Consider the following 72,089-nt stretch of genomic DNA (forward strand, 5'->3'; position numbering starts at 1 on the left):
CAGAGACAATATTCTCTTAGCTCAGATTTTCACAGTGAAGCGGGATAAACGCTGACATGTTTCCCAAAGCTGAATTCAACTTTTGGCATGAAAATGTGGCAAAGCAAAGAGCACCTTATAGTGTCTATGACTGGTACTGCTAAAGCTGCTCGTGCGCTGGTCTTCTCCTCAGCTCTGCTTGACCAAGTAGACGGCGGCATGTTGTAAAGCTCTGCTTCCAAGAGAAAGCAGTGGAGAGTGACTCCAGACTGCAGCCATGGGTTTATATTTGACCGACAGTGATATCACCTTCTGCTGTTCCTAGGCAGACTAGGGGGCATCTCGGCTGGAGGAAGAGAGGAGGAAGGAGACCAGAAACAAGAGACGCAAGAGGAATCCAGACAGATACAGTCCAGCTCGGCTGGGCTAAGATCTTCTTGGCTTGGCAGATGCCTGACCCGCCAGGGGATGGTCAGCATGCCCAGAATGAGGAGGATGGCTGCAAGCACTCACACTGTCTGGCCCGGCAGCGGGGAGGTGACCTTGACGGACTGCTCCAAGTGCCAGGGCAGCCCGAGGCGGGAGGGCAATTGGACCTGAGTCAAAGAGCATGGATCACTCCGGAGGGAGAAGGAGGCATGAGCCGTAGCAACTGATCTTGTTTATAACTTGTGTTTCTTGGTATGTGAATGACAGGAAGGCAGGAGGTGTCTGAGGCAAGGAGCTCCTGCCTGCACACAGAGTATCTGGTTTAGCAAATTAGCCTGCCTAAAATACCCTAATGAATATATGTTTTACTATCCCCTTTAAGCATTACAAATACATTCATATATATATATATATATATATATATAAAAAAGTTGATCAGTTGCACTATGATATGGCCTGCATCCAGTCACGTTTCTGCTCCAATAACCCAGATAAGTGGGGGACAGTTTGCTGCTTACTCTTTTGTGTTCCCAGTGCTCTGTACCTGGTCCTCATTGCACGGATGCCTGCATCTACTTTCCCAGGGAATAACATGTTGAAAGCATAGGAGCCGCAGATTCTAATTTCCATCCAAAAGACTGTGATGAAAACCTGTAGGGAAGTAAATCTCTTTCAAGGTTGTGCAGCGGTACAATTTAAGCTGTATGTTGCAAAGGCGATTTAAAGCATGTTTCACTTCCTGGGAAGAAGGTGCTCAAAGATACACTGTTCCCTAAAACCTGAACTAAGGACTTCTAGAAGCAAAAATATTCTCTAAATTTTATTTTAGTATAGCTGGATGTGCAGCTTGTTCCAACCACCAGGATGCTTTTAAGTGCATTCATGAGTAAAACCCACTTCCTTCATCCGTGGGACAATAGGGCAATAAATGGGAACATCTCTCCAGGGCCCTGCGTGGTCTGGAGCAGCATTACTCAACCTGCAAGCTAGACAGCAGCCAGGCCAAACAACATGCAGAAAAGCAAAAAATGGAGGGAAATAAAAAAGATAAAATAAAATGCACAGCTTTTGGCCTGAATTTCCATCAGTGGGAATGTGAACATTATGGCTGCACTGCAGGAAACAGTTGGTGTTGTTCAAAGAGGGTAGGTGACCAGGGGAGGAGGATACCCTTGCCATCAGCAGTTAATCTGCAGTTCACACAGCTAGGAGCAGCTGCATGTGACTTATAGCAGGGAAGATCAGCTTGAAGAGCAACCTGAGACCATTGCCCCCATTTCTGCTCAGGGTTCAACAATACCGTTATGAAATGCCTAATTCAAAGTCCTCTGAAGCCATGAGAAATGTCTCCTACCTACCCGCTTGGACAAATGTTGTCCCGAAGGATTGAATCTGAGCCATTTCTCTTGGCTCACCTGTGGCAGGCCTGTGCAAGCTTTTAGTAATACAGTGCTTTTTAAGAGTAATTCAGTCTGATGGAGAAGCTTTATAGTAAAACTGCCTCCTGCTCCTAAAATTTTCTCTATTATATTACTCATAGTCTTTAAAATATTTTACCTATTAATTTTTCTGCTCTTTTATTATTTTTTTGAGTGCTTGACAGTGCTGCCATGGGCTGTTCCCTCCATAGTGGAAATTAAGAGACATACCAGCCCTATGCCTTGAGAGCCAGCAATTGAGCTGTGTCTGAAGTAGGCTGGAGTGGGGTATGTCAGTCATGCCAAGAACCACCAGCCAGGAGGCTGCTGTGGGACAACATCTGGTACCACTGCAAGGAGCTGGGGGATGGGAAAGCCGGGGGTTTGTGCCCATTGTCTCATTCTCTTTTTATTTTATTGTGCAGAGCACATGAGGCATCAGAAACAAAGCACAGCAAACAAACAAACAAACACCCCCAAAGTGCTGGAAAACAGTACTCCTAATGGAAATCACATCTCAAATATTGAAGTTGGGTGGGAATGGATGACTGGTCTCTCAGAGTTGGAGAGAGGAAACAAACAGGTGAGGACCCTGTGTCCTCCACTCTTGCCTGCAGCAATGCAAGGGGAATGAAGGCAGCAAGGAAGGGTTGTCTCCCCACAGAGAGGTGGCACTGTGATGGCACTACAGGACTCAGCAGGATCCCACAAGTTTCTGTAGGGTAGAGCTGTGCAGCCTTCGGCACTCTCCTGGGATGCTGCAAGAGTCCTCTCAGCCTGAGATGGAGCTTGCTGTGGGGAATCGCAGAGGGCAGAAGGTTCAGAAAAGGTCAGGAGGCACTTGGGGGTAGGTACCACAAGGCACTTGCTGCATTGCCCAACTCAGGAAACCCATTTGGTGCTGTTTGTGGAAAGCTGGAAGAATATTTGAATGGAAAGATGACTCTTGCCTGGTCTATGTCTAATATGCTTTCCCTAAGTATTTCCTACCAGGCAGAAAATGATTACTGGGGTAAATGAGCCTCCAATGTGATCTTATACACCTAATAACTTTTGACAACTGTAGAAAATAGCAAGAGATCACAAGATGGCATTCAGTCCCTTTCTGACCTGCAAGGCAGATCAGCTCATTTCCATACGTCTTTCCCCAAGAACCTTTGATCCCTTCCAACCATGAAGGAGGACTGGCCTCTGGCACCACCAGCCCTAGTGTCCTACTCCAGAAAATGAGATCTGGCAATGGGATGTTGCTGCCAGAGAAATCCAGCCAACCTACACCCTCTTCCTGAGTTGCTCACAGTAAATAAGGCCACCAGGAATAGGCTACAGCCCAAGGGATTAGATTTGCCAGGCTGCAGAATAGTCTTCAGAGTGTAGAGGGGGCAGCCTGATTTCTTGCTTTTAGGACACCCTTCCAATAAGACAAGGAGCACAAGCTCTACAGGCAAAATGATACTCCAAAAGAGTACAAGTGGCCAGCGAATCCAGGCAAAATGGCAATCACTCGGAAGTTATTTTTTTGTTCCCATGGGGACCTTGCTGGTCTTGGAAGTCCTTGGATTTCAGTCAATGTCCTTTGCAGATGGCAAAGATCTTCCAGCAAGTTTTCCTGTCTCCCAGTCTTTTGGTTCCCTTTGTTTAAGATATTCTTTCTTAAAAGGAGGTTTTTCTTGTTGTTTCTCTTGTGCTGGATTTTCGTAGAATCATAGAATCATAGAATGGGTTGGGTTGGAAGGGACCATAAAGATCATCTAGTTCCACACACCCCCGATATGGGCAGGAACACACTCCACTAGACCAGGTTGCCCAAAGCCCCATCCAACCTGATCTTGAACACTTCCAGGGAGGGGGCATCTACATCTTCTCTGGGCAACCTGTTCCAGTGCCTCACCACCCTCACAGTAAAGAATTTCTTCCTAATATCTAAATCTACCCTCCTTCAACTTAAGGCCATTACCCCTTGTCCTATCACTACAGGCCCTTGTAAATAGTCCCTCTCCAGCTTTCCTGGAGGCCTGTTCAGGTACTGGAATGCTGCTGTAAGTTCTCCCTGGAGCCTTCTCTTCTCTAGGCTGAACAACCCCAATTCCCTCAGCCAGTCTTCATAGGAGAGGTGCTCCAGCCCTCTGATCATCTCCGTGGCCCTCCTCTGGACTCACTCCAACAGCTCCATGTCTCTCCTGTACTGGGGCCCCCAGAGCTGGATACAGTACTCCAGTGGGGTCTCACAAGAGCAGAGTAGAGGGGGAGAATCACCTCCCTTGACCTGCTGGTCATGCTTTTTGATGCAGCCCAGGATATGGTTGGCTTTCTGGGCTGCAAGCGCACATTGCCGGCTCATGTTGAGCTTCTCGTCCACCAACACCCCCAAGTCCTTCTCCTCAGGGCTGCTCTCAATCCACTGAGTCATGACACTGTAAATTGTTTTAAACCACATGCTTTTTACAACATGTCTGCACAGGTCTTTGCACAAGAGTGGGGCATTTATATGTCCTTGCTGTCCAGGCGATAGCACACATTGTGATGCCAGTAGGAGCAAACTCCATGGCTGTATGGGAGAGGAATGGGTATTAGCAGGGCCCTGAATCAGCAGGTTCTGCTGTTCTCTATTTCATTTCTGCTTGTGACCCTGTAGTGATGCTAGGGGCTATCCTTTCTCAGCCAAGAAGAGCTGACAGACCTTTGGGAGAGGCTTCTATCAGTAGCTCTGGCCTCTGACAGATTTTCCCTAAAGAAAATATAAATATCTTGGATTGTCACAGCAGACAAGGTGAGCAAGGCCCTGCCCAAGCTTTACTGACCCACTTAAAGCTCTCCTGAGATGCATCTCTATCTTGGGTGTGAAAAGCAAGGGCTATGTGTATGATGTGTCTCTGGGGAATGCATGTGCTGGGAGGAGGCAGAGACCAGCAAGAATCATGGCTCCACTGCTCTCATTCCCTGTGGAGCTGCTGGAGACATGTGCCAGTCAAACCTGGTTATTGTTGGCCATCGAGTGCCCCTCCATGGGAAAGCTGTGCTTCGATACCCTGGATATTGTCTATGGGAAGGTGTCGGTTCTCACAGTGTTTTCAAAGAAGGTAAAAGTCTTTCCAGCTTATTGAAACATTTGTTTTGACTTTTATAACACAGTATAAAAGTCTTGAAGTTTTGACTATTAAATTGCCATGCCATAATATTATGACGGGTCATGGCATAATAGTCTTACTGTTTTGACTCTAAAGTATGCTATGACATGGGTCAAGCTGATGAAATCAAGATGAAATTAATGTTTTATTTTGAAAAGATTGTGTTTCTGTTTAATTTGTTTGATAAAGTCAAAACAAAAATGTCAGCAGGATTTTTCCAAAGTGCAGTCTCAAAATTACATTTTCTCATTCAGGTGTGTATTTTGAATGGGCACCATAACCTTGTTTGGTGCTCAGGTCATAGTGGGAACATTGTACAGGGATAGCATCTTGAAGTAACAGTTCAGTCCCTGATTTGCTGAGGACTCTACCTGTCTCTTTAGCAGCTTTAGCATAGAGCTTTTTGCAAAAATACAGTCTGGCCTGTGGGTCTAGCATCATACTTTGAACTATGCCACCTTCTGCTGTTGTAGTTCCCAGTCACCCATCCCTTCTTTTTAGCCAGCAGCAATCCACTCCAGAAACAGGCTGAGAAGGAAGAGCTCTGGAAAAAAAATGGGGTTTGTGACATGCTGAGATAAATATGGAATAAAACTATCCTAGAACAGAAGAGTCTCCGTAAGAGGCCAGTGGTACAGATGTGCCCTGTGTGGCTGCAAGCCTAGTCCATCCCTTACTCGTGTGGCAGCCAGAACTCACAGTACCTTAATCCTATTCCTAGCCCTTGCTGCTCACACATGATGGTAGGCAAGTGCCTGTGCCTGCTTTCCCCTCCCCATCTTTGTCTAGTTGGACTGAAGTGTCTCCAAGACTCAGACTTAATTACTTTGTGTACAAAGCACCTGGGGCATCATGAGGGTCTTGATCTCTGCTTCTGGTGACTGGTAATGTATCCTTTCTATTGTGCAGTTCTCTACTCGGAATATTGGCTTTCATGGTAATATATTTATTTCCCTTGTTTATTCCATCTCTTCCCCCCCCCCCCTCAAGGTTTCCCTTTGTTTGCTTGGTTGTGCTCTGATGCACAGGTATTTATCTAAGTAGGGTCTGCTGTGTTTGTACCAGCCCAGGTGGCACGTAAGATGCAAACATCAGACACCTCTTTACACATCCCCCAGTTTCCTGGATCATTGATGAATAGCTTTCTTCCTTATCGGCTTTTCTTTCTCATAACTGGGGGTCAGCCTGCATGGGCTAACACCTTCAGGGAGGCCCTATTTCCTATATACATCAGCTTTACTGACTTGTTATTATCTCAGCCCTATCTGAACCTTTGTTCAATTCAAGAGGTAATTAAACTCAAAGCCAAAGCAAATGTCAGGGTGATAATGAGACAGATAACATTAAAAAAACTTTTTTTTTAAAAGACCTGACACATACCTGAAGTGCCTGTTGGCCCACAGCCAGTGGAAAGTTTCTTTTCTTGCCTAGATATAGTCAGAAAAGTGACCATGTAAAAAATGGCACCACCTCCCTCCAGGTGTGTGCCGCTGAGAACAGCACCTACCTGGCAAAGCACTCGAGCATATAAGTATTTGCCCTGAAATTGTTTGCTCATGTGCTTAAATTTAAGCACGTGCTTAAGTGTTTTGTTCAACCAGGGCCTCAATCCAGTGCAGCTCAAATGGGTGTAATTCGGCGGGTGCAATTCCATTCATTTCAGTAATGCCACTGGGAGCCTTGGCCCAGAGTGGCTCCGGGCTGTAGCCATTGCCTTCACTCTGCTACCGGTGCCCAAAGTCCAAGGTGGGTGCCAGGGCCTTGCCATGCTGCCCAGTTTGCAGGAGAGTTCAGAAATTACGTGGTAGCTCCTCTGGGCTGCACAGTGCAGTGCATCCCCTTTCTCTGGGCCCTTTTGGGTTGGAAGGATGGGCATGCCCTCTGCTGATCCCTGCTCTGGGCTAAATTTTTCTCAGCAAGAGCCCCCAGGGCACAGGAACCTGCTGAGGTTTGGGGAAGGTTGTGCAGGGGATGTCACACGCTCTCCCTGCATCAGGGGCTGTCCGTGCTCCCTTTCGCCTTTTCGCATTGAAGGAGTTTATAATCTGAAGCAGACTTATGGTGTAATTATCAGGGGTTGGGGTGGAGAAGCCACTAATCAAAAAGAGCTGCAGTTTTCCTATGGAGCTTCAAAGCTCTCCGCAAGCAGGAGAGCCTGTGAAGGATACACATGTTGCTGGCTAGGCAACCCCTGATGGTTAAAGTTTTACTTAAGCCCATGTGTTTTTCCACTTGGTATTTTTATCCTCTGAAGTCTACTGTACTTGGCTACGTACAGTAAACACATCCCTGTTGTTCTCTCACACGTGTTTACTTTGCAGCTGGGAGAGCACAGCTCACCATGCTAGCTGTTGGTTGCTGGCTAAGTGAAAACGAAGCACCAAAGAACCCCAGGAGCTCCAGTGTAGCCTGTCTGTCCTTGCTGGCCCATCTTCTCCTATGGCTTCCCTGCCTTTGAACCCTGCTCGCTGCCTCCCTCCCAGGGCAGGGGACAGATGCACCCAAGACCCATGATCTCCTCAGCATCCCTTTTGCACTCTGGCTCCCATTCTGCTCTGTAGCCTCACCAGCAGTATTTAGCTCTTACCTCCTGCTCCCAAACCTGCCAAGAAAAAGCAGTTGTCCTGATAAAGCCTCTCATGGAGTGGGTGAGAAGCAGATCTGTTATCTCATATCTGAGTGCTGAGGAGCAGAGGCAGGAAGAGAAATGTCTCTGTGCTGAGGTGATGCAAAGAGCCCATGATGAAGTCAGGACCTGTTGAAGACAGGTATCCTCTGCATCAGTGCAGGACCTGCATGTAGCCTTTCAGCAGCTCTTGCGCCTTCAGTGTTCTGAGGCGGGTGCTAGCCACCAACAGGGTGATTCCACCGGGCTCTGCAACTTGAACAAAGACATTGAAAGTGCTAGCACCAAGGTCAAGTAATTATGTAAGCAGTAGAATTTATTCCTCTCTCTCCTGTGGCTCTGTCCATTGAGGACTCTTTGATATTTAACAATATGTCTGAGGTCCTCCCACAACCTTTACTCTGAGAAAGATGAGCAATTTCATTCTCTCTCCCTTAATGCCAATTTTTGCAAAGCAGGTAGAAATTCAAGATCTCTCGAAGAGCCTGCTCCTTTGCTGATGGGTTCAGAAGCTGGGAGGGTGTGGGGTTGCTGGGCACCATAGTTCCATGAACCTTGTTCTATCAGGATTCCAAGCTAAAAAATATTTTCATGAAGCTCTGAAAATAAGCAAATAGCAAGCAAGTGAAGGAACTGGTTGGGGACAGTCGAGCATGAAGTGCTGTCATTACAGTCACATTTCACCCTGTGAGCAGGCTTTGTGCTTTGGGTGAAGCTTTGGTCTACCCAAATAACTGTCTGTCTCCTCCCCAACATTGCGGAGAGTTTTTGACTGGAAACCAGTATGTTACAGCTGCAGATGCTTCTCTCCTGCTGTAATATGAATTATAATATTTTTTTAATGCTCTAAAAATAATACTTTATGCCTTCCACCATCCATTATTTATTGACTGACTCACTTTGGAAAACAGATAGAAGAGAAAAGTAGAGTTTAATATTAAGACATGAAGAAAGATCAATGTCATTTTGAATACACATTGTAAATACATATTTGATTGTATTAGATTATACATATTAGGTTGAATACAGAAAGGTTATATAAAGCACCTATCAGAAAGGGCACAGATCCCAGACTGAAGTCTTTTGAAACTGTTATCACGTATTTATTACTCATAAGGATAAGCTCTTTTTTTAAACAGTTTTAAAAAAGAACTGTGGTCGAATAAAAAAGAATCACTCCTTCAAATAAACAACTAAGGCCACACATTTAGCAGATGTGGTTCTCATCATGTCTGGGACAATACTAGAGAAGCAAAACAAAATTTGCCCTGACGTTTGCTGCCTGAAAACTTCTCCCTTCACGTGGGATGAAAGGCAAGCAGGCTTTACCCGTAGAGATAGGAAAGCCCTTTAAGTTCCTGCTCCCTGTCTTTGGAATGGGTTGACCAGGGGATTGCTTGGCGCTCACGGGTGTGCTGATAGGCAGCATGTCCTACCTGAAGGAAGCCCCCTGTGCAGAGGAGAAGAATATAGAGGGTCTTTTCCTGCTCCTTATGTCTTGCTCCCACCCAGAGCAGATCCTGGAGCTCCTGAGGTCAGGGCACAAACCACAGTCTCCCCGGGGTGGTGACTCACTGCAAGACATTACATGCTGAGAGGCAAAGCCAACAGACACAACCCTGGGAAAGGCGCGTGGATGTCTGGTGGGTGGCAGACAGCAAGCAGGTCGCCTCTCTCTGGAGACAAGACCCGGGGAGTGGGGTGGCTGCGGTGCTTCGAACACCGCAAGGACATTCGGATGGTGCTGAGGGCAAAGGTGCCCGCTCACTGCCACAACCAGGGGCTCTGCAGAGATGGGTAGAAAGTCTCTCTGGGGTCAGGACTTGCCGTTCACCAAATGCCAAAGCCCAGACAGGAAAACTTCATTATTTTTCTGTGAACACATTTCAAGGCTGCTGCTGCAGCTGGGGAGGTTCCTGAGCAGTGGGCGTATCACTGCAAAGCTCTCCTCCTTCTAGCTCCAGGTTTTATCCTGCTTCTAGCTTCTGTGCAATGGGTTGAAAATGATAAACCAGTCTGAAGTCACATCTGTTTGGGGCATTCCCTTGCTCCTACATCCTGCCTGGCGTGGGGCTGGGAGGGTGCCCCCAGGATGGCTGGACCGAGTTCATTCTTGGCATCATGGAGCTAAGCTTGAGGTCTGTCTGGCCCAAGTAAGTGACAGACCCCAACAGAGGCTGTGGAAACAGGGGAGCTGAAGGTTGTGGAGAAGAGCTGAGTAACATGAAGGCCAGAAAGTAAAACTTTCTGGCTCCTCCTCCCTTTTGCTGCTTTTCTCAGTCATAAAAACTCAGCAGGGGATGTTTAAAATTCCAGTCCTGTAATTACTTGTTCAGTTTGTGATGACCGATACAGTATTTCAGCAGAGTAAGGGGATCCAGCTCATACTGTTGCAGTGTGTGTACATAGCTCAGGGGAAGGGGCATTGCACCTCTGCTCATAAAAGATCCCATCAGGGCACTCAGACTGACATGAGCTGGCAGGGTCTCCCAAACATGCATGACTCTTCCACTGCAGTCCTTGCACAGAGGCCACAGAAGCACAAGAAATTATTTATCTGAGGCCACAGAAGCACAAGAAATTATTTATTTGCTGAGGAATCAGGAACTGAAGACAGAGGCAACCAGCTGCTTACACCTGGTATGGCAAAATCGGAGGTAGTGGACTGCTGCTGGGTTCTGTGGACTATCTCATGGCCATGTACACTGCCTTTTCAGCATGGGACCACCTATTTTTAGGTGAGGGTGAGGTGCTGAGGACCAGGTTGTAAAAGGTGCCCTTGCCTTTTCCTGGGAGTATAGAAATTTATGTGTATGTATAGGGGAGGTTAGCTGTGAACACCAGGAGATCTGGTCATGCAGCTGCTGATACATGCAGGCAAAAATGAAGATGTAAATTTCTGCAGTGAAAATGGTGGAATCAACATGCAGCTGAAAAACTGAGACAGGCAGCATGCCCATGACATCCATGGCTTGGAAGTTATAAGCAGAATGAGATGCTGCATGGAATCTGCCATTCACCTGATGTGCTGCCAAAAGTAGTATTAAAAAATAGCATAGGCTCAAACAAGCTATGGGGCTTGGGATCAGATTTTCTAGGTTCTCGTGGAAAATCAAACCAGCATTAGTTTGATTTTCCAGCCCATCTAGGGTTTGGTTAAGGAAGCATTTTCCATGGCTGTGTTCTCTGGCCAGGAGCAGAATGACAGATGTGCGAAGCTGCAGAGCGACTTCCAAGGTATCTCCTGAACACAGCATCGTGCTGTCAGCCCTTAGCAGAGACATTGCTTAATTTCCCTCCTGTTGCTAGACTCTGGAAGGACTCTCGTTTCCCTTCAGGCCTCTTTCTAGGACTGCAGAAAAGAGCTTGAGTAAAGAAGTCGGCAGTGCATTTTACTTTCTATTGGTACATTGGGCCAAATCTCAGCTGTTCAGAAATAAACAGTGGTCTCTCACGGTGGAAAGGGCAGGGTGGGGGGAGGAGGATTGTAGAGAAAGGGCTGATCTTGTAGAGATTGTAGAGAAAGGGAATGTAAGATGTTTTTAAGCCCTTCTTCCCTCATCTTGCTTAGACACCCTTATTTTTCTTGTATTGGGACACATCTTTTGCCCAGTTTCAAGTGCTCCAAAGTCTGGCACATCATCTCCACACTGCTCTCACTTAACAGGAGGCACTTTTCAGTTTCAGTTTCACTTTACTTCTCTTTGGGTTAGTCAGCCCCTTTTACCAAGATCTTTTATTTATGATCACCCTGTCAAAGAGACAGAAAATAGAAATCTGTTTCAATAGCTGCAGAGAACTTTCCTTTCTCAGAGCTCTGAGCCTGGAAGCCTGGGGAGGCTGCACTGACAAGCCGTCTTCTCCAGGGCTGAGCTCTGGAGTCAGCTGCTGTTGCTTATGGCTTTGGGGAAACACCACCTCACCCTTCTGGTCCCATAGCTCAGTATTCTTGCAACTGGTTTGGTTTTCATTTTTTAACAGTTGAAAAAGCAATTGATCTCTTAGGCTGAATTGGTAGGATTGGTTTATTTGTGCATTTGGTGTCTCTGCAGAGACATTAGGCTTGACCCTTGGGAAAATGACGAACAGAAGTCTTTTCCCCCCTGTGGCAGCAAGAAGGAGCTCAGAGAAGATGTGGAAGAGGCCATGGCAGTGTGTTGGTGATCTCTTGCATGGTGGGGTGTCGTATGCAGGAACCAGGAAGCCCTCGGACTGCCAGAAAGAAGCATGAGGAGGGAGGTTCCTCGGTCTCCTTTAACCTGCAGTGTGAGGGGACACTGGAAACCTGAAAATACTTTCTTCCTTTAAAGTCATACCAGGACCTACTGTAGTGGCTTTGTACACTATCCATGTGCTGGTCCCTGTTGCTATCCAAGAGAGTTTCCTGTAGGGAAAACAAATCTTGTTCTTAAACCTTTGGGGGTAAACTGGGCAGCTGGACTCTTCCTGGACCATGGACTTGGACTTGCTATTAACTCAGCCTCAGAAGGCACCTCAGTCAGTGCCAGAGGATTTCACTTCAAGCTCAAGCCTACAGGGATGTTGCTGAAGCCAGCGTTATACTGCCATTATTTTTTTTTCCTTTTTGTTTGTTATTTTCTCCAATAACAAGAAACTTTTGAGGAAAGGTTTCTCTATTTTCCACTCTTTGGTAGTTTGGTAACTAGTCACAATGCCAAGTCAGCAACCATATTTGCGCAACCTGACCAGAACCACTGAGAGGCTAAATACATTCAAAGAGAGGACAGAGGGGATTTACTTCTGTTCATTCCTAGGACCCTCTCTGCAAGAAATGTAGGTGTAAACCCTCCTAGCCAGACCTGCAGTTCTGCCAGCTCATCATCTCAATAGAGACCAATAGAGATGGTTTACAGGAAGGAATTATTTTCTTCAGCAAACCCATTAAGAAGACTTTGGCTTGAGCTCTGAGGGTTTTATATCCTTTCTGTGCCTCTTAGATGCCTATGTTCTTTGCCTAACAGATATAGTGGTGAATCCTGGGGAGAGGTAAACAGAAGAGATAAAGACTCTGAAGCCCAGAGCTTGTTTGTCTGGTGTCTGTTTAAATGCCATACAACAAAGCTTTATTAGCACAAAGCAGCAAGGTCTGCATGTGGCCAGAAGTCTCTCCTGCCTGTTGTCTCTGTGTAGCCCACGTACTCACTCCTTATCCCTGGTTTATACAGCTGGTCTGAGGACCACCCCAGGTAACAAAGAAAACATCAGCTCTTGAAAGATCTGCTGGGAATAGGAAGATGTCGTATTATTTACCCGGTTGGATTTATGCATGTGTGTGTGTTTAACAAGGAGCCCGGTGCCTGCTGGAATCCTGAGGATGGAATTTATACAGGCCAGCATTTGGCTGCTGCAGTTTATCTTGAATGCAAGAATAATAAACTCAGCTGACAGGATGATGTATGCAAAGCATCTTCTCCTCCCATGGCGTGTGGTAGAGGTGTCTGGTTTGCAGGGAGTCCTATTATTAAGTGATTAGCCTTGCAACATTATCAATATCAGATTGCTTAAGGGCTTTGGGGGATCAGCGATACAGTAGGACTTGATGTCCATCCGTCATGGTAACAGTCAGATACAGCTGGGGTGGTGTGAGAGCATTACCTGTGTAGGTGAAATAGATGCGTGGGTTTGTCACATGAAGGCTCTCAGAGATATTTGCAAAAGAAAACAAAGCTGCGCCTTTGATATCGTTCGTTCCGTTATGAGATAACTTCTGCTACATTGTTTTAATGGTCCTCTTTGTCTTGTCCTTGCTTGTCCTATTACCGGCTCTCATTCAGCAAGAACAAAAACAAAAACATCCCAAGCACCATTGAATATGGTATTTTCTTGACTTTTCAGGCAAGGCTGATTTATTCACCCCTAATTAAGTTTCCGCATCCAGGCAGCTTCAATCTGCTCTTTGTGCTTCTGCCAGTTCAGATGATAACTCTGGGATCTTAGGAAGCCCGGGTCTTTGGATTTTTTTTCATCACCTAAAAGGATGCTGGAAAGGCCATAAAAACCCAACAGCTTGCTGTACTGGATATGTTTCACCCTGAATAATCATTAAGACCCACATCTTCAAAGGTAGATCAAGTACTTCAGATTATCTGATTGCAACTATTTACATTGCATCCTGCTCACATCGTAAATAATGCTTACCCATTTTATAATGCAAAAAGCTCTTCACGGCCACACCTCACCGTGCATGTTTCCTCTTGTCGATACTTTTTATCTTACCCTAGCTGTGACACCAAAATCCCCTAGGTAAGGGTCTGTTATTGCAGTTCGTTATATAAATTTACAGTGCTGTATACATGAGTGATTACAGTGGATTGTATATCTGTGGGAATTATTCCTCTCCAAAGTGCAACTGCTCCCCTGACACAGGATGACTCTCAGCAGAGGAAACAGTAGGCCAAGTACAATCAGGCCAGGCTGGCTCTTGTAAGAAAATTTGGGTCTAATCCATCATGTCCACATGGAGCGGGCTGGAGTCTAGTTTCTAAAGCCTTTCTAATTTCCTTACCTCCCGGTAAGTCTTTGGTGTCCTGTGGGACTGACTAAGATTTGATTGTATGTTCCTGGGAGGTAGAGCTTTTAATCCTGCAATTTGGACATGTAAGCAGACACTTCCCGGATCCCACCCATCTCAAAAGCGAAGAGGGAAATGGTCACAAAGAATCGAGCCCCCTCCTGAGTAAAATGTTCATGTGCTGTCTATCTGTGCAGCCATGCTCTGCAGGAAAGCCAAGTTTCTCTAAGCATTGCTTTGGAGCTTGGAGCAGCATTTCAGATGCTTGCGGAAATTCCTAAAGCAGTGGTGGAGGGAGACAGGTAGAGCGAACATGGGGGGGACCACAGTCTTACCGAAACTGCTCTGATACAGAAAGGCTTGAAAACCTGAATACTGACCTCACTTCACAAGGGCAGTTTCACCCGACCAGTGACACTGGCTTTCTTCTTACTGGCATCTGACACCCGTCTAAGTGGGCACGCTGGCTTGCTCCTTTATGTGGATCCACTGCTGTCCCTCTGAAGTCAGGGCACTGCTTTGGCTTGTCCAGGACTTTATTATCCATAGATACTGTTTGGGTATGGAAACTTTGCTGCAGCTACAGGAAGACACTGCTATCTAACATAGAATATTACATTGCCTGGCAAACAAGAAGGCCAGTTCAGGTATCTGAAATCCCTTGCTCTCGGAATTGCTTCCCATGTCTCAAACATGTGGGAGCTCCTACAGCATCAGCTTGCCTCTACCTAGGAGGACATATTTTTGGGGAAACAGGACCTGGTCCACTGAGGTCAGTGGAAAGTCGCCCATTGGTTCTAATAGGGTCTGAAGTGTGTCCTGGAGGGACATCGCACATCTCAATGATGTTACCCAGATCCTTCATTTGCATTTTGTCTTGTCCTCTGTTTCCTGTTATCTGTTTTCTTTCCTGAGTGTGGAGACAGATTTATACTAGCAATTTACAAAACATCTTCTGCTTCTCTTTTGTGAAATCACTTGTATTATTTCTTCATCCCCTGACTTCCTTTGCACAAAAACCACCTTTGCTTTTCCTACAGCATGTTTCCCCCTAAGCCACCCAAGTTTCAAACCATCATTCTCAAACAACCAGCTCCATAAGCAAGTCACGGTGTGGTTTTTTCCACAATAAACTCCAAAGAGCAGAAGTTGGTTGGCAGGGCAGGATCAGCACCACTTCCCTGTTGATCTGGGTTCTGTGCCATCATGTATCATATTTGACTGGTCCTGAGTGTGACATCACACCCCTCACCGTGCACCCCACACCCCGCAGAGCTGACAAATGGAGCTGAACTCCCGGCAACAAAGTTTTATCTGAGCTTTCAAATCTTCTTTTGCACTGTGGGCGGCTTGGAGCAAATTGGATTCTAATGGACTGTTAGGCCAATTTGGGCTTGCTAAGTGCCTTTCTAAGGATAAGAAATGAGCTGGGACAGAGAGGAGCAAAATGCTTTGGAATATATATTTAATTCTCTGGTGGCGCTTCTGTGGAAGAGCCAAAACGGATATCGCTGTCACTCAAATTTCCCTCCTGTCGTTTACTTTATCGTCCCTGCCCCACAAGGCCACGCTCGCAGTGAGTGTGCAAGCGTACCACTCCACTGACCTCAGTGGAGATACAGTAGCAGGCACCGAGTGGGGCTGGGGACCTCCGCTTCCCATGGGGCACGCGTCCTCTGCGGTGGCTGGGGATTTGGGCTGATGTTGATGTTGTGCAGCAAAGACCATGTCCACAGCATGGTCTGCAGCATGCATGGTCTCTGCAGACAGCAAAAACGAAACTTTACTCATTGTGTCTATATGAAATAATCTATGTGAATAGAGCAACAGGGAGGCTGCTGGGATATAAATGCAAACATTTTGCTCTATAACCATGGGACTGTGCCCACCAAGTGAAAATTTCACTGTAGGGTTAGTTAGCTGAAGGGACCTCATGAGCCCACATCCCACAGCACATGTAACCCGTGAGAGCAGGCAGTGGCCACAGCCAAAACGTGGAGGAAAGTGTAATGTGTGTAGAGGGGAACAAAAAGATGAGCAACCTATAGGAGGAGATCTGTGAAGCAGGGTTGATAGCTATATTACCCAGGGTCTAGGTGGAGCAGCTGCAGGGAGAAGGGGAAGAAAGTGTTATGTCCTGTAAAATGCCTCTCATTGTTCCTAGTCTATTCTGTTTTGACTGTCTGGCATTGCAGTCGGGGAATGTGATTTTCCTTTGCAAAGGGCCACAATGTGCCTGGTGATGAGGCAGTGATTTTGCATTCTTCTGATTTTTTCCCTCCTTTTTCCACCATGACTTTTTTGGCATCTTGATCACCACATTATAGTCAGGGTAAGTGGGACCATGTACATCCAGAAGTGTATTACCTCCTGGCAGCAGGCTGAAGGGCATCTCTGCTCAGACAAATGGGGCAGGTGGGTGCAGAATAGTGCTCACAGTTCCAGGTCTCAGCCTGGCCGGCCATAAGGTGCATGACTGCAGCAAGAGCACAGGACTAGCATCCTCATTTGCCAGCAGTACCCATTCCAATTGTTTGAAGATTAAGAAGAAAAAAAATCGCTGTAGCTTCTGTTTCTCCTACCCTAATGGTTTGATCTTGCACATTTGGAAATATTTTCCCCTCTTGGAACTGATTTAGTGTGCTGGACTGCTCCTGCAGGTGCCAACACAGTGTGGGGAGAAACAGGTAAGCACAAAGGAATGGAAAGAGGTTGTCTCCTCTCCTAGCTGTATTCTAATTCTCCCTTGGCATAGACATCCTTGGTAGCATCAAGCTTTTGGAGATCTCCTCTGGAAACCCAGTAGAAGAGATGTAGGATTGCTTTACCCAGACTGATCCACATCCAAATAACTTAGTGAGTGTTAAAAAAATCTTGGAAAATGCTATTCTGAGCCCTTTTGATGCATTCAATAGCTCCAATATATATTTGTAGTGTTCTGGGGTTATGGAAACAACATTCTTTCCTTAAGCCTTTGAGTGTGCTGGATATTGTGGGTCCATGCTGTGCAGACAGCAAGTACAGATGGTGCTAGATATGCCCTTGAGCTCCATGAAGTGCTAGTCACCACCAGTTGCACAGCCAGGGAGGTGGAGAACCAGTGGCTGATGGAGTCCAATAATTTCTGCTAATCTGCTGCTGTCTTACAGGTGCCTAGCAGAAACTCAGGTCAGAATCCACCTCTTGGTGCCTGTCTTGTTCTTCCAAGGAAACCTCTCTTAAACAGGTGCTTTCCCATCTCCATCTTCATCATTAGAGAGACACTTGAAGAATTGCACTTACCTTGCTGGAAGGGTTGAAAGTCAGTAACTTGTACTCCTGCTGCTCTTTCCATCTTTCAGATAGGGGGTTGTCTGTGGACAGCCTGCTGTTGAAGATCCCACATTGTGTCTTGGATTTTGTTCTGTTCTTCTCTTGCCACCTCTGCTTTCTTCAGAATATTTAATGACATTCCCAGTGATGCAGCAAAGGATGGAGTCCAGAACTTCCCTCCCTCTAGGCCCAGCCTCCTGTCTACCAGGCAGACTAGCCTAAGGCTTGGCGGCTGGGCTCCTCTCCAGGCATTGGAAGACATGGGGTTGAACCTTCCCACGGTAGGCAGACAACCAAATGCAGGTATCTCCCTTGCACACATCACTCTTGTAAACGTCAGGTTATAATATGGGCAACTTCCCCTCCCAGTTGTTCTTTTGAATGAACTGTTAATGGCATTCGTGCTTTGTGCAGGAGTGAATGGCAAATGCTGGGTCCATCTCCTAGGCTGGGACATTCGGAGTCCTTCCTTGGGAGGTTAGCAAATGCATAACTGAGGCAAAAGGTTGATGACCCTTCTGTCTGGAACCAGGCACACGGGGCAGGGCTGCTTCTGCACCTCACTGCTCTGAGTGAATCAGTGGCCGGATGCATCCTCAGTGACCTTTTGAAGATGGTCCCTTTCCCACTGTCTGTGCAAACACCAGAAGTCCATCTCTCCTCAAAGAGGGGAAAATGAGTCAGCTGAGGATCCCAAGGAGAAGCTACCCATCTCCTGTCTAATCCCAACTGCTATCCTTACTCTCTGCATCTTTTCTGCATAGCTCTACACTCTTGCTGAGCCTAAGAGGTTTCCTGTACATGCAGGGTGCTGGAGTGAGCTCATTTCCCACTTCCCTTCCTTGGCCAATGGTGGTCTGTTGCTTCTAGCTGCTTGCAGTACCGTAGCTGATAGGACACCAGCACATTTTCTCCTTGCAAGCCTGCAGCTCCCTTGCTTGGAGGCAAGCAAGGGAAGTCACACAGTCACAGTGTGAATGTTTGAAAAACATTTATAGAAAAGGGAGGGAAAAGCCAGTCAGTATTAATAAATTACAGAAAGATAGAACATCTGCACTAAATTATTGCAAACTCAAGTGAGAGTGGAAAGCTAAATAAATAAAGGGGAAATCACGTTAAGGAAGAACATGAGTAATAGAAAAATTCTCCTTCAAAGTGCCACCAGTTAGCCTTTTTGCACAGCATTATATACAAACAAACCTAATGGAGATATAACAGGGGTCAGAAAGCTGATGCAGCTGTCTAACAGCTGTCTGCCCTATTTATTCTGCTCCCTTCTGACTCTACATTATCTTATGGCCTGGCTAGTGCAGAGAGAAGGACCCTGAGGTTTGGGGTTGACTTCCCCCATCAAGGTGGCCAGGGGACGGACTAGCTGAAGGCAGAGGTCCTGTGCAGGCAAGGATGATGAGATGGGTACCTGCACACAGCAGGGGATTAGGAATGGTCTTGGAGAAACCATGTGGCAGGCAGGATGTTTGAATGACCAAGGAGCTCAGCAGCTCCCAGCCTGTGAAAAAAAAAAGTTTTAAAAATTTTTTTGTTCTTCCAATTCTATTGCCATGTCTGGTCCCAGTTGGATATAATGGGGCACAAAGGCGGAGCAGGTGAGTTTCAAGGATCCTTCCCAGGCATGTGACTCTGATGTCTCATATATTCCCTCTATTCAGGGATGTGCCTGCACAAGAAGTTCAAGTTGACATAAGTAAAATGGGAGAGGGGTTCAAAATGCGATAGAGTGTTTCTGTCTGTCCTAAAGCAAGATCAACCCTACCATTCCTGATAAAAGTATCTGTTTATGGGTCCTAAAGACCTTCTGAGATGGTTATTCCATATCTTCCTGAAACAACCTATTAATATACTTGCTACTGGAAACCTTTTTTAAATGCCTAAATTGCTTTTCTTGTAGCTATGGAAAACCACAGATTTGCTATGTCTGTACAACTAAACGGTAGATCCCCTTTTACTTTGCAACAGCCAACTACACATTCAAAGTATATTATCATTTCTCCTTCGGTCTTTTCTCCCTTAACAACCTTGATTCTTTTAGTCTTTTTTCATAGACTGCTTTTTCTACATTTCTGGCAGTTCTTGCTCTTCATTTTGTGGAAGTGTATGCCTTAAGCTTAAGAACAGTATTTCAGTGAAGGCCTTCCACTACTAAGTAGAGCACAATATCACTTTTCATGGTGTGCAGGCTTGAATTCCTGTTTGTACACTTCCATGTGATAATTTGCCTTTCCCACGCCAGCCTGTTATTGCTGTTTCAGGTTCAGCTAACCCACAAATCCTTTTTCCAGAGACTCCTTTCTAACCAAAATGTCTTCCTGCATTTTTAGCATCATAAAATTTACTATGTGTGCAATCTCCAGAGCCTACCTGAACTTAATCCCTTGATTTTGCTCTGTCATCCCAGCCACCTTTTTCAGACTATTTCTTCAACTTGTTAAGAGCATTCTGGAACCAGCTGTTTTTCCGAGATGCATGGTAACACAACAGCTTTTCCTCTGTGCGTAAAGTCTTGTTTTCCTAAATACTCCCAAGACTGTTCTCTCCTACTCCAGCCTTAAATCTTACCTCTTTTTCATTGGTATTAACTGTGAAAATTGCATCCTCACATCTGACCATTTTAGATGAAAAAAAAAAAAAAGACATTAAACACTTTGATCTGCTTATTGTAATCTCCCCATTGTCTTCTCTCTCTCTCCACAGAGTACTGAGCTAACATTTTCCTCCATCTTCCTCTTAGTGAATGATTGAATTCTGTTACCTTTGGTATCTCTTGCTAATTTAATTTTAATTTTCCTGACTTTGTTTTACATGGCTATGTTCATACTCATCCTTAGACATCTGGTTTTGTTTCTACTTGTTGCGGTTCCTTTTTGTCTTTGAGGTCAATGAAAAGAAGTCAGTGTCTTTTCCATTTCTGGTCTTTCTTATGCATCTGCACTTCTGCCTTTAGCATTGTTTCTTTAGGGAACTACCAACTCTCTCTAACTCCTCTTTTTCTTGGCAGTTTCCCACAAGATATTATGCGTCAGTTTCCCAAGCTTATTGAAGTCTGCCTGAAATCCATTGCGTTGTTTTTTCTTCTCTTCTCTTCTCCTGACGTGCCTCTCCAAGAATGATGAAATCTACCTTTTCATGCTAACTCCCATCCACATTGCCTTCCACCTTCCCTTTCTAACACAGCTCCTCCCTCGTGCTGAGACTCAAACCCAGAGGACCTTTTCCTTTACTTCTTTTCTGAGTCTTCTGAATTCAAACACAAGTTGTGATAAACCTATGCCTTAAAGGTTCTGGAGAGTTTGTATGCTGTTGAATTCTTTTTGTCAACAAATGTCTCTAAACATAGCTAAAATCTTCCACTTCCCACAAGACCTATGCTTCAGATGTCTCTGTAGTTGCTCCCAAAGAGCCTCATACTTCTTATCTTCATGGATGGATGGCCTTTAATAGACTCCAATAAACTCTGACAATGGGATCCTCTTTCCACCTTTGCAGACTTTCAGCAAAGCTAACTCCATCTTCTGGATTTCAGAACAAGCTTTTACATACGAGGCTCACAAAGTGACATCTCTTTTCTCTCTCTGCTGTCCATTCTTCTTGAACAAGCAGCATCCTTTTCTGTTAGCATGCCACTCATACAAGTGGTTCAGCCATGTCTCTATTATTTCAGTCAAGCTGTAATCTTGATCCTATATTACAACTCCCAGTTAGAATACAGAGAATTTTTATCAAATGCTGATTTCACCGTGTTTCTTTCATTACTATGCCAGCATCTAAGACTGATGCACTATCCTCTTGTTTCTTCTGTGTCATTGTGACAAACAAACAGCCTTATCCTTTCCTAGTTTTAAGGTCTTCCTCTAGTTTGCTGTCATGTATGTGTGAGCATATCCTGACCATGGGGTTTTTACTCCCTGCACGTTATCCTCATCCTGAAAGATCCTGTCAAAGGTAAGAAAGATTTTTTTTGTGAGGTTCAAACATATTTTTTTTTGGTGGGTACCAGTGCATAGGACACTACTCTGAAGTCTTTCAACCCACCATTTACTCACAAGAATCAGGAGTAGCGACTCTTTCTCTAAACTAAAAGTTGCTTTAAAAATAGATTTGTCTCAGCTCAAGAATGATGCTTTAATAATAGGGATGAATTGAGGACATAAATACATCATTAGGAGTAAGTGAAGATGAGGGGGGGAAGTGACTATCTTACTAAGCAGAATTTAATCTATTTCCTTCAGACTAGAAAGACATACAGCTCTTTCAAGTCCTTAAGTGGGAAGAGAATGTAGCATGCCATGCCAGCAGGAATGCTCACTTCATCTACATGCAAGAGTTTTTCCTAACCTTGGTGACCACACAGCCCAGACCCAAAGTTCTCAGCAATAACACAAATGGAGGAAATTGTCAGTCATGGGAATGCTTCAACACATTCTGCGTTGCCCAGAAATGTAAGAGACCATCTGGAATTAGTGTGGAATATTTTTGCTAATGACCTCATGATAGAATATTGAGAATGTTTATTAAATTTACAGATGACACCAGGCAGGGATTACTTGTGAGTCTGATAGAGGACAGGATTAGAATTCAAAATGATCTTGCCAAACTGGATGAATGCTCTGAAAAAAAAAAAAAAAAAAGAATGCAATTCAATGGGGACACATGCAATGCATACACTTAGGCAGAAATAATCAGCAGTGTAAGCCCATAATGAGGAAAAATTTTTAGAAAGTTTGCAGAAAAGGACAAGGAAGAACTCTGGTGGATCACAGAAGGAGTTGTCAAATGAGCCAACTGTGTCATACTTTTATGAAAATGTCAACTATTATCCTGGGATATATGAGTGGGAATAGATCTTGGACAATACCTTCTACTCAGCACTGGGAGGCCACAGGGGAAATACATGATACAGCTCTGGGCGCTGCGTTTCTGAAAAGATATGAAGTGTTTGGAGGAAGGCAGGACAGTGCAGAGGACTGGAAAAATGGGAATTGTATAAGAACTTTGCATGGAGGCTGTTTAACAGTGGAAGAGGCATGAAATAAGCATCAGGTAAATAACGCTTCTACAGAGAAGAAGAAAATGACCTGTTCTCACAGCCTGAGAATGAAAAGACATAAATGCAGCAGGAAAGATGCAGATCAGGCATTACCAGGAAAACTTTCCTGATGGTCAGAAGAGTGGTACACTGGAAGGAGTTTTCTGGGAAAGAGGTCTCCTCCCTGGAAAGCCTTTAGACATGCATCTTCATTTAAGGTGAATTGCAGGTACAGACAGCTTTGGGCAGCCTCTCCAAAAGGTCTGGCTAGCTGAATGCACAACTCTGGCCTATGAACCACAGAGGTAAAGCCAATATTTAAAACAAAGAAGCTTAAGGGAGTTATCCACTTGCATCCTATCTTGAATCTAAGCAACCTTTGGGCATGCCCCTTCTTTAAAAAACCCAGACATTGTTCCTACATGCTCCAAATGGGTATTCCTACTCACCAGGAGCCTGTTGTTCTCTGTCACTTGGGGATGTTTGACAATGTCTTGCTTGACAGCTCCTGAATGCCTCAGGTATGTCTGGTTGGAAGACACCTGCTGGGCTGCAGTTGACCAGGGCAGACTGCAGCTTTCCTCTCTCTCCCTGAAATGCTGATGTAAGGAGGGAGCAGGTCAGGTGTGAGACACAGGGCAGCATATCAGCACCTGCTTCCATCTGTGTGTACACACACGAGCCCCTCATTTCACCCTCCTGCTGCCTTCCTGTCTCCAGGTGGACTGAACAAGCAGGGGGTCAGCACAGGTTGCAGAGGAGCGTGTCCCCCCATGCTGAGGGACCATCTTTTCCTATGCTTTACCCAGCATGGAAGGCAACGAGGATGGGTAACACTACCCTGCCAGCCAGGCCCATGACAAGAAAGGTCATGGTCTTTTGTGTTCTTGGGAGTCAAGGGAGCAAGCAGTAGCCTGATCACCTTTAATTGGGTAAGACCTCGGTTTAGGGCACTGGTAATGCAGAGATGGTGCCTTCCCAAAGGGAGTTTAGATTTGCCTTTCTTCCATTCATTAAAATTTATCACCTCTGTATTGGTTCTGTTTGGCTTTCAATGATGTTCCAAGTAAGTAATTTTAAACTCCTGTGATTCACATGATCCCTGACTAATGATGCCCACAATGGAAAATTCGAGGAGTTTCATGATGAAAACCATATTTAGTGTTAGCAGTATCCATATATAGTAGGGACTGATGGGAATAGAGCAACAAAAAGCAATACACTGGTAAAGATAGGAAATTAAGCCTCTAGAGTGAGACTTTTTCATATGACATTTAAAGGACATGCTAGAAATATTTTGGTGGGCGATCAAATACCACTATTCTCCACATTTAGATTTGATGTTTGATCTTTCTTCTTGGTCAGGTTCTAGAGAGAAAAACCACACACACACACACAAAAAAACCCCGTCTTCTGTTCATCTCCTGGTTTTGTACTCGGGGGTCCTCCTCCCCCTTCAGCACCCACCCCTCCTAGGTTCCACATCACCACGGGGTTATTAATCAGTTGTGATATCCACATGACCTCAAGTTTCAGCTCTCTTTGGTCCCTCTACTCCACTAGCTGAACTATTTCTAATTGGCTAATCAGCTTATCCGGTTTGGCCCTTGATGCAAACCAGGTCTAGACATGATCTATTCCTGGGAGGCCCCTGGGTTCAAGGGGCCAATCTCACACCCTGTCCATCACTATTGTCAGCACAGTACCCTATCTCAAAGACATGCCAATGAACATTAGTGAGAGATTAAAATGACAGCCTTGGTTTTCTTACATGCCTTTTAATCATCGTAACATGCAGTCTAATGTTTCACTCTGTCTTCCTTTCCCTGCAAGAGCATGTTCTCAAGGAAGAAACCAGGAGGGACGAGAGCGGGTCAAAGACCACAGCAGGGTGAAAGCGGTGGAAAGGAATTAAAATGGAGGGTGGGGGAGGAGGAGGAGAAGGAAAGAGACAAAAACCAAGTCAGAATCTGGCAGCCAGACGCAGAGCGACAAGGCTAGAATTTCAATTCCTTCATGTGGTCCGCGTGGGCTGACATCTTATAGGTACCGCTCACTGCCACACCAGCGTGCCACCAACATGTGCCAATGCTGGTGCCTACAGCAGGCTGCCCGACATCCATAGCCACACACCTGAAAGGTGATTTTCACAAATGCTGCACATCTTGACTTGTCCTGGGAAGAGCTGGGAGGCTTGGTTACTCTGAAAACCAAGCTGTCTATTGAAGTGCCTGCATATGGATTTAGTAACTGACTTTTAGACCTTTGGGTTTCTGAAAAAGTCTTAACCTGGTTACTTAGCTGCGACTTTATGCAATTATTGGCCAGTTAGATAAATGACAATCAGAGGGCTCCACGCAATAGGATCGTGTCTGAATTCCTTCTTGGTCTCTCCGGCAGTGAATAGTTGGTGGCTCTTCTTAAACAAAGCCCCATTCTCTGCAAAGATGTGTCAGTGTAAAAGGCAGATGCTCCTGTATGAATATCTGCTACAGAGGCAGGCATAAAGAAGGTCTCCCTGTGCCCCAGTTGGAGAGCTGTGTGGCTGTGTTAACAGCATGCACAACTGAAGTTAATGACCTCACTTGTCCAAGACTTGCTTGTGCTCAGCCAGCTCTGAATGCAGACAGAGCAAGTTCACACCTGCCTGCAAAATGCCATATGGACATCATCTGTAACAAACTTGCTCAGATGGTTCATTTCTAAGGGGCATTCAAACTTTTCCTAGATGTATGTATTTTTTTTCCTCTCACAGTCATGCTTTTACTGAAAATTTTAGCTAATGTAATATCAACTCCTTAGCTTTTCAACTCCTTGGTCCAAAACTATTTGGCTGGTGGGATGTGTGAATTCCTTTAGCCAACCAGTGGAGCATGTAATTAGCTCTATAAGCACGAATGAATTACGCATATGTTTTGCTATGTGGCTTCAGCTGGTAACTAAGCATGAGAAGTTTCCAGCTGGAAAAGGAAACCAGTGAGAAAGTTAGGAAAGCCTGCGAAGCCGGCAGTGCTCAGGAGGTCTCTGCTTTTCCTTACTCCTTTTCTGCTACATACCTGATTCTGCCTGCATCCTCATTTTTGTGCTGTGCTTTCCATGGGATACATGTTCCTCAGCGGATGCTCAGGAACTCACCTCGAATTTGAATGATGTTTCCTGATCCCAGTAAGTATTAAGTTTGCCTGGTTGCAGAGGTTAGCATGAGCCCTGCTCACCCATCCCAGGCTGCCTAAGCAGGAGATGGGAGCAGAGCCTTGTGATCACACCTGGCCAGTTTATGAAGTTGCTGTCCCTTGGCTGAGATGAGGTATCCGGCTCTGTGTGTGTCACTGAGGCTGTTACAGTACACAGTCAAGTGGGTTTGCTTGAATCACTTCACAGTCCAGCTACATCATGTACTTGCAGACAGAGTTTATTGTGAGGGCAGCTGTCTTACTGAACGGTTTCACTGCTTTGCTCCTTTTTCGTCTTCTGTTTAGCATTTCTTTAAGCATGTGAGCCTTAAAGCAGGTCAGAGTTGAGGGGAGTTTCATATTTGGCAGTCTTTTCTCAGTCTTTTTAAGAGTGCAGAAATCAGCTCATGTTGAGTTGGCCTTCTCTGAACAAGGGGAATGTAACCCTGCTGGTAGCACCATAATATTATTTATATAGCAAGTTAAAAGTACAGAGTTCAGACTTTTTTTTTTTTTTTTTAATTTCTGGGTGGAAAAAAATTATTAGAATGTTTTGCATAAGCAGAATTTACCCTGTCCATTTCAATACTTGATTTTTGTAATGCACCCTGGCATGTCAGAGCTGCTATTTCTTAATATAAATAATACCCTAGTACACAGACTTTCCTCCTGTTAAAATTCATCGTGCTCTTTGAAACAATACCGTGCTCAGATGGAGTAGGATTGATAGAAAGTAGTATCTTCAAAGAGTGGATCTTTTAGCAGACTATCAGATCTCACCCAATTTCGTGGTGAGAGTAAACCAGAAGTGGAATCAATGTAAATGCTGCTGTTTTTCACCAGTGGTTCATACCGAACTGCAGCATCCAAGGCCCAAACCAGCGCTGCCTGAAGTCAGCAGAAGTCTTTGCACCACCTTGGCGGTGAGATGGTCCTCAGGCACCCAAATGAAAGCTATCCTACGCAGCATAGCCGTCGTCTCTCCCTCTGACCTCTGATATTGCAGACAAGGCCACACATTTTGCAGATGGGGAAAGGCTGAACAGCAAGCATTTCAGCCTCTTACAGATGTGGTTAAACTATCTTAATGTATTTAAACAAAGTGTAATGTCAAAGTAGCATAAATACCATATTTCAGCAAAATGGCTGCTTCTCCAGTGTTCTGCTTGCCGATGCCAAATGAAATACTTCTCACTGTTTATTCACAAAATTCTTTCTTGCCCACTGAATTTTCATATTGCTGGGCTGGGCCACATAATCAGTTTCCTTTTAAAACAGAAAAACTATTAGTGCATTCCAACAGGCCTTTCATGTTACACTAGAAACCCTTGGGAGTGCACTGTGATTAGCCTATTTTGTCTTTAATTATTGCTGATTGGAGCCTACCTGTGGGGAAACTCTGAAAGGCACACACACAGCCAGCCCTGCACACTAAGACATTTACAGAGCAGCTAAAGGAGGAAGCTTGAAATGTATGGTAGCCGTTTGGAATATTAGTGGCATTTCCAGCCTTTCTAACCAGGATGCCCCTTTGTGTTAAGAACACACCTGCACCACTTCAGAGCTTAATGGGCAATTTCTTGGCAGTACTTGTGGACATTTCAGTTGTCCATTACAATGATATAAGACTAGAGGAGAATTTTTTTTTTATCAGCTTTAATTGAATGGTAATCTCTTCTCTTTAAAGTAACCTGGGTTTCTTGGGAAACTTATAAGCCTCCTTGAATGTCAGGATAAGGAGTAAAGAAATGACAGAGGCCTCTAAAAGTATAAATCCTCCTCCATTAGTCAAGTCTCTTCTGCGAATGAGTTAACTTTAAAAAAAAATCATATTACTAAGTATTTTATCAAAGCAAACATTTAATCAAAGTGAAAGGAAGAGATACTAGTCCCCTTCTGGAATGGGATGGAGACTGCCAAGATGTGTTTTAATTTCTTAAGAAAACAAACTATGTCAAACACTGGGTTTTAAGCAAGCAGATGCTCATTTATCATTTGTTTTGTCTGTGCATGCGCTTGGGATCCTGCCGAACACAAGTTTTCTGAAATGGAAATGGCCATATGGCCAATACCTTAAAAATTAATTCAACGTGCCCTGCCTCTTGTTTGCAATGTGTTTACTTTAATGGTGCTTTTCTTCTTTTTTTACAGCATTGGACAATGGAAATCAAACAGCTTTGTGGGAGTCCACTTCATTGCAGAGATAATCTATGACCGATGCTGTATGTTACCAGCACAGTTTGGATACTTTGCAAAGGCTGTGCTTTCACAGCCCCACTTCTTTTAGAGGTTATCTCACAAAAAAAAAAGCTTTGCTATGGTTTTAAAACCCAGTCTCACAGATTCACAGAATGGTAGCGGTTGCAATGGACGTCTGGAGATCATCCAGTCCAAACCCCCAGCTGAAGCAGGATCACCTAAAGCAGGTTGCACAGGATTGTATCCAGGCGGGTTTTGGATATCTCCAAAGAAGGAGACTCCACCATGTCTCTGGGCAACCTGTTCCAGTGTTCAGTCACCCTCAGAGTCTCACTGCAGACTTCCCAATTGGGCTCATAGACCATGTAAGAGGGCCCACAAGAAGTGGCCTGCAGCTGCCCCAGAGCTGTGCTGGAGAGCTCTGGGCTGAGATGTGGATGTTCGGTGTGCCAGAAATGTCCAGGGATGATGGTGGTTCACTGGTCCCAAAACACCTCGTGCGTAGGAGGCTTGGAGGGTCCTGAGGAGCCACCAGCAGGACTGGGTCCAGCTATGCTGACCAGTGAGAGAAGAATCTCTGCTAAGTCTGCCACCTAAAGGAGGGCATGCTTGATTTGCTGTGATAAATCTGGGTGTTTTCTGTCTCAAGTGAAAATAAAGGGGATGTCTCTCATATCCCTTTCTCCTCTCAGCATTGCTTCCATTGAGCATGGACAATTCCTCACCAGGTGTTGCAGGTACTCCTCATACATCACAAAACAGCTAAAGCTTGTTTAAATAAGGAAAACACGAGGAAGCAAAATAGAGTTGCATTATAAGCCCAAATTCTCCTAATTTTCAGGTGCAATCGCCACAGTCACTAGAGATTTACATGGTAAAGGCCACTTCAATTTCAGACTGGTTGTTCAAGAGCAAAATCAATGCAAGTGCAATTATGATTCCAGATTCTGATGTGGAAAAGACACATCCAGTTGAACCCAACTGGTGGCTACGCATGCCCCTGGAGACTGTAGCTTTCATCTTCCTCATAAAGACCTAAGTGGCAGTCAAGAACCTGAAACGTAGCTCAGTGACATCATTTATAGGTACCCATCTTGTCTTAGCCAAGACTGCTCTGCTTTACAGGGGTATTTCCCTGGTCAGCAGAGTATAAGCTTGTCTGCTTGTTGGTATCATCCCTGTCCTGCACCCTTTGCTGCCTTGTTCTTCTGCCTCCCCTCTGCTAGTGATCACAACTCACCCACTACTTGGCAAAGAACTGCCCGAAAGCTCTACAAGCAAAAAGTGACACAGGCAGGCATTAGGGCTGAACACTGTCAGTGTGGTGTACTATATATCATCACAGTGACCGGCATCTTTGACACCTCGTAAAGCCATATTTGAAATCGTAGCCTCCCAGAAGTATCCTTTGCTGACCTACGGTGATGCAAACAGCAGCAGCAGAGGTGCGTTAAGTCTGCATACACAGCTAGGAGTAGTGATAGTCTATATTATTAGATGCCACAATAGTAGTTAACTATAAATACTACGCACCCTGCATGTGACACAGCTGCTCACCTGGGCTTGAGCCCTGGGTTAAGGGCAGCAGGAATGACAGCAAGGAGAAAGGAACAATGGCTGTGTTTCAGCTGTCCCCTTGTCTGCTTCCAAAGGAGGTGAGCCTCAGTTTCTGCAGATCCAAGTGTCTAAAGAAATACTTGCTGTCTGGAATGTTCCCAGTCTACCAGGGAAGTAGCCAGACACTTGCCTTCTAAACAGCATTGAAAAGTCCCACTGCGGCTGCCTGTGAGGAAATTGATCATAATACTGAGGAACAGGGGAATAGACTATTACAGTTGCAAGAGACCTACAACGATCATCTAGTCCAACTGCCTGACCAATTCAGGGCTGACCAAGTTAAAGCATGGTATTAAAGGCATTATCCAAATGCTTCTTAAATGGCATCAACCACCTCTCTAGGAGCCTGTTCCAGTGTGTGACCACCCTCTCAGTAAAGAAATGCTTCCTCATGTCCAATCTAAACTTCTCCCGGCGCAGCTTTGAACCATTCCCACACATCCTGTTACTGGATACCAGGGAGAGGAGCTCAGCACCTTCCTCTCCACTTCCCCTCCTCAGGAAGCTTGCAGAGAGCCATGAGGTCACCCCTCAGCCTCCTTTACTCCAAACTAGACAAACCCAAAGTCTTCAGCCGCTCCTCACAGGACATTCCTTCCAGCCTGTTCACCACCTTTATTGCCCTCCTCTGGACCCACTCAAGGACCTTCATGTCCTTCCTAAATTGCAGGGCCCAGAACTGCACAGAGTATTCAAGGTGAGGCTGCATCAGTGCTTAACACAGTGGGATCATCACCTCTTTTAATTGGCTGTTTGTGCGGTGTTTGATGCACCCCAGGATGCGGTTTGCCTTCTTGGCTGCCAGGGCACACTGCTGGCTCAACTTGAGCTTAGTTCCAACCAGCACCCCATGATCCCTTTCTGCAGGGCTGGTGTCCAGCCACTCTTCTTGTAATTTATACTTGTGTCTGGTGTTACTCCATCCTAGGTGCAGAATCTGACATTTTGACTTGTTAAATTTCATCCCATTAATCATAGCCCAATGCTCCAATCTATCCAGATCCCCCTGCAAAGCCTCCTGTCCCTCAAGAGAGTCAACAGCACCTCACATTTTGGTATCATAAGCAAACTTGCTAATGGTGCATTCAACTCCTCTATATTGGTCCTGATAGTGCCCTCTGCCAATAAAGGCATTCTGATACTCATTAAGTTACTCTGGTTTTCTTCTTTTTTTTTTTTTTTTTTTTTTTTCCTGTGAGTTTCACATTTGATTAGCCATTGTAACTTAATGAAAGCAATTAATTTAGGTGTGGCCACATGTTAGATCTCAAGGAATGCCTTTTGGACTGCAACGTTTTCTAAGGAAATTGGGTTTGTGCTTTGAATTATCTGCAAATCACATTCATATGTCTGATCTTTTTTTTTTTTTTTTTTTTTTTCTGGTGATATCATCAGCACTCAGGAAGGTTAGCTGACTGATAGGGATGGAAAGTGTAGCCTGTCATTAGAAACACAGGCCACAGGCTGTGTTTGGTGCACATCACTAGGAAAACTTTCCTAATGCCTTCAGCTCTGTCTTCCCTTGCTTTCTGTGATAGTTACTCTGTTGGGTAACTGTCTACCCCACACCTCAGAAAGGACTTGATTTTTCAGCCAATGGGGAATAGACCTGGGAAACAGAGGGTGGAGATGTCAAAACTGACAGCCAAACCTCATGAACACTCAGGGGAGGAAATCTAGTTATACCCAAGGAAGAGGTCATTCACAGAAGAACCAAAATGGATTTGTGGAGAAATATTTTAAAAAGATTAGCCACCAGTGTTTGTGTCAAAAGTGAGTAGCAAGTGCCTGGATAGAGGGTTAAATATTTATTTTAAATAAATAATTTATATTGTAAATATTTGTATTACTGAATAACTGCTCTCAGGGCTCTACCTGGAGAAAATAGGAGGCCACCAAGCTTTGCACTACCATGATGCCACTGGTACAAGGAGGCTGCAAAGGTCAGAGGCGTCGCTTTGCCAGTGGAGCGGCACACCTGTTTAGGGAACTTCAGTGCCCTTGCACAGGACAGAATGTCCCTCAGGCGCAGTCGAGCACTTGACATATGATGATCTCAAAGCACTTTGCAAAAGCAAGTGAGTTAATCTTGCACATTGCCTAAAATATGGAGCTGGTCCATGGAGAAGTGTCCTATTCAACATGTCCATGAGTCAGTGACTGAGCTGAGAATAGGATCCAGGTCTCCTACTGGCTTCCTATCATCTTCTGTGCATGCCAGACCATACGCTCCTCCTCGGCAGCTTGCCATTTCTCTCCCAAGAAAGAGGTCACGCCTATCTGCACTACCTTACATAAACAAGTTACCAGACTTCACAGCTAAGGGGACATCTGTAGGATTGTGTTACCTCCAGCCTGAAGATCATACTCCAGCTCCAATCTTCTGATTGCCTGCATTGCTCATAGTCTGGCTCGCCAGAGTCAGCAGGCCAGGGACCTACAGGCACAAGGAGAGTACCGGCCAGGACTTGGATCCTGCCCCCGTGGGCAATGTGGGTCCTAACAGGTTGAGCCATGACGTGCCGTGAATGCTCTAGCCCAGCACTGTGTCACTGTAGCCCAGCTGTAAGCCGTAGGCTGACATTCAACAGGAGGATTCAGAGAAGACCCCAGGAGTAGAACTTGGATCACCCATTGATTTGTGAAAGTTCAGCCATCTTCTGCTGTCATGCCTGGGAGTATTTCCTCAGGAAATTTTATTTTTTCTTTATCTCATGATTTGGTGTTTGTTTGTCTAAGGTTCCTGAAACACAGTCCAGGCAGGTTGAACCTTGTGACTTGTGGCTGACTGAATACTGCTTTGCAAACAAATGTGCCATGACCACAAACTGAAAACAGTGGGCTTCAGTCCCAGGGAGATCTCCTTTTGCTCTCCCTGCAGGCCCAGCGGCTTGCCTAGTGGAGCCCATGTCTGCACACATCCAAAGTCGTCTTCTGGAGGGACAAGCTGACCTTTGGTCTGACACCACAGCTGCCTGCCAACTGCCAGTCCTTCACAGCCATGACATGAGCGCGGCCCCCTGCCCTGCAGCTCAGTGAAAAGGCAAACATGAAGTACAGGGAAGGATTTACTACTCTGTTTTGGTTGTACTTTCTGGCAGCTGGTGGCATTCCCACCATGTCCCCTTGAAAGTCCTGATCGTTCTTGACAGAGTCCCTCTGTGTTGATAATTCAGTACAACAGCAGCACCTGTTATCCCGGTCTCCTCCTCCAGCGCTGGCTGCCGTGGGCCTGTACAGTGGGCACCTCCACCTCTGCTTCCCACTCTGCCTCGCCGGGAGGGCACGTCTCTGCGCTCTGTCGTGAAGCGCATTCAGCATACCAGATCGTGCTCCGTTCCCTGCACCCATTCTGTGGCTGCATTTCAGCTATTTGATCTTGGGTTCAGCCCATGACGTTTGCAAAGCCTGGAGTCTTCCTCTTACTGAAGGACTGTTCTCCAGCTGTGATAAGCCAGGCAGATTGTCTGAGCCAGCTGGCCATGGAACCAGGGCTGGTCTCCTTCAGAGACCTTCCTTCTGAGGACCTTCTGTGCAGCGCTGCCATTGTGCTGACCTCTGCCATCAGGTCCCTGCTCGGGAATGCCCACGGTACCGCCCTGGCTGCACCACGGTGACATGAAGCCTCCCTTGGTATTGTCCTCACTACTGCAGCCCAAGCCTTTTACTTCCTGCAGATACAGGACAGGGAGAGCATTAAGACAGGAAGATCAGGAGCCAACAGTTTTAAACTGTCCCCTCTCCTGAATGTATTCCACATTTTTACAGAAAATTTTCTGTCTCAGGAGCCGTACTTATCTTTTTTCCCCTCCTAAATAACTCAGCACCTATTCCCAGCCTCTCAACAAGCGATAGGGGTGAATGTAAATGTGTCTGTGTCTCCCAGTGCGGCACAACCTGCCGATGCCGTGCACAGGACTCTGTGTGCACCCCCCGGCTCGCAGTTATCTTGGAGCAGCAGCAACGGCGAGTGACTGAGCTTGAGCTGATTACTTCAAAGGTACGTTTTACCCCTGAGAATGTTAACACCTTGACAAATCAACAGTGGCAAAGATGCTCCACGTGTTACTTTGGCTTCACAACACTATACAGTCATGTGGCCATTCTTGGAACAGATTATGAGACCCATTTTATATATATACATTTATTTGGTTTTTTAATAAATTATGTAACTGTATATATGCTCAATATAGCGAATTACTATTATTCCTTTCCTAACACCTCAATCAGTCTATTTTTGGAAGTCCTTTTCACATTTGTAAGGTTGGCTTCTCAGCCCCATCTGTCTGATGTATGTTCCCTAAAGTGGGGAATGCAAATCATCAGCCTCACGGGGGCCATAAAATAAATGCTTCAAGCAGCCCAGAAGTCCTTGCTCTAACATCCACCCTGCCAGTAAGTGTCGATGATCCTGGGAAGGGTTATGCGGGGTTACCTTGCTCCCAGCTGATTCATTTCTCACCTGGAGAAGGGAGGTCTGGGGGCTAATATCTGGGGGATTTGTAGTTTCTGGGCTGAAAGGGAACTTGATGGTGTCTTGCATCACCCAGTTTGGATGGTTTTGGGAAGTTTGTCTTTGCACAGACTACAGACCCTGATTAATGTGATGTTGTTGCTATGGTCATTGCCCTATCATGCAATGTTTTCTGTTTCTGCCTTTGCTGACAAGGCCTTTAGCACCAGTCTAAGGGCAATGAGTAATAACAGAGACGAACAGAGTCATAATGACCGTCCTCTGAGCAAACAATTGATATGCTAATGACGTCGGTGGGAACACAGCTCATATCTACAAAGAGAGGGACTGGAGAATGGAAATAGGACAGGGCAAAGAACAGAGGGGATTAAAAAATGATTTGAAGACGACTCTTGTAGGATTCTTCCAAGGACCTAGAATAAGCTTTGTGGAGGAAATGGAGAATCCAGTGTGATTTTCATACAGGGAGCAAGTCTGGTTTATCAGCTGAGCTAGCTGAGGAACTGACCCAAACTCAGTTATTACCCCAGCATAGAGAGGACATTGAAGGAAAGAAATCAGTGCAGATTTATTGCATTGATTTTTTATTTGTATTTTGTCGTCTGTGCACTTCTGATACTGAGTAAAGAGCTAAGTTGTTCCCGAATCCCATCTCAACCCCAAGGCATGTTACCTTTTCAAACTAACAACCACAACCTCTAAATGCTTACAGAGGAGGTACCTGTGCTCCTGAAGAACGGGGTGCTTTGAAAGTGGTGGCTGGAACAAAGCAGTTGTGTGTGAGGCTACACCTCTACACAGAACAGCAACAAAAGCCAGCGCACTAGACATGTTTCGAGACAGGTCATGGAGAAAAGGGAGCTGTGGTCTACCAATGTAGACAACATAAAGGGTTGGGGCCCTGGGAATAGTTATGTGAATGCCTAAAGACAAGATCTGCTCTAGCCAAGTCATGGGCAATAGCATTTCACACAATCATTCTTTTTTTATTTGCCCCCACAAATAATCTGTGATTGAACCAGACATATTTTTTATCCATTAATCCACTGTCAACCAAAGACTTCAAACAACAGAAAATCTGGAAGTCTCATGAGAATCTACTCCAGTGCTAACACCTTCACTATTAAAGGCTTATTTCTGCTCTTAATTTTTTGCACTTCAACTACCACACTTCAGAGTAAAGAACCTCTCTTTCTAGATACTCTCTTGTGCAGGCACTTTTTAACCCCAATCAAGTTGTCTCTTAGCTGTCTCTTTGATCAGCTAAATAGATAGAGTTCCTTAAATCTCTCTCTGCAGGGTGCAATTTTCTCACCAAGAACCATTTTCATGCAATCTACGATCTGAGCTGAACAAAGCTGAGAGAACTTTGGCCAGCCTATGTTTTGAGAAAAGACTTAGGAGATGGACTTTGTTATCTGATTACATTTGGTGTTAATAAAAACTTGATTATACAGCGATAAATTCTGCAGTTTTTATTGTTTTGCAATGACAAAAACTTGAGTCATCCATTGCACTTCTCTGTGAATTTCTTCCCTTTGAAATGATTATAACAAGCATGATTATATTACATCAATATAAATCAATAGTGATGTCCTGTCCTGGTTACAATATATTGACGCTTTATTCACAACATCATGAGTTTCTTTTTAGGCATCTTCAAAAGTATAAATCTCCCTTTCAGGGTTCTCAGTAGCAAAATTAGCATTTGCTTTTTGTCCCTGTGCTCACAATTTTTTCATGGTTGTCAGTCCCAGTATTTGGCCTTCAGAGCTGTCTGACGGGAAGCATAAATCAGGTATATAAAATCCAGTATATAAAAATGCGGATTCACTTATGTGCAAGCAAAAATTTCCCTTTTGCAGGTGTAAAAGTGGAAGCGAATATCTGTTTAAAAGTGTGGTCACTGCTTTTTCACTTCAGAAAACTTTGCAGCGTTGTTACTACAGTGAGAAAATTGTTATTGGTCAGCTAACGGCCAGTAAATCGTAACATGCTACTGCGTCTCCCATGGAAGAAATCATGATCTCATGATGGAAAAGTTCACTGGGGTATATTATTACTGGAACATGTCCTCTAAGAACAAGGGCAGAAGCTCGTAATGGATATGGTGCCAGCACAATGGCACATGAGCATACTCTGCTATCCACATGTCTCTGCACTGCTTCTCCTCCCACAGAAAGGTCAATGACAGAGAGGCAAGAGGATTTATGTACCCACCACCCTACTGAAAAATGCTTTTAGTTAGGTTGGGCCTGGGCTGTAAACAGCCCCACTTATTTCAGCTAAACATTATTAAAGTCATAAAATGTCTTGAGATTCATGCAAACTTCATGCCAACTTGGCTGCAGCCCAGGTGCATCTGCTGCGAGAGCCTCCTGAGAACGGTTGGGGAGATGCAGGGAAACATGACGGCAGGTGGCATGCTGACCCGGCGCCTGAAAAGGGTTTCTTTGGGAGGTTTTGTATTCGGTGGTCCAGCTTTCTGTGGGACGAAAGCACTGCAAAAAGGAAGCTCTGCAAGGAAGGTCTTATGGCCTCTTGATTCCCTCTGTGCCTGTGAGTGACATCTCTGAGTCAATGGCTGGGGCATCCTGGTATTTGGGAATCATCTGACAGTGCAGGTGTGTTGCTTTGGAAAACAGCAGAATCTGTGGCGCTGCTTCTGAGATCAGGACGAGGGGTGTTTTGCCGTGCCACTGTCTTCCACGTTCCCATGTCCAAGGTTTGCCCAGTAATCAGAAATGATTTATTGTGCAGGCTTTCTTTTGAGGACAGTGGCCTTTCATACTCAGGAAGGTAACAGCTTGTTCCCCTCCCTTTTCAAAAGCACGGACTGCCCCATTTAATCCGTAGCAGGGCTCAGCGCTCATCCTCCTTTCTCCCCTTCCAGTGGCAGAGCACGGGTACGGGGGGAGGCTCGGCAGCACAGCCCAGAGCTGGGGCAGCAGCCGGGGATGGCTCAGGGATGGGCGGATGGCTGGTGGGGGAGCCAGGGCAGGCAGCCCCGCTGCAACGCGTGCAGGGGATTCCAGCTGGGATGGAGCTGGAGGGGTGAGGGATGCTGGAGCCAGGAGTGCCAGGGAGCTCCTGCGCCCCCCCCGGGGACATCAGCTCTGGCCAGGGCATCCTGTAGCATGAGGGGAGACGGGAGGACAGTGCTTGCCCTCCCAGCCCCAGGAAAGGGCTGTGCTCCAGTGACAGGAGAGTAATCAGGCTGCGGCAGCCTGGTGCTGTTGGTGACATGATGACATGGGGACATCTTCCCTAAAGAGATTTTGTATGCTAATCCCTCCTGCCCCCATAAGCTAGGCCTGCGGCTGCCGAGCTGCCAAGTCCCCAGCAGGAGCAACCTCTGGTGAGCTGATAAGAGGGAATAAAAGCCACTTTCCCCAGCGTCCCCCGGCTGTGCTGGGCTCTCCCCAGAGCCTCCCACAGCCAGCCCCACAGCGGATGCTGCTCCCTTCTCCAGGAGAGTGATGCAGACACCCGGTGAGGATGGTGGCCGGGTCCAGGCTCACCTGGAGCCCAGCCCACTAGTGGGGTCACTCCAGCCCCTGGGGAGCAAGGAGAGGGTCCCCAGCCCACCACCCACCCCTGTCCTGGTGACTCTGTCCCCTTTGCGGTGCTTGGCCAGCCTGTGAAGCAAAACTGGGCACGCCGGTGATGGACAAAGCTTTTCTCCAAGGGATTACCGCTGCCTGAAATACAGGCAGCTCCCTGCTCCAAAGCTCAATGAGGTCCTCCAAAGGTCTGCTTCCTTCTGTGGTGGACTCTGAAGTTACCTTTGCACTGCCCATGACCCCTGGGGCCGGCACAAACCTATTGCCCTGGTCAGAGCAGCCTCAGGCTTTGCTCAGCCATGCCACAAAAGCCTCCTCTGGCAGCTGGGAACAGCTGGAGTAGATCACGAGTCTGGTCATGGACGTTTGTCCAACCTCTGCAAAAAGGACTGTAAGAGCAGTAATACACAACTTTTCTGTTGATATTCTGCCCCATGAGGAATTTGCCAGTGACCAAAGACTCAGGCATGTGAACTCCTCAGCTCTACTGCAAATGGTCTGAAATGCAGGCAAGTTTCAGGCCCCTGGTGGTTTGATTGGTTTTGCTGTCATATCTTAAGAGATAAATCCTTTAAATTACATGGCACCAATCAAGCAGCATCCTGCTAAACAAAAAAAACTTGTTGCAGCAAAATGTTCTTTGACTAACTCCACCCCACCAACAGGTTTGTCTCTCCATAAAGCTGTTTTAAGAAAATGAGTTTGGTTTTGCACACAAATCATGTCTGTTTAGTAGATCTGTACTCTAATCAGGTGAGGTGAATGCCCAGAGACTAGTTATGGGGGCCGTATAAATACCTCCATAGATAGAGGCATCAAGAGATAAAATGCAAAGATATTTATTATTTTATGAGGCTCATTCCTTTCTCCAGGATCTAAGGAGACGTGCTTCACTGAATGTCAGTAAACTGTCTTTGATGTAGTGAAAAATCTACTATTTTTGATAGGTTTGATCTTTCCCAAAATAACTGTATATTGAAGTATTGTCTGTGGTGCTGGTGACCTTTAATGACACATTACCGAGTCTCAAGTGGCCATACATGGCTGTGATACAGCAAGGGCTCTATGTGGCTTACGGAGTCCTGTAACACCGCAGCTCTCCAAAAGTATTAAGTGTCCAGCAGAAAGTCAAGGCACTGTGTAAATTGTACGTGTGTTTCACATCCAAGTGCTTTCTGCCCTTTAGTTTTTTGGTGATTGATTGCTATTGTTGCAGATACCAGGCATATTTTCTCAGCTTATTGATTGTGGAAGATACCGCTGCCTATTTCAGAAGGTGTCCATAACTCGGCATTCAAACCCTTTGGGCTGCTGACACAGACAATGCTAATACGTGGAGCAGATGAGAATTGCATTTGCCAGGGCTGGCCCTGGGACCGGGCAGCCACCCAAGGTTTCGCTGCCTCGGTGATGTCCTCAGAGCTGTAGGTGAGGGGGCAGCCCCAGTCACTTATTTTAGGTGGCACACAGACGGTTGCTTTCAGAGAAAGGCAGATAGACAGCTGTTGATCGGCGATCTGTCCTGCTTGCACAGCAGTTTATGAATGGGAGAGCAAAAGGGCCGTGCTACCGCACCCCTGGGGGAACACAGCTGGCAGGGGAGCTGGCTGGGGCAGCTGTGCAGTTCGGACGGGCAGAAACGGTCCCTGCGACAGCCCTTTCTGCAACAAGTGAGAAGGAGGCGGCAAAACATGCAAACCCCTCAACGCTGCTTGCTGATGAAAATGTGCAAAGTGTATTCTTTCTTCTTGGACTTTTAATCAAGGCTTATGAAAAGGTCTCAGGGAATAGTATCTTTTTTGAGTGTGGGAGCGTTATACTCCGATTCTAATGTCTTGCTCTGGACCCTTTTGCCATTTCGTAGTCGTTAGCTACCATTTAGTACTAGAGATTTCTCTAGGAATAGAAAAGGTTGATGTGTTTTTGAGGTTCTTGCCTCTTGTTGGAGGGCATGTCAGAAGGCCAGCAACCAGGGATGAGACATGATGTGCCACAGGTTTATTTCAGTCATGATCTTCACCCTCCTGCCTATCCTTCGATTAAAATTGCTGGGTTTTTTCGTTGTGTTTGTTTCAGTTGCTGATTGCTGTTAATGACTGCAAAGCCCCACCCTTTCTATTAACGGGTCAGTGCCCAAAACATGCTCACTGTTAGATCTGCATAGTTTAAACAGGTGCTCTTTCTAACACACAAGAAATATGAGCTGACTTTTTAAAGTCAAGCTGTCCTGCTCACAGCTTAGGAGCAGGTCTCGCTTTTGCGAATACTCTCAATGGCTGTGAATTTAAGTTATGCAAATCCTGAACAACTAGTATTTGGGAGGTGGTCCCTGGCTGACTCTGAAACAGCTGCTTCTGATAAATGGTCCAGTAAATTCTCAGCTGATAAAGCTACCTGAATTTAAAGCAGCTAGCAGGCAGAGAAATGGCTGTCTGCCATTGCACAGTGAAATGGGTGAATGTTTTTTTGTTGGTTTTTTTTCATTTCAACCATTTACCCTAAGGCTGTATTTATAGGAGGAGAGCACCCAGGTAAACTGCCTGCTGTTGTATGTCCCTTCTGGGACTGTGGCAGGTGAGTGCCCATCCCACATGTACTGCTGAAGCTTGTGGGTGAAGTGTGTTCAGTGAACTCCAGCAACATGATGAGCAGTCAATCTTCACCAGTTGATTTTGCTCACCAGCAAGGGAAGGAGGGAGGTGCAGCACTCAAGAGACTGGAAAAGGACTCAGAAGATCCACCTTCCTCAGAGGGAGCCTGCAGACCTTCCTTGGAACCAGCCAAGGTCCCTGGCCCCAGGGACACTATTTAGGCCAATGGGAAGAGTCCTGAGGAGGTGACATTGAGAGCTAAGGGCACAGAGCGTGGGAATGAGATATGTGTCATCAGGTGACACACATCTCATCCTTGACCAGAGCCAAAATCCATCACTGCTCCCCAAGATAAAACACATTTGCTCTTTTTAATCACGCTGGTAGACGAGAGGCCACAGCCAGTGGTCCCAAAACAGCACCCTGAGAACCTCTCTGTGGTGATATTGTTATCTAGATGCCACCAAGGTTGTGGGTGGAGGAACTGTGTGCCCTGGCACACCCAGAAGTCTTTTCTTTAGCTTACTTATGCCTTCCTGCCAAAAAGTAGCACAAAACTCCTCCAAAGAAGGAAGACCAGCGCCGTGTACCCTCAAGGCTGCCCCCAAATCAAGATGGAGAGCTGTCTGCTTAGGCACTTGGACAACTCATTGAGAGGGATCAGGCATTTTGTGGGAGACTGGGTGCTGACCCATGCAGATCCAAACTGAGTTATGGGGTGCTCTTCAGCTCAGAACAGCACAAGGTCCCCCTAGGATGGGGAGGGACAGACACCTGTGGTCCTTTGCAGCATCTTTTCTCCTTCATAGCCTGCAAGTACCAGGATATGGGGCTGTAGGCAAGGCAGGTGAAGGGAGTCTGGAGAAGAGACCAGTGGGCTGTGGGTGCAGAGCAGCGCGCATGGAAGACCGCTCCCTTGTGCTCCCAGGCATGCCCACTCAAAAATAGCATGACCAGACCAGTCCTGCTGAGGACCGAAATGGCACCAGGTACACAGACGTGCACAGCACTGTGCAATGTGGCCACGGACTCCAGTGCAGCTGTTTTCTGCACAGACCTGGCCTGGCCATGCCAGCGTGGGGGCCTCAGGCAAGAGGTCTCAGGCAAGCAGGAGTTAAAGCAGGAGGTCTGTAACTCAGCTAGCAGATCCTTTACTAATATTTGCCAGCTCACATCTGCCTGCAGGGCAGATGGGCAAGGGAAGCCAGGGTGACTTCTGAGCAGAAGGCGGGCAGCAGCATGACAAAGCATTGCACAGCGGCGGGCGTGCAAGGTCTGTGCTTGGGGATTAACGAGGGAGTGGGGCATTTTCCAGAATTCATATTCAGTATGCTTAGCTTAATCCACTGTTTTGCTCCATTCCCTCTCAAGTACCACATCCCACCAGATATGACGACTTTTCAAAGCCCTTTTTGGGGTGAGTTCTTTGTTTGCTTTGTGGTTGTTTTTTGTTTGGGTTTGTTTTTTTTTTCCAAAATACTGCTGAGGCAATGTAACACAGCCCAGCCCTGCGTACGTGCTGCCCCATTCTGGAAGATGGAAAACAAAAGCTAAAAGAGGATGGTTAACCTTTTCTAATTGTCGCAGCACAGGACTAGTTGCCAGGAGGAACTTGAGTGCTAATCCTACTTTACTCACCATGTGACCTTTGGGTAAGTTACCTAATTACCTTGTCCTTCAATCAGCAGAGCCTGTAAAGAGCAGGTGTTTCAGTGAAACCCAGGATTGCTGAGCCAAAGTGTGGCCTTAGGAAATAACCAGAGAATAAAACCCACTGCGCTTTTTTAAAGGTGTTATTAATACAGAGAATTAAAACATCCTACAGTAAGTTTAAGCCTGCCCTCTAATCTTTTGGTGGGGCACAGGACTGAGCCCAGACTACTTAGTGGCATGGAAAATCATTCTGGATGGCATTTGGTATTTGTGGAAGAGTGATAGAGAGTGGTCTGGTCAAATTATAACTGAGTCAGTTCTGTTCTGCTGGAATTAATTTCCTCCCGTTGGACACACATGGATCCTGATTTTCCCTGGCCACCCTGTGCTGTTGCTGCCAGGACTGCCCTCCGAATCCCACCGTGGCTACCCTCTAGGAGGAGGTGGGATTACCCCTCTATCCTGACGTTGGAAAGGAGCTTTCAGGCTGAATTAAAAGCACTCAGTGCAAAGAGGTATAGTTACCACTTGATTTCAAGCTTTTTCCCATTCAGTTTCTCCCCCTTCCTGCATATGTCTTTTTTATTGACTCACTTTAACCTTAGTTGAATCTCTTTTCTTCTTGAAATTATGCAGTATTAGGTACATAAACACTTCTCCTTTTTGCTGGATTCTTCATGCTGATGTGAAATGAAAAGATAGGAACAACCATCCCCAGAGATCATCCTCTCTCTTGTGAAAGATTATTCACCCTGCATTGGAAAAAGCACTTTACAGAACTATTCATTCCCTCTTTAGCATTTGATGTCAAAGAAAATGCCATTGTATCTCTGCTGTGGATTACAAACACATCGTTTATTATTATCTGGCACTCAGGAGGCAAGTGTGCCTCCTGGGGTAGGTACTGCTTATTTTCCTGGTTTGATCTCTCTTTCATTTAAAGAGGGAGCTTTTCAGGGAGATGCAAAGAGCCAGTCTACAATCTTCTCTTTGAAGCAAGTTTGGTCCTCGCAGTCTTGTGCTACAATGGTCCAGTACAGTGTGTATTTAAATCTTCCCTTCATAAAATATGCTGTGGACTGGGCAGTTGAAATGCAGCCTTGGTTTGGATGAACACATTCTGCAACCAGATTTCCAGAATCAGGTTTTGATTCTTCGTATTCAAAAGTGCCCATAACCATGACTGGTCTAATTAAAACCGGAGGCACTCACTGCAGACTAAGGAACAATTCAATGGGATTAAGGCAAAGCAGAATCTGGGCTGTCGTGATTAAATTTTGCAAATATTAACTGAAACATCTTGGTGCAAATCCTAGCCAATATGTATTTGAGCAGTTCCCCAGAAGACAGTGGAGCTGAGCCTTGCCTGAGGTGTAGCAGCGTGGCTGTTTTAACATGTCCTTCCATTGTCTTCATTTGACAGAAGCTAAGGATTTTGGCTTATGAAGGGCAAGCTCTTTGAGGGATGTTAAGGTTAGAGTTTGGAAAGAGCAATTTCCAGGGAAAAAAGTTTGCAACATGACAATGAAACCAGATAGAAACCCTGCCACCTTGCAAAATGACTCTAGGAGTGAGAACCTTCCCCACAAACCCAACGAGCTCCTTGGGGCATGTCTGCGCCATGCAATGAAGCACGCTGCCAAGATCCCAGTGCTGTCCCCAGAGCTAATGGCAGGACCAGGAGCAGAAGAGCTGTGTCAGTGTGGTCCAGTGTGCCCCTGCTCAGAGTGCAATATGCCATGATTTCAAAAGGGAGCTCACCTCCCTTCAGGCTTTTTACTGTGCTGAAGGTACAGGCTAGTCTGGTGTTTGCTCTGGGCTTTTTGCAAATGCAGTATAGACATACTAGCGTATTCCCTCACCTAAAGAATAAAACTTGAGATGTGAAAGAGAAGAAGTTCCTTTTCTGTGACAACAGGACACTGCCACTTGTCCCTGAATACATTGCTAACAGACTGTTAGAGGATGCTTTTGTTCTTCACATGCTCTTCAGAGGACCTCATCCTAAATCTATCCAGAAACTGAAGCAGAAGCAAATTTAACAGCACGTCTTTTGGGAAGTGTCTCATGCAGTGAGTCCACTGTGCCAGTTCTAGTGGTATTTTTTGTTGGTTTTTTGTTGGTTTTGTTTCTGTGGGGTTTTGGGGTTTGGGTTTTTTTTTGGCTACAGCTGCCTATTAGGTACCAGGATGAATCTGAGGTGCTGATATTCATCTGTGAATCTGCTGATTCTCTGGGAGACTGCCAGTCTGACCCAGAGCCAAGTTTTACAGAGGTGCCACAGCTGGAGTGACGAGGTCATTCGTGGTGAGAATCTCCCAGCTTTGAAACTAGTCCCCTCTGTCCTTTGGCCTGGAGTAACCTGTTGAATCAATCTGCATCCACTTCTGAGCATCAGGATTCAAGAAGGATGTTGACCAACTAGAGAGAGTCCAGCAGGCAGGAACAAGAGTGATCAGAGGGCTAGAAAACATGAGCTATGAGGAAAGACTGAAAGAGTTGGGTTTGTTTAGTCTAGGGAATTGAAGACGAGTAGATGTGATAACACCCCTCAAGTATGTGAAAGGCTCCTGCAAGGAGGAAGGATAAGCTGTTCTTCATGTCTGCTGGGGACAGGAAAGGAAGTAATAGGCTTGAAGTGCAACAAAGGGAATTCAGGTGAGATGTTAAGAGACATTTTCCAGTTGTGAGACTTGTGCACTGCTGGGATGGTCTGCTGTGTGAAAATGCTGCTGCGGGAAGGCTTTAGCAGCAGCTGAGATAACTATCTCAACTCCAGCACCTTCAGATGGCTGATGCTATCTGGAGGCTGGTGGAAGGGCAAGATGACCTTTAAAAAGTTTCTTCCAGCTCCATTTTGTATGATTTCTCTTATCGATGCAGAAAGTCACAAAACTGATTTTTAATACTCTGGTGGGTGGCTACCAGGCCACTATCTGGTTTTACAGACTGTTGTCTGATAGGAGAAGGGACTTAGGGGAGTTATCCATCCTGACATCGTCCTGAAGAAAATCCCAAAGCTACCACAGGGACTCGCCTTTAAGGGCCCTCGGCAATGTCCTAAACCATCCATCCAGTGGTGGCCAACATGGTGGCTGCTGCACTGAGGTACGCCTTGATGCCCCAGCAGACAGAATCAGACAGACACTCAAGCACTTTGGAGCAGCCAGGAGTTGCTGAGTTTCTTTATGAAACTCAATAAAAGGAAGAGAAACAAAAAAAACCAAAAACAAAACCTGACACACACAACAATCCCTCCTTCTCCAGTTTCACAAGGAAGCAAGTTCCAACACTGTCAAGTCAAAGATTAAATAAAAAGAAAAAGCCAAGGGCACACTGCCATGCATATATTAGACCTGTGTAAAATAGCGGTGTGCACGCCCTCGCAGATATAAACATCGTGAGGCGAGCAGGGGTTTAAGACCCGACAAAGAAGCTGCCTTTTCAGCAGGTTCATTGGGCCTGTATTTTTAGCCCTTCCTTTTCTGTAATCCTGTCCATTTTTAACGAGGGAGCACTATGCAACTGGTGTTTGCCCGGAGGAGTGCCCCGCCATGGGTCAGTGCAGGAGGAGGGGGAGGCTGGATGGCAGCGGTGGCCAGGGGCTCCCCGGGGCTGCGGCCGCCTGTGATGCTGCTCCTCGGGGAGGTCGGAGCTCGGCTTCGCTGCAACGAGCCAGGGACTGACGGGTGGAAATCTCCTGTGCAGCTAAGCTGGTGCAAGCACCACAGGCTAGTTTAGAATTAAAAGGCATTTCAGACATCCCCACAGAGAGCAGCTCCCTCCTGTTTGTGAGTTCAGCTCCTTTCTGTTGCTCTTCTGCATCCTTTTGTCCTTTTTTGTGACTCTTCTGGAATTTAGCTTTGAGACACGCGCACCAGCCAAGGGGCAGCAAGCTCCTTCGACCTTCCACTTCATCTGCGACAGACCGATTTTTCAGTAGGAATAATGATAAATGCTGATGAGGTGCAAGATTTGATATTCATCTGGGAGTGCAGAGGCATGCAATTTCTATTTTCACCAAAATCTAGCAATGGGTGGATATGTTTTCTCTCATCCACGAAATTGTGAAGGTCAGCAATGCATTTGAATTTCTGTAGCTTTCAAAGGTGCTTATTCTTCCATGGATTTGCCAGTTGCACAGATCCATCTTTCTCTTTTTGAAAAAAATAGGAATGTGAAATTCTTAATTTCAAATTAAAATTTTCTTTCAAGCAAAAATTTCTTTTTTATTACTACCTTTGAAAAATTCATCATGTGGCTATGCTAATCAAGGGTGATGGCAATTAAAAAAATCTAGAATAAATGCCAGCAATGAAAGCTATGGAAAAAAAAATTAAATACTTTCAAAAAATACTTTCAGAGGAACAGCTATGTCTTCCTCTAATTATTTAGCAAATGTTAGCCAGCTTAATGTAAATGATGCACATCCTTGGTTCTGTCATTGCACCTAAAGGTAACTTTCCTTCAAGGAGAGAGTTTCCATTGCAGACGGAGGGTTTTTTGGATTTATATAGTGGGCCTCTTGAAAATTAGGGAATCAAACATGCATCATTTTCAAATGACGCACGTCAATCCTTGTATCCTTCCTTTTGCACATCTACAAACATAAAGGTCTGGTAGAACAATGCTCCCAAGATAGCAGCTCCTGGAGCATTTCTTCTCCCTCCACACCTCTCCCAGCTCCCCTCCAGGCAGCTGGAGGGCTTTCTGTGGTCAGAGGACCTGTGCTTGGTGCTCTCAGTCAGTAGCCGAATACTTGGGATATGTGTGTGGCTTCTAAACATATCTACTGACATGCACCGAGGGAGGAGAGTTTTCCTGCTGACTAGTCTAGTGCTGGCACCATGTCAGGGCTGGGATAACAATGATATAAGATGCTTTAGAAATACTTAGGGAGACAGAGAGGTGTGTACCCTGGGCAGTAGGATTGCAACCTTCATGTGTTGTCTAATGAAATAAGTCAAATAATTTTGAAGATCACATTCAGTGTTTAGTCTTCTTTTGTGATTGTGCTTCTGGGGATCTTTAAGGAGGTGCCAAAGCATTCAGTTATTTTGATATTTGGGGGTATTCCTCCCAGTGAGACCCAGACACCTAACTCCTTCGTGTTCTCTCACAAATGCAACCGATGTGACTACAGGACACATTGAGTGTGCCCACCTTGTCTCTGGGAGCACGGATCACCTGGATCCCAGATGGCCGGGAGCCACGCGCGCGGCGCAGAGCCAGGGCCGGCGCAGGGTACATCTGGTGCAGCCGGGGCTCAGGCGCTGCAGAAGCGCCTGGTTGTTCTTCCCACCGCTGCTTGGGGCAAAGATTACCGAGTTCAGCTTCACCCTCTGCTCCGTGTACGCAGGATGTACTAATGCTTTAAAATGCTGCTGAATGAAAGGTGTTTTATGAATATAAGGTATTAAGCCTTTGTACAGCACTGCGGCTCGTGTGTTTACTTTGAGTCCTGAACACCCAGCCCGAGTTACTGGAGCAAGTAATCTCTCAGTGCGTGTTTCCGCACGCACCGCAAATTGTTGCTACCCACACAGCTGCCTCCCAAATCCGGCTCAGGGTTTTAGCCTCATCGCATCGCTTCAGTGTTTGGGTAAGGTTCTTTGTCTGGAGAAAATCCTGCAGGGGAATCCCAAGCCTGATCTTTCCCTGGCTGCCACTCCTGCCAGCTGCACACCTAGTACTGCAGCTCTTGCTGAGGCAAAACTTCTTTTCAGGCAGTTGAGGAATTCTGCCTGAATGAATGTCGCTAAATCTGCAGAGCTTGGCAGGAAGCGCTGTTCAGCCAGGACGGTGATGGGACATTGCAGGCTCAATGCACCACGCAGCAAGCCGTGGGGCTGGTACAAGAGTCAAACACTCTGGCTGCTCTCGTATCCCACTGGGACCAGTCAAACTGGAATACCCCAGTACAGAGCCCTCAACTTTAGGTAAATGACAGGGCTACAGTCTTCCAGGTGACTAAATTGTCATGTGTCTCTGACAGAGGTCAAGAGAAAGTGAGGCCAGCCCAGGCAGTAATATCTAAAGCAGCCGAAATGGAAGGAAACATGATTAAACTGATTAAACGAGTCACGCCTACATGGTCCTGTGCTGCCAAGATAGGCAGAAAAGCCCACCCCTACCACTCTGAGCTGCAGATAGCAGCATCTGGCAAAAGGCTTCTTATTACAGGTACCAAGATGCTGGTAGCTGTGCTATTTCCTGGAGAAAGGGTGGCATTTTTGCTTCACTGAAGCATGACAAAGCAAGAATGGTCAGTATTTGGCCTGCACCCAAGTGTCAGCGTGTCTTATACCTGCGACGCACACAATGACCGAATTTTCATTAAATTCCTGAAATGGAGGAAGTACAAGGAAATCAGCAGGATTAGGCTGGTAGACATACACTTCATTTGTGTGTATTTCCACAGGCAAGACTTATGTCGCTAAAGTAGCTGCAGCTCCTTTTGGAGCAGCCACAGGAGGACAGGATAACTGCACTTCTGAAAAAGATAAACTGCCTTAAAGTGGGTTTGACAGTGCTGCTGGAGAACCTGTGGATCACCTTATGAGGCTGCAAGAGCTTCATGTGGCATGATATCCTCAGACTATTAAGGTGGAACCTCAGCTAAAGACAACTATTTCAAGGGCCACCAGTCTAGACTCAGTGGCCTCACAAATAGGACACCAAGTGGGATTGTTTGGGCTCCAGTTTTGTGGTCTGTGTGACATGGGACAAATCCCATCACTCTCGTGTGCTCTATTTTCCCCATTTATCCTTTCTCTTCCTTGATTACACTCTCTGTAACTCTTCAGACAAGGCACAAGTGTTTGTACGGGGGTTTGTGTGCCTTCTGATGACTCCAAGTACGCAGCAACCAGCTTGGCTTCCAAATATTTTTAATTCCTTATAACAGACAGAGTTGTTTCTTTCCACTCTCTTTTATTAAGCAGTAGAAGTACTGGAAAGTCTTTCTGTTCTCCTCCCCTGAAGATGAATGGACAACCATTTCCAACACAGTCAGCTTTGTGAGCAAGAGGGAGTTAAGGCAGGAGACCACTAGCTCAGCTAACAAACCATTTACTAGTATTTGCTGGCTTACATCTGCCTACAAGGCAGATGGGCAAGGGAAGCCAGGCTGATGTATCGAACGTCTTCCCTCAGGCTATGCCTTTGCTTCAGCCAGAGAAGAGGCTGCAGCCCTGAGAGATCCATCTCTCTCTGACTAGCTAGTGCATGCATGCGCTATGAGCAAAACAAGCCTAGGTAAAGTCCCCCGAGTATAAATAGTCAACCCAGGACATCTATGAGGACTCCAGCCAGCTAGATGACAGTTATCTCAGGTATGTCTACTCATGCTGCACTTGCATTTCCCAGCTGCAGCCTGCATAGCCGGAGAGCTAACACAGACGGAGAATCCGGCTCCCTCGCTCCCAAGTGTCCAAGGAATGACCCAGCCATCTGCAGGAATCATTACCGTCCTCCACGAGAGGGGACAAGGTCAAACCAATTGAATGTTGTCTAAAGAGGATCTTGGGGAGGGAATGTTTTCATTACAACAGTTCATCTTTCTTTTCACAGTTCATCAAAAGCAGGCCTTCTGCATACACACGCAAGACAAATAGGACTGCAGGGTGATGACGGATACTGTAGGCCCGTGGTGATTGGGATGACCCTCCACTCACACAGTTGATCAAAGGCAAGTAAAACAATCAGCCAGCCATCAGCAACGATGTAATATTAAACTCCCCAAACACCTCATTTAATTAAGTCGTTATGATCAAAATCTCCATACCAGATCTTTTAAGTTATACACTCTCAGACCTCGCCTTAAGATAGCAGAAAAGGACTTCCGGAGGGAAAATGGCTGTAAAAAATTATTAATAAAATAATATCTCTTCCCTCTACCCTCCCAAATCAATTGCGCTCTGGAAGGATACACTTCTGCTTGATTTCCCCAGGCAGAGCCCAGAAAGCTGAGGTGCCTCATGCCCAGCACTTGTCCCTGCTTAGCATGCTGCAGACAGAAAGCAGGGCACAACAAAGCCAGTGTTTACAATGTCATCTTCTTGTTCGGACTATCACTATGGCGTCACAAACCCTACCTCTGTGAACTTGCTCCTGGCCTTACAATTCTGAGCCACAGCTCACTGAAGAAATGTCAGGCCCATGCAGGTGCAGTGCCAGCACAGGAGGGGAGGAGAGATGAAGGGGGACAGTAATTCACCAGGAATACATCAATCTGGAGGGTGCTTGCACTCTTCAACCTGGTCCCCATGGAGTAAAGATTTCTGAGCCAGACTCCAGTCAAGAACAAGATAGGATGCGAAATGCAGATGTCCTAGAGGTGGAGCTGGAATTTACTCTATAGTCAAGAGCATTTGACCTGTTAGAGCAGGTCATGAAAATGATCAAAGGACTGGAACACCTCTCCTATGAAGAAAAGCTGAGAGAGTTGGGGTTGTTCAGTCTGGAGAAGACAAGGCTCCAGGGACACCTTATTGTGGTCTTCAAATACTTAAAGCTGCTTTATAATACTGTAAGAAAGATGGAGAAAGACTTTTTACAAGGACCCGTAGCGACAGGACAAGGGGCAATGGCCTTAAGCTGAAGGAGGGTAGATTTATATTGGACATAAGGAAGAAATTCTTTATGATAAGGGTGGTGAGACTGGATCAGGTTTCCCAGAGAAGTTGTGGATGCCCCATCGCTGGAAGTGTTCAAGGCCAGGTTGGATGGGGCTTTGGGCAACCTGGTCTAGTGGAGGGTGTCCCTGCCCACAGCAGGGGGGTTGGAACTAGATGATCTTTAATGGTCCCTTACAACCCAAACTATTCTATGATTCCTTGATCTTCATAAGATGTCTCAGTCCCCTTAAACACCAACCTTTGTATGAGATGCATCCTCCTCTGGAAACTTCTCTTTCCATTGATTAGAGGGATCTGATAAACTAGCTTAAGCTGTATAAATGAGCAGAGATGAGCCCCATCCTTCAGCTGCTTTGTAGTAATTATTGTAAAGACATCAGACACCGTAATGATGACAAATGGATAGACTTTTAATTCCTAGATGAAAACGATATTTTTGTTTTCTCTCTGCTTTCATCATTGGCTTAAGGCAATCTAATTCTGCACTACATTTGAAAGGGGTGAGTCAGCCCTACATCATGCGTTCCCACCCCATCACCTGTGCACCTTGTTGATTGTACGGTTGAGCAGTCAGTCAGATCAGGGGATTCAGACAGATAAGGGAACTCTTCCCTTTTTTCCTGTTTTCTCCTGGGTGGAGCATTTAGCTGGATCAGCCTGATGTGCTTAATTTCCCACATGCATGAGCCCTACAGCTGGCACAAGGGAAGGGATGGGAACTCATGGACAGGGGCAGGAGAATAATGCTACACATTTTGGCAAAAGCCCAACTTAGATTGGCTCAGGGTGGCCATGACACCACACATAACTCACATGTGATCTGGTAACCCAGTGGTGAGAGATTCTCCATCCCATTACCTATTTTCTGAGTCATCTGAGCAATGGTAATTGGTCTGTTATTCTTTTCCACTTCATTATAGGAAGGCATGACAATTAGGCAAAGTAAAGCTTGCCATGCATGAGTTCATTAAGCACCTGAAATGAAACCTGGCAAGGTGCTGTGTGGCATTAAGCAGCCAACTTCAGCACTTCTAGTAGCACAATCACATTCACCAGCAGTAAACAGGGAAAAAGTCTGCAGGAGAAGGAGCGAGGATCTCTACCCTGGAAGTTTTGAGACAAAGGAGAACCAGAATTCCTGGAGCAGATGGCAGCTGGTGTTAAGGGAGCTGTGTCCCAGAGCCAGTGTAAAGACCTTTTGGACAGGCTAAGGATGTGAACCCGTCCCTTTTGATTGTGTACCTTGGCATGCAATGGGTTGCATCTAGAACTGTAGAGGTTGCTCACCCTGGAAATAGACTATTTAATTACCTGAAAACAATAAATGAGTATTTACCCAAATGTCATACCCCAAATGCTGGCACCCTTAGAAAATTCAGATGCATTTTCCAAGTGTCAGAAATAAAGAAAAAAAATAAAAAAAAGAGAGAAGAGAACTGAAGAGAACATAAGAGAAGAGAAGAGAAGAGAAGGGACGAGGAAGGAGAAGAAATGTAGAGGATGTGTGGAGACATGGAGGAGACCCAAAGAGGAACCCCAAAACTTCTGGTTATGTTTTATTGTGTCAAAACATATTAGTTAGTCAAATTTTCCAAGGATGAGTTCCAAATTGCTTATAACATGTTTGGTAAAGGTAACAGCAGTCTAAAGCATGGGTGACTAAAAAAATCACCTTTATCTACTCTACGATTCTATCCACTTTAATAAACCACCAGGTGACTTAACTGCTTTGACGAGTTTATACAGTTAAGTCACTCCTAAAACTAGTTTCTCTAGACACTGTGCAGCAGTATTACTCTGTGGGCAGTGCACACACTAGACATAGACCCTTGCTACCAGATCAGCTGTACCTGGAGGTTTTTTAATGTGCATATTACCGTGTCAGCCAAGTCATGCATAGCCACCAAAGGCAGAATTGTTTATAGCTAGAATGGGACTCACTCATGAGACAGAGCAACGCTTGAGGTTGCAACTACATCTGATGATCCATGAACTAAACTCTTGGTGGTGTCAATGGAAGAGCTTTCTTTCATGAGTGTTTGGCAGGCATCTGTTGCCATATAGTTGAGGCTGGATTCGGTGACCACCCTGGCTGTGTTCCCTGCCTTTACCCTGACCAACCTAATGTCAGTCCAGAGCAAAGCAATGTGGGCAGGAGGAGCTGAAATTCAAAAGAAGGGAGCCCTCTAAACGTTATCATTAAGTCTTCCTCAGGGACTTGGATTTCAAGCAGATTCTCTAAAGGTTGCATAAGTAAGACCAAAGAAACCCTGGACTGTGCACGCAAAAATAACACAATGAAAGCCTAAAGGCAGACAGTGGGATGGATGACACAAATCATCCTCCACCAGCTTCTGGAGTGGTGAAATCTTTCCTGTGAATAGCTCATTGATGAGGAAACGGGCTGTCCTAGAGGATCAGGTAACAGTGAACTGGAGTCTCCTTCTTGTCAAGCAGCCACAGAGCTAACGGGTATCCAAAATGGCATTTCTGCTTTAGCTCTTGTTGAAGCAGTTCAAGTTTGTCTACTGATGTAGCAGGGGAGGAAGGCCTACTTTACTGGCTCAGTGGCTAAAACATGCCGGGACGGGGCGGGGAGTTGCCTGAGGTGTAAATTTTGCTCCAGGGAGGAGCTCATCAGTTTTGCAAATTTGAGCCCCATCAGAAGAAGTCCTAGTTCGAGGGGTTCAGGGAGGGCAGCAAAGACTCTGACCCCATAATTCTGCAGAAACCAAAGCTGCTGTTCTCCAGAATGACTAATGAGTACACTGCCTAAGGTTTGCCTTGGTTTTATCCGAGGTGTTTGGGCTGTCTCCCACTTCCTGAAAAATCCCACTTATAGAAACTAGGTATCTGCAGCTACTTTTTGGCACAAAAAAACCCTGACTGATGAGTTAAAGTTCTGTTAAAGGGAATGATGTCTCGTCTCCATTGACAGGGATAAACAGGGACACTGGCGGCAAGAAATGTGTCCAGCTACCTGCCTTCTCCTGTTGCTGAGGCATGGTTTCCAACAGGATCACATATTTTTATTTGTTCACTCTTCTGTTGTCCATCTTGTCTCATTTACAGGACAGGTGAGTACAAAAAGACCTAAACTCAATGCTCAGTCCTCAATAAAAACATTATTAACATCATTCACCTTCCAGAGCTCCGCTCCAGCTGCTCCACATCATATCCTTTATTAGATACTTGCATGAATATTAATATCCTCAGTTAGACTAGCTAGGATTGCAACAGAAAAGGAAGTTAACTCTCCTGCTTCAGGGTACAAATCGATTGAGAGAGGGCAGGTTTGCCAGCCCTAGGGAACGGAGTTCATATAGCCTTCTCTGCAGCATCCAGCACCACCCGCATCCCTTCCCTCCACTCCTCACTCCTTCCTGGCCTCTTGTCTTGACCTCTTGTGCTGTCTGTCGGGATTTTTACTTGCTGTCACCTTTTGCCCCTGCCTCGAGAGTCAGGCTGTTCACCCTATTGCATGCCCTTTCCCCACCCGCAGCTGGTTCCAGCTCTCCCCTGTTCATCCTGGGGTTTGTCAGTTGTCTTTTGCTATTTCTTAGAGTGAAAATTTCTGGCTCTCCTGCCTCAGCTTTGCTTTTCTCTTCTCCCTGTCCTCAGCCCTCTCCACCTTCCTTTCTGCCTTCTCTTTCTCCCTTCCTCCTTCCTCCCTTTCCCCGAGTGCAGGGTTTAGAGGCCAGATGAGGAGTAATTGCAGAAGCCAGGCGGTTTCCAGCCCTGGTGAGCACGTGTACTTGGGGCTGGACCTGCTGGATCTGAGCCCACGCATGCCTGCAGAGGCACCTCCACCCGGCAGCACTCACTGGCCACAGGAAGGAGGTGGGGGTCTCCCTACCCACCTTGGGCTCCTCGTCCTGCACCCTGAGAAGGACGAGTGTGACACTGAGGGTCCCCCTGGCCCCCTGGTCCCACGAAGAAAACCCCATAGGGCCCTTCTGCCTGCCTGGAGTGCCATGCTGAGGTGTGGCCCATGGCACTGATATCGATTCTCCCGTTATCAGGCTGCCTCCTTCCCACCTGCTGAAGTTGGGTTATGAAATGTGTTCCCGTTTGCCACAAAACACTGAGTTACGGAGCTATGAAGATTTTTGCAGCATGCCCATCTCTGCTTTTTCGTTGGTGCATGGTAAGGTGAGCAGGGAAAAATGTTCCTTATTACCTCCTTCAGATCAGTCATGCAAACTCTCTTTTGCCTACAGGATGCTAGATGAAGGTGAGACCTGCTGTCTAGTGTGCTGGCCAAAACTGTATAATTTTTTCACACATTCTCCCCAAGCCCCTGCCTTTTGTTTATATTTGGATTGTAATTTGCCTGGAGCTGGAATCCTCCTACCATTCTGTTTGCACAGCACCAAGCACAAGGATATTACTGGGTTAGTAGGGTCCCTGGCACTGCCCAGGTACCGTTGATGCTGACTTCACTGGCTGGTTATATCAGAGTATATCAATAAGCCAGGGCTGGAAGAGGAGTAACAAAATAGCTCATCACCCAGTCCTCCAAGCTGGGACATTTTTCCTGTCCCTCCTCCCTGCTGCTAGAGAAAGCATAATGTTATCTGCTGCAAGAGTTTCACTGAAGGAAGTTTACGCAGCCTAATTCTGCTGGCTGCGCAGAAGGACTGAGATTAGATGCCCTCTCAGGACTTGCTGTTCCCATTTTGAGGTAGGAGACAGGATAACAAATACTAAGCAAAGAAAATAGACTCACCTAGTGCATCTCAATGTAGACAACAGACTTCAAGCCACAGAGCTTGGTGCCTCCCACCAGATATCTCCTAACCTGCTCTCACCTTGCCGTCTTTCATTTTTCTTTCTCTCTAATCTTTCCCTTATCATACACAGGAAATGTACCAAAGTGGAAGATGGATTCCTTCCAACTCTTGACCCTGTCTGCTTTCATTCTGTGTTTTTCTTCTCCTCTCTCCCATTGAGATCATTTGCCCATAGCCAGAAAATGCAGCAGGTCCAAATGGAAGCCTCCTGAAGACTGTGGTTTGCCATGCATGTTGTGATAGGCCTGGAGGAGCGTGGTCACATACTCCAGAGGTGAGAACTTTATAATGGCCTGATCCAAAGCCCTGTAGGGTAAACGGCATCCTTTCCATTGGCTTCAAGGGGCTTTGGATCATGCTGTAAATAGTCCAGCAAGATACTGTACATGGATATGACAACTATTTATAGGACTTATGATAGATAAGATGTATACTCACCATCTAAATCTAGCCACTGTGTCATCTGGGGAGAGACAAATCAGGACTGATGCTTAGTGGAATGAGAGATATCAGTGACGATGAAGGACCATTGACTGACGTGTCATCTGCATCCCCAAAGCAGAAGCACCTGAGATCCTTCAAAATCTACTGCAAGTGCCCTTTGTAACTGTTAGCTTTGTTCTAAAGGAAAGTTGTCAAATACAGCAAAGTGATGACCTCAGATTTATGAAGTTTTTCTGCAGCAAACGACCCTAGAGCCTCTCATGGTGATCCCAGCCCTCTTGGAGGCCTGTAGTCTTACATCTTCCTTTGACTGGATCTCTCTAACTGTGGCCAATGACTCCACAATCATTGAAAATCCATGCTTGGTAGTGTCGGTGCAAGTTAACGTGGATAACCTTGATACCCAGGATTATGTGTGTAATACAGGCTTGATTGCTATCATCAGTACCCAAAGTTACCAGATCTGACAAAATCAGTGTAGAGTTACCTGTGTAGCACAGTCTATTCATATTCACATCTGTGAGCGAGCTCCTCACCGGCATTCATAAACATGTTTCTCCCTTTGAGCAGAACAGAGTGTGCAGATGTTATCATGCAAATTAATTTTTTTCAGACAAAGATGCTCCAACTTTTGATGTTGGAGGAGGGTGTTGTTTCACATTATAGACTGATTGCCAGCAGCGATCTGATACTTTACAAATCTTCATGTCGAAGTGCAGGTGGGAGCACATTGTCCATACTGTTGTCGTTAGATTTGTTATGGTGGTGCCTAATGATAAATCAAGAATATCCCCATTGTCTTTGGCACTGTATAAACACACAGAGAGAAGCAGACAATCCCTGACTCAAAGAGTTCACAGTTCAAACAAACAAACATAAAGCCTTGGATTGGTTGAAATGCTGAAGGTTTTAGCGCAAAAACCTCAGAAGTGATACAGATAGTGCTCATGAATGGGTGGAGAGACTTACAGTAAAATTGTTGATCAATTATAAATCTACAGCCCTGTTTGTCATGAGGAGAGCATAGGGGAAGGAAAGAAGGATAAAAGGGGGGGGGTGTCTATGACTGTGAACACTTGGTTTTGTTTTTACTCCCTCAAAAATGACACTGGCAGACATTCACTTTAGTTATGATCAGCACAGATTTTAAAGGCTATTTCCACATGCGAAACTCTAGAGCCTTACTTAGCAAGATCCCATGCAGTAAAAAGAAGTAAATCTAGTTTGTTCAAGACTTAGCATCAATCCCAAGATGTAGGAATGACATGGGCATTATGCTAGGCTTTGAGGAAAGGCACATGCAATTCCTCAGCCTCTGGCACAGAAACAAGCAACATCTGTGGGGTGTAGAAGAGCATGTCCTTTCTTTGAAATCCCAACTGGAATTTGTGAGACTCAGCCAGTACTTAAATGGATCTTCCATGCTATCCATCTGCCCAGCAGGCAGGCAGTGCTGGCTGTTGTTGCTCGAGTCCTGGGTAGCAAGTCCCAGGTATCAACACCCAGGGGTCTGTGTCAGTGTGGATCCTCTTGACTGATGACTGCAGTCTCATTTCTGCAAAGCATCTTCTTAATTTCAGGTATCTGCTCACATCCAATGGTGTTCACAAAAATACTGGAGGGCATATTTACCATTAATCTTCAGTAAGACTCATACGCAAGTGCTCTGCTGAACAGAAATTTCTGATCCCTGGACAACACAGAGAGCCATGCTGGGTACTGTAGAAAAGGAGGGTGTACAGATGTCAGCTGTCTCACACTGGCAGTGGCACTGGCCTACATGCATTTGGGGTTCTTATGTCCTGACAAATGCAATAAGTCACTACTGTGTGTACCCACGTTATGGAGCAGTAGGGTAGATTTGTTTGTTCGTTTTATCCTTGACCTGAGGCTTTCTAGTCATTCTGTGCTTGTATTTTTATGTTGACTTAGTTACATAAATTTCCTCTAATAGGAGAGTAAGTATGTCTTTTGTGCTATAACCCTGAGATCCTCTGTAAGGGATTCTGCATTGACTGCAAATGATCTCAGACATCATGACCCCGTAGTGATCACCCAACTACAGTTATCTGAAGAGGTCTCAGACCTTGAGAGCAGCCACATGAATTGCAACTTCAAGTGGTCATTGTTTCTGCAAGTTTAGTCTGGCAAAGTTTATACTGAAACTTTTACTTAAAAGTTTTTCAGGTTTTTGTTGGGGAGCCTGAGGAAAAACTACTTTGATTGCAAAACAAAGTTTTCCAGGTTTGGTTTGCAATTTTCAGTGCTCATCTCCTAAAAATGTAATTGCATTTAGCTTTGAGCAACTGGAAACCAAAAAAAATATTTTTGTTTGACATAATGCCCCGAAGTTTAACATAGATTTCTTCTGAAAATGTTAGTTCTGCCCACAAAAATGTGCCAGTTTTGGTATCTTTTGTTGTTGTTGTCATTTGATTGAAATCCTGGACTAGCTTTACTCACTGGTTTTTTGATGGTGCTTCCTCTGGCTGAATGTCTTCCGATTCGCAGTTAACACTTATGCATCCAGTCAAGTTCTGAACTCCTCTGCAGTGACGGACTATGTAGCAGAAGCAAGTGTGTTCCTCTCCGTAAATGGGACAAGGGATCCCTTCTCCTCCTGTCACCTATGCGGAAGCATATACTGTGCCTCTCATTTTTTCCAGTGGGTAGAAGTTATTCATGGTTTCAAAAGCCTCTGTAATGAATAGCTGATTGTGAATGCTCATGTTCCACGTGCCTTTACAAGGGGGAGCATTTTCATGATGAGTTCCCATGTATCTTTTTTACTATGGGAGCAAGAGCATTAATGTATTTGGGTAGCTCATTACAAAAATATCATATGCCACCAGTGCATCTGGTTTAGACTTAACACCAAGCTGGAAAATGACAGCATATGATTTGTACCTCCCAGACCCATAATACTGGTGACAGGTATTTGTAGTTGGTTACACTCTTTTTATTGATTAATTTTCTGTCAGTCAATTAGAAACCATCCAGTAACCTGAGCACATTTGAAATGCTAAGCCAGTGTGGATTTTCCACCAATGTCATTCCCTAGAAGGTTGTAAAATTTTCAGATTACAGTGGCTTCAGGTCAGGGCACTTCCAAAGCCTAAAAGCAGAAACAGGCCAGGCAAGTTCTGAACTTGAACACTGTTTCCCAGCCTGTCTCTCACACCTTCCTTGATTGTAGATAAATTCTTCTGTCTTATCTGCTTTCTAGAAATTTTCCCCGACATGAAAAACCAGGGAGTATTAGTGAATACTGATTTATGGTGCATTTGCATATTCAGCAGATGTTTCTCTAACTCCAGAGAAAGTCTGGTTCTGCAGTGCTTGAAAATGGTCTTTAAAAGCCCAAAGCAGAGTGTTGCACACATCAGTGTGTGCTCTCTGTGGGTGCAATTCAGCTCTCTGTAGTGAGATACGACTATGCTGAGGTAGTTGTTAAATTCTGTTCAAATGCCAGGATGCATCTCATCCTGTAGCCTTTATTGATACATTAGAGAGCAGATCAGAAATTATGTACCTTGGCATTGATTTGCTATTGGGATTAAATCAACATCAGCTTTGATTGCTCCATGTCACTCTGTATATTACCCTGCTCTGAATGCTCTGCCAGGGGATTAATCACTGACAACAAAGAATTAACTACATGTCAAACATATAAAAGGAGGGGGTTTAAGAAGCCATCTCTTTATCCGCCTTTGTGAAAACAAAGCAATGCGCAATGGGAGACGTACAAATAATCAGAACTCCTGAGGGGGGAGGAGAGGTGGAGAACAAGCTTCCAGCGAGACAACCAGCCAGAAAGGTTACCTTAAAAGCTTCTCAATGATGGAGCTTGCTGTGTTTATGAAGGACGTGACAGGACACACTCGCTTGTGATGGCAGGGTATTGGAATTGAAAACTGGGGACAGTCCTTCCAGCCCTTTTCCTACCATGAGCTGGCCGAGGCATTGCAATTAAACTCAGTACAACAGCTGTAAGTAGAGAGAGCTGTAAAAATATAGTCAGATGCAACTCTATCAATGAAATAATAACAGCAGCCAGTGTAGTGTAAAGAAAGAAGGGAGCAGAATAGAGAATTGCGTGCACAATCAGAGAGAGGAAGCCAGCAGGCCAGTTTCTGGACACAGACCAGTATCTTGTGATGCATTGTGTTTGGAAATCAATTGTTCCATGAAGCTTAATTCTTGTGTCAAAGAAAAAGAAAAAGATCATTTTGAGTTCAAATGTCTGTCGTCTCAGCTAGGTTTGCAATTCCTTTCCTAGAGATGAAATGATCTCAGCTGAAAGGGCTGATCTATGTACAAGATCAAATAAAAGATAAAAAGACAGATTTGTCTCCAGTGAAAGGTCAGTGAAATTTGTCACACAATTAAAACTACGTTATTTCTTTAGAAATCCTCCAAAACCAGCCTCCCTAACTCCATGTTATTTCCAGCCTGCTCACCGCTTCTTCTCATCTTTATACTGTAAGAATGACCCTCCTGCCTTCCAGACTTGTCTTTGCTGAAGTTTATATTCGTCTAATTAGATACTGTATCATGCAGCTCTTAGCACTAAAAAAAAATCAGCCCATCTGTTTTTTCCCTCTCAATGAGAAGCGTCCTCAGGGAAGATAGCACGTCTGTGTCGTGAAGGGTGGGGGCAGGCAGTAAATCCCATCCATGATGAAAGCCATGTTCTGTGTTTCCTCTTTTTATTCTTGATATTAGCTGTACACACCCTTGCTTTTTGTTAGTGTCCCATCTTGAGCACTCTCCAGACCTTAGAAACATTGGGGACAGGGCTGAAAACATTATTATGGAGTTTGACTGACGGTAAATTTGTGGGGATGGAACTTGCTACCTGACTGGTGATCAGCTCATCACTACCACTGAGAACATGGCGTGTAGCCTTTTCCTTCAGTCTTTTTCCACCATTTGTCTTTCCATCCTGCAGTCTCAATGCAAATGAAACCAACAGAGGGGCTCGGCTCTGGTTTGTCATCCTCACCTGCTGCTGCGTCAATGCCACCCAACGCTGCAAGCAGTGGCTCCTGTCTTCTACTAACAACTTCACTCTGCACCACAGGCATCAAAGTGCAGAGGAATTTGTCTGGAATAGCTCAGCAGAATGTGGAGTGGTGTGAAATGGGCTCCTGAGGCCCCCACCACTGGCAGATCTCATCCATCAGTTAGCTCCGGCTGTGGCCCAGACTGGGAAGACCTGAGGGCAGGATGGGCAGAGGTAGATGGGCAGCTCCAGCTCGAAGCCAGGCTGGCGCGAAGCCCGCCCACTTCCCCAGAGGTGGCAGGGGAAACGGGGAGCAGAGTTAGCAAATGTCCCTTTAAATAGCCAGTCGAGGATCTAGCTGATTCTGCAGAGCCATCTCCAACATGGCTGGTCCATGGCGAACTGCAGGCATCTAAAACTTTTTGAGACCTTCTATGGCAACAGAAAGAGCAGAGCAGTTCCCTGGTGAAATAACACAGCCAGGTTTTTTGTGATGCAGACACAGTTTCTCTCATGTGCAAAGAAGCATGAGAGAGAAGGGATGGAGGGGTGGGGTGGGCAAATGAGCTACAAGTGACCTGGGTAGTGAGAATGAAATGCCAGGGAAGGTGAACAAACCCAGAGCAGAACCGCATCTGAGGACAGAGTACTACCTTCCATTTAATGAGGTACATCCCTGATTTGAATGATCAACATTTATGGACTAAGCAGAGGAATTCACCTGTCAATGGGTTCAGAGAGCAATGTCCCCTCCTCAAGAACCTAGGATGAAAGGGAGGTCTTGCACATAGAGATGACCTGTCCAGCAGACTGACTTGATTTTTGACTGGCCAGAGGAGAAGGTGGCTTTTTGTTCTCTCTGCTTTGTCCTCGGCTAGCATTTGCTTTAGATTCTTGTCAAAACAAGACCAGCCTCTTGAAGTGCAGCACACGCTCTGTCCTGTTTAGTTTTGCAATGTTTGGTTTGGCTGCAAGCAACTTGTTCATCAGAAGAAACTATACTTCCTCAGTCAATGCTCTAAGAAATCCTCTCCTGTAACAGCAGTGATCTACAAAGCCCACCCTGCCCACCAGACTCCAATAGAAAGAAAATAGCCCAAATCGCCAGCCTTCTGGCAAAATGTTATCAGAAACGCACTTGGGAGAAGCTGTGCAGGAAGTTTCTGGCATCAGCTTATTGGGGAACAAGAGGCAGAAAAGGCTTGCTGCATTAGGAAAAAGTAATTGTCCACATGGTTCAATACCTAATCTACGGCTAACAATAGTGGATGTTTAAAGGGAAGGTGTAAAACCCTTCTTAATTCACCTAAATACCACGGCAGGAGGGGTAACTTTTCCCCCTTCATGGCTGATTATCTCATGCCCTGAAGCTGGGCATTGATAGGGCTTGCGATTTCATCCTGGCTAGCCTGGGCTTTGAAGCCACATGTATTGCTAGCATTATGTATTGTAACTGCAGATGCTATTATTCATGTTTATTCAGACATGATCCACTCTCTGAGTTACAGCAAGAGTAAATTTAATCCCACGTCTATCACACGTTCAATCTAAAACGTTTGCCTCCATAACATCCTGCAACACAGAACCCTCTGCAAGTACATTATGCATTGCCAGAAAAAGTATTTCCTTTTATCCTTTCAAGTCTATCCTCTCATAATAAAGAGAGTGTCTTGGTCTTGTTTTATGGGAAGGGGAAGCAGGATTGCCGGTTGGTGTTAATGTGTACTCCTGCTTCCTCTCCTCATGCTCTCATCCAAGTTTAATTGCCCTGACCATATTTTCTCCTTATATCAAAGCTCTTCTTCCCTTCATGCCTCCTGCATTTTGGTGGCTCTCTGGATAGGCATATTCTATTACCACAGCTCAGTTCTCTTAGGAGCAAGGTGGTTTGTGGTCCAGATACATCCAAGCCTTTCATACTGGAGATCATCTGAGGTCCCTGCACTGACTTAGATGCTGCCTTGTATCGGGTCATGAACTGCCTGTTTGTCTCTCCACCACCTGATGCAGCTGGTACTAACTTCACTTGGGAGCTCCTTGAGGACAGAGCCTGTCCTTTACCAAGCACATGTCCCACACTTTGCCACATGGACCACATCATGGGTCTCACAGCACAGGCTGAGTGGATTCTCTTACCAATATAACACAGGCAAAGACAGCTCTATAATAGGCAGCACGCCCTCTTTGCATAAGCAAAACCACTGGCAAATACAATAGGAACAGGAAGAAGCTTGTTGAATGAAGTTCCATTTTACTTAATATCAGTGATGCTGGCACCAACACGAATAACATTTTCTTCATTAAGTTCTAAGCACTTCCAATTGTGTTTCATCCTATTTTCCTGGTCAGTTTTTTTATAGCCAACAATTGCTCTGTTTCAAAAGAGAGAGATTGAAATGATTCCTTCCCAGATATATGGAATTAATTCTGCAAATGTGTGTTCATGAATAGACCTGAACAATTATTATTTTTCCAGAGAATAATACATTCTCTGGAAATGTGGTTTTAGTTGCCCTGAAACTATTCACACATTATTAGCACTGCATTTCCTGAATGATGCTAGCTGGGAAGGGAAATGAAAAATGGGATTAGCTTCACAAATCTGCAAGAGGAGGTTGTGCTCCTCAGACTGTACCACTATGTCTAGTCTCAAGAGTGTAGGATACCCAGGTAACACTCCTACCCAGCAAGGGAAGATGCAGCCCTGCCTCTCGGCTGCCTGGAGCGTGGCTGTGGGCAGCAGGACACAGAAGATTCCCCCCAGGGTGTGAGAGTGGCTCTCAGTCTCCCCTCTCCTCTTGGGTTCTTCTGACATAAATGTTATAGTCCCTCCCACAAGGAAGGGAACATGCGCATCCCATCTCCTGGGACAGTGCCCTAATCCAGCAGGATGGAGAGGGATGTCTTCTGGTCTAATCTGTATTTAAATAAGAATATCTTCAGCAGGAAAGGTGGAGAGCAGCCTGGCCCAGAATCCCTTAGACACCGGGACTCCTAGGCGAGGGGGTGTCAGAGTCCCATGCTCAGGGCAGCTGCTTGAACTCAGACAGGGACTTCAGCCTGCACCAGGCTCCAGGGCCTTGGGAAATGGGTATCTCCTATTGCCCCCTCCATAACAGATAAAAGACTGTGATAGCAATAACTGCTCCTTCCTCATGCAGTTGCATAACCCACCCCCTCTTTGCCTTTGTTTGCATGTGTCCATAGCTAAGCATTTCATTTTGGATCACATGGAACAATTTCTGTCAACTGAAAACAATAACTGATCCCCCTCCTCTGCCTGTGAGTTAAACCCCAAAAAATTTACATTTGTTTTTCTCTGGATCTAAATTATTTTCCAGTGAGGCTGCCAAGCTAAAAATCATTTCTTCATGCAGCTCCAGAGATGAAACAAATATATCCTCTCCCATATCTACCTGATTCTCAATGAGAAACAGGGCAAGAGGCCCCCAAGACAGCGCAGCCTGGCTTAGCAGGAAAAGCTGTTGCCAATGGCTGCACAAGAGGCACGAATCAGAATTTCAGGTATGTTGGAGTAAATAATGTGTAGTCTTTTGGAGCAGGATTTTGCTGCAGAATCCAAGGGGCCTGACTGATTTCATAGTCAGTACAGTTGGGAAGATGGAGATGATGTGGAACTCAATTGAAAAATGAGGATTTACAGGAAGGGCAGCACCTCTTTGCTCTTGCTCTGCTGATCTGCAATAAGAGATCCCAATGCCATCCCCACTTTCTTCTTCCACCACAGTGACATAAGATCCCTCAAGAGCCACCTCTGAGTGTAATTCATTAAGTTTACTTCCCAATTCTTTTGATCAGGCATGCAAGGGATGCTGCACCCCTCTGTGAAGCTGCTGGAATATGCCATCCTGAGGTTTTTATTATACCTTTTGGCCAGCAGATGCAATCTTTGCAACCAGAAGCCATTTTTACTTTTCAGGGCAGGGCTGCACTTTGCAGAGGAGGAGGAAGGACTGTGAAAGCAATGCATTAAACTGGCTGAAGGGATAAATAACACTCTAAACCAAAGGGCAGCTGCAATTACTTTCACTGTTCTAATCAACGCCCCCGATGTGAGACATCAAAGCAGGGCAAACTGAGCACAGAATTCAACACGTCCCTGAACTCAAGGCTGCATGACAGGGACAGTATAGAAATGTCCTGATTATATTTCACAAGCTGGCAAATCTCAGACCCACCCTCAGAGGAAGACTGGCCCTGAAGGCAGGAAGATGTGGTGGGACACACTGTTCTGTGTGACTCCAAAAGGAGTCGGTGATATTCCTGCTTTCACGTGGCACACTCTCTTGTGAAATTTCCAGTGAAGACGATAAAAGCTTTGAGAGTGGGACACAGCTTCTTTTAGTGAGCTTCCCATGGGTGAGCCAAAAGCTGATGGCAGGAAGCACTGGAGAGTGAGGATGAGTGGGAATACTCTTCCTTGACAGTGTTGGTGGAGCTCTGATCCCACCACCAAATGGGAGAGCTTGGAAATAAGCTTGTTCCATTGACATGACTCAGAGGGATTATCTCCTCCTTGACCTTACAACCCTATGGCTGATGAGCTTACCAGGTGCTTTTATCCAGCCCCAGCTGACACTGCCAAGGGGTTTTGTCAGATCTGCCGCTGTTGAGCAGAATACCGTCGGATGGATTCTCCATGCCCATTCTGTTTTATAAATGACTTGGACAATGAGGCTTTCACACCAGGCAATGGGGCTTTCAGGCTGAGAGTCAGGGGAGGAGGACTGAATGAATGCACACTCCTGGTTCGATCTGGTGTCCAACAGGAGCATGGATCTCAGCAGCTGAAAGGAGAGCTGGACCTTCCAACTTAGGCACAAACGCCTACTATAACTACTATAAGGGGTCTAAACAAGAGTAAATATGACAGCCATTCAGATTTAAATGCAGTGCTTATGAACAGAGATGTGGCTGTAGTCAATCTAGCTCTAACATCCACCATCAGTGCTTCCAAAGCAAAGGATGGGCTGTCACAGCAGCTGAAAAATGAGGACTGGTCACACTAAACCATCTATCATGCTGCCTTAAGAAGCCTTCCTGAAGTTCCCAGGTGTACGGAACTGATGGTGCATTTTTCTGTGTCTGTGTGGTCAGCAGAAACCATGCCTAGGCCAAAGAAAAGGTAGATGTGAACATCCAGTAGCTAACTTCTTGGACCCCAGCGTAGTTCAGGCAAACCATTGTCTTAACCTCTCATGTACACATCAGTAACAACAGTAACTAACTATGATATAATCATTCTTGCCAAACCACAGGCAATCTGCTTTCTTATAATTCATCACAGCTGCAGGTCCATTCTCTTTCCAATATTATATTCACAGTGGAGAAGGGAACCATATTCCATGGCCAGAGTGGGTTTAGACCGTAATTCAAGATACATCCAAAGCCAGTTGCTGTTTGAGAGTGAAACATGCCTGTACATATCACATCTGCATAGCCAGTGTTTCCCTTTGAATGCCACAGGTGTGATTTAATCTTGATGGCTTAGTTCAGTCTTTTAAGGCACCCTTCAGCCATGGAGGCGACTCCTAACCCTGCCAGTGAATCCTGATGAAGGTGGTTTTTTTAACACAGACAGGGTTGCACAGTTGTTGCTTTCGTTACAGTAAATGTAGTGCTGGCAGCACATTGTACTGAACAGACAGCCCCAGAGCTTTAAGTCCTCTGCATCTCCAGGAGTGCTACAACATGAGGAGGGGCAGCGTTTGCTTCCACTACAGTGACCTGTCAAGTTGCCTCAGCCTCGGCTCAGCAGGGTCACTTCCAGGAACAAGGAGATAATTCAGCCATTATGACCCCGTCCGGCTCTCCCGTTCTTTGATAAGCCTCCTAACAAGGGTACCAATTAGTGCCAAGTGTGATGGGGGATTTTGCAAGGCAGGCACCTGGGAGCTAGGCCGAGCCAGGGAGCGCTGGTGGCCATTTGCTGGTGACTGGGAGGTGTTTCCCCTCAGTGCTCGCAGGCGCAGCGTTACGGGGTGATTTCTGAGGAACACCCCACTGCAGCAGGAGGTGCAGGGAAGGCTCCAACTGCAGGCATTTTTCCTCCAGCTCCTGCTCTCTTATTGTGTCTGAGACACTTCATTTTGGATAAAAATCAGGCTCAGAGCACTTTGCTGTCACAAAGGGTCCCATAGAATATTTATGGCCTATTTTGGGAAAGAATAAGATGGTAGCTCTTACATCCTCGCCACATGTCCCTCTCATTTCTCTAAATCTCCTCTGTGCTGTTTTATTTGGATAACGCAGCATTCACAACGTGCTTTCCATTATTATATGCTGCTGTCCAGCTGTTCAGTGTCAGGCTTTGCTTCAGGCTTCTTTTTTCTCCAGTCGTGTGTCTTTCTTTGCACATTTGATTCACTGATGTGCAGCGTACGCTCCGGGGCAGTTCTCTTTCATGGGCAAGCACCGGACTAATAGATGATCTCAGGAATGATCAGATCAATTCATTAACCTTCTGAATAAAGTTCTCTATTGATACAGCCCCTCTTATCAGGGAAGCCTTGGGTATTATTTATTCCACAAAGTGGAAACACTGCTCTCCCCCTCTCCCACCCTGCCAAGGTTACGGCCTTACGTCAGCCCCTGCTGCGGTGACCTTGAGGGTACTAACCCTTTGGAAGTGCTGGGCTTTTTCCCCGTCGGGCCATGCATGGGCACAACTCCCACATTGCGTGGTGATCTGCACGTCTCGCTGCACTTTACACAGACAGGGGTCTTGGCATATATTTGCATGTGGGTTATTGGTCTTCTCTTGCTGTAGCATCAGCACGATGTTTGGCATCAGAGCAGCGTTAGTTCAGAGGGCTTGCAAGCCTGGGGCTGAAAAAGTTTGGATTTGTCAGTAAGGGAGAGCTGCAAACAAGTCGCCCAAAGAGGTTATGAAGTTTCCATCCATCATGGGAGATGTTTAAAAAACACCTGGAGATGGCCCCGAACAACCTGCTGGAGCTGACCCTGCTGTGAGCAGATGGGTTGGACCAGACGATCCCCAGAGGTGGCTGCCCAACCCAACCACGCTGTAGTTGTGCGATTCTGTGACCTTGCTGAGCATGTTTTCAGGTGAGGAGAATTAGAGGCAGCAGGACAGAGGGAATTTAGGATATTATATTTAGGGCAAAGCAGCCTCAGTTCAGGAGTGAATCTCCCATTCTTTCTTCCAGAAAGCACATCCTCTGGAGAGAGGAGACCACAGCACGAAGCCAGAAAGCCCAGGGCAATGCTCCTGTGAGGCCTGGAGACATGTACATTTGCAACCAGCCCTGTCTGCCCACCTCTCCTCTTCAAATCTGTCAGCTTAATACCTCACAAAAGGCTACAGATTTCTCCCTGCCCTCATTGTAATTACTTGGATTAGCACCGAATCATCTTTTTCAGCTGTAATATGTGAGACACACAAGGTTTTGTTCTGTGCCTATTTGTTCTTCTATTTACTCAGTACATGAAGCCCATTAGCTAGATCATCATTCACTACAGTCTTTCTTCTTCCTTTTACTCTAATGAACTCCAAATGTCATTTTGAACGTTTTGGTCGTAGTTGCCAGCTGTAAGGCTCCTGAAAAGTTCTTGGCACTTTTCAACGAGCAAAAGCTAGCAGTGTCCCAGCTTCCCCTTTATCCTTTCGAATAAAGGAAAGAGTGTGTATCACAACTCTCTTTTTCCTGACAGGTTTCCTCCCCACTCCTGAGGTCTATGTGGTTGTTGGGGAGGGAAGCCCATTCCCATTGCTGCCCTTCAGGGCTATGAATGAGGACAATTGTATTTTTGGGTGGTATTTGCATAAAGCAGAATCTTTCTCTGGTTTTTTGTTTGTTTCTTTTGTTTTTCCTTGCCATAATTTTAGCATGAAAAAGGAAGTCAGTCTGCCCAAGTGGAAATTAATGTCACTGAGGCAGGCCATTTTTATGGTGCAAAAGGTAACATTTCTGGTAACATTAGACAGGTTTTACCTGCTATATTTTCTTGAAAATTTCCTCAGGAAATTACATTTCCCCAGTTTGTTTTGCTATGGAAAGCTACTGGTAGCAGCTGTCAAAGAAAATTGCAAGTACCCACAAATATTGTCATTTTCACAGGCAAATATTTGCAGAGCATAAAGTAAAAGCATGGAGTTAAGCCATCCCTCTGGAAGAGTTCCCGTTGGCTAAGGCACTGCTGCTAGTGAAGTGCAACCACTCACACCTTTTCTTTGTATCGTGGCACACCTATTTTTCCTTCCTTCCTTCCTTCATATTATTGTTACTGTAGTAACTGCAGTCCCAAAACAAGTGCAGGACCCTACCTGCTACACATTGTACAAATGTGGGCAAACTCACTTTTTTATCAACTCTTTTACTTCCATTCACTTCCCTTTGGATCATCACCTGGGGTATGTTGGAGGTCGTGTTCCATTTTCACTTTGAGGTTTTTTTCCTTTGAAATAACAAGTTATAACCCACTCACCCCCAAACCAGAAGTGGGATTTGCCTTGAGGTTTCAGTGTTCATCAGCTGCCATTCGAGCTAGAGCAGCCTTCTCTCTTTCACACACACCCCCACACCCTCCTGCACCTTTAAATAAAAGAAGTGATCCTTGAACAAGCACCTGATTTCAGCACCTACAAATGGGAAATATATGGTAGAAGTCGACAGTATCTCGTTGCAAGCTGATCACCCAAACAACAGGCATCGGGTTTGTTGGTGTACTTCTGGAGCTCAGCACACTGATGTCCCAGAACACGTCTGAATGCCCTGGTACCTCAGTCCAGCATCCCACGCAAACACACCCCAGTAGTCCCTCCATCCCAACGCAGCCTCCGAGCATAACAGCAACACATTAGAAGGAACTTTCTCAGTTCCTTTAAGAGCTATATGGTATATACAGTGATGCATTCAAGCAGCTGGTGGATATAGACTCAACAAAGGCCCCACCATAAAGTCCCTCACAAGTGTCCACAACATGAAATTTATGATCACGGTTCGAGAAGACAAACATCCATCTTGTATCAAGGCTTGTGTGCATTCAGGAGAGACAGGGATTTGGGGAGGCAGGAGGAGAGAGGGCTTCTGTGTCAGGGTCCTGTAGGACAGCTGAGTAATATCCCCTCTGAGAAGCTGCAAAATTCCTTAATGTGCCTGCCTGCTTTCTCCTGGGCAGCCATCAGGTCGCTGCCAAGACAGAAGAACACAGGCTGTGTGTCTTGGATCTGAGGGATGATTTTTTTGAAATCCAGCTACTACGGTCCATGTGTTTTTACTGTGGTACAGTGTAAGTACGCAGGCTCCGGGCAGGAATTTGTCCAGGAACACAAGGTGGAAAACCTCAGTGTTTCTGAGAAGGTATGCAGGGCTTATCATTATATGAGGGACACTCCCTTCAGTGTTGTCATGGTAAGGATAACATATGACTGTAAACACATAGGCTAAATATCTCTGCATGAAATTAAAGGGCTGTGCATTATCTGGTGAAGAACAGCTGAGAAATTCAGCTGGGTTTGCAAAGAATTATGTTCAAATTACGAGCTCCAGCCATAATCCTCCCTTTTGGACAGGCAGCTGAAGTCTTTCAGGATGGTACTGGAATCCAAAAAACATAAGAAAAATAAAACAGTACATGAAGAATGAGCAATTTCTGGCTGCTGCAACACTTAGGAACTCCCATCCACAACACAGGGAGAGACCACAGAACTGATGGAACACATGGATGTGATAGTGTCATGGTTTCAAGGATGCCATTAACATACACAGGTGAAGATGCTTTGTTTAGAGAGGTTGCCAGAAGTGGGCTCAGAAGAAGGCAGACTCCTTACAGCCTGAAGGGTGTTTGAAACACAGTGTCACCAGCTGGCCTGAAATAACCATACCCCTTTACAGTTTCCAAGGAAGGAGCATCAAGGGGCTACGAGGGAGACTTGGGGTGAGGATGGTCTCTGTTTATTGAGTAGCATTGATGTGTGGCCACACCTTTAAAAGGACAGTCCCACTGATGTCTGAGCTGAAGCTGGGGCCAGTGGTGACTTCCAAATTCTTCAGCTTACTACCCATGCAGACACTTCAGATGATGTTAACACCTTCAACCCTTTCACCAGCATCGCGACAAGCAATCCCATCTTCACCAAGCAGGAACACGTGGCAAATCCAGCCTCTCTGAGAAAAACTGTTCAACTTCTCCATTAGAAATACATTTACCTTTCCTACTGCTAGTGTGGGAAAGGGACACCTTTGTTCCAGGACTTATGGAAAAAACCTAGTAAACAATAACACTGCAAGAGAATACACTTTTGTCAGTGCTGGGACATTTGCTATAGCAGGATTTACTATTAGCTTAGTAAGATTAAAAGGGATCAGACATGTTATGTGAGTAAGAAGTCAGCATAAACTTTAAAGTTCTTTAGTGCTTTAGTCCTCCTGCCTCAGGTGTAAGTCTGCTGGGGTCCACAAAGATGCCCTTCCCTTACTCTTGTCACTGGTCCTACAAATTGCAGTGACACCCAGGTGTGGGCAGGGAGGAACAGAGCTAGTGATGCATCTGGGCTGGCTGCTGCCGGGCACTGGGATGCCAGCTGACATCTGCAAGGACTATGAGCTTCCTCCAGGTTAGCCATCCCTGTGATCTCCAAGAGGACCAGAGTTTGAGAGGATCCCCGATGAGTCCTTGCAGGGAGACATCCTTCCTCCTCCCCTCCGTGAGCTGGCTGCAGGCATGTCAGCCCTGCTGCGATATGCACATTTCAGATTGTCTGACCTTCTGCGGTCTGGTTGTTTTGGCTGTGCAGCCTTGGTTTATATTTGGTCTGGGCTGGCTTTTGCTTTGCAGATCAGGTGGGAGGATTTAACATTGTGTTTCTGGGGATTTGGGGATTTCTTCTCACTCACTCTCCCTCTCTCCCTCTTTCTCTTATTTCTCAATGATTTCTCCGGCTGGGTCAGGTTGATCTGTGTGGGATCCTGGCAGTGCACCAGGGTGTAGCATAAGCAGTGCTTGTAACATTGATTGCCTTGTATACTCAGTCATTGGGCTGCTTGGGAGCCGGAAAACCTTTTCCAAAACAGCAGATCTGTCCGCATTGGGCATACTTAACAGCAATTGAAATGAATACAAAACTTATCGCAGGCAAACCTCCACATATCTCTCAGTCAGAAAATGTACCAGGATATATCCAGCCACACTGCAGTCTTCTCACAGTCAGGGGAGGTCAACACCAATTGCATTAGGCTATGCTGCTTCTTTCTACCAGTTATTTTGCATTAGCTGAATTTTGTAGACATGAATCCATCCTCAGTCATACACAGAGGTTGAAGTAATCTTTGCAAAGTCCACCCAGCCCTGATTTTCACCCCATTTTCTAGCAATTCTGGTTTGCTGGGTTGTGGCCTCTTCTAGACCTCACGCTCCCACCAGCAGTGTCAGGTGATCCAGCAGAGTATCGGGGGCAGCTGGGCAATTGCATGAAGACTGCTTAGTT

The sequence above is a fragment of the Balearica regulorum genome, chromosome 3 (assembly GCF_011004875.1).
Source record: "Balearica regulorum gibbericeps isolate bBalReg1 chromosome 3, bBalReg1.pri, whole genome shotgun sequence".
Lineage (NCBI taxonomy): Eukaryota > Metazoa > Chordata > Aves > Gruiformes > Gruidae > Balearica > Balearica regulorum.